The sequence below is a fragment of the Dryobates pubescens genome, chromosome 10 (genome assembly GCF_014839835.1).
Source record: "Dryobates pubescens isolate bDryPub1 chromosome 10, bDryPub1.pri, whole genome shotgun sequence".
In the NCBI taxonomy this organism is placed as follows: Eukaryota; Metazoa; Chordata; class Aves; order Piciformes; family Picidae; genus Dryobates; species Dryobates pubescens.
This window is the reverse complement of record NC_071621.1, coordinates 13,751,129-13,821,966: the sequence shown is the minus strand read 5'-3', so window position 1 is coordinate 13,821,966 and position 70,838 is coordinate 13,751,129. Positions and strand designations below refer to the sequence as shown.

General features: G+C 49.7%; 1 protein-coding gene across 1 annotated transcript; it reads left to right on the top strand.

The window, feature by feature from the left end:
• The first annotated feature begins 21,328 nt into the window (after positions 1–21,328).
• On the top strand, positions 21,329–41,626 carry TSKU (tsukushi, small leucine rich proteoglycan). The gene is made up of 2 exons (XM_009906950.2): positions 21,329–21,418; positions 40,551–41,626. Exon 2 carries the CDS (start codon positions 40,558–40,560, stop codon positions 41,614–41,616), a length of 1,059 nt encoding a protein of 352 aa, XP_009905252.2. The 5' UTR covers positions 21,329–21,418; positions 40,551–40,557; the 3' UTR covers positions 41,617–41,626.
• The last annotated feature ends 29,212 nt before the right edge of the window (positions 41,627–70,838 follow it).

The window sequence follows — 70,838 nt, the reverse complement described above, 5'->3', positions numbered from 1 at the left end:
GCAGAGAGTGAGAGGGACTTCCCTGATCCTCTTTTTCTCCAGGATAAACAACCCCAGTCCTCCCAGCTTCTCCTCTGTGCTCCAGAACCTTCACCAGCTTCATTGCTGTTCTGTGGGCATGCTGCTAACGCAGCCTGTCTCCACCCTTGGAGCCCCTCAGCACCTCTGGACCATGGGTGTCTGGATATACAGAACACAGAACTAACCAGGTTGGAAAAGACCTTCGAGATCATCAAGTGCAACCTATCAGCCAACACTATCTCATCAACTAAATCATGGCACCAAGTGCCTCATCCAGGCTCTTTTTAAACACCTCCAAGGATGGTGACTCCACCACCTCCCTGGGCAGCACAGTCCAATGGCCAATCTCTCTTTCTGGGAAGAATTTCTATCTACCATCCAGCCTAAACCTCCCTTGGTGCAGCTTGAGACTGTGTCCTGTCACAGGTTGCCTGGGAGAAGAGACCAACCCCCAGCTGGCTACAGCCTCCCTTCAGGCAGTTGTAGAGAGCAATGAGGTCTCCCCTGAACCTCCTCTCCAAGCTAAGCAACCCCAGCTCCCTCAGCCTCTCCTCATAGGGCTTGTGCTCCAGACCCCTCACCAGCCTCATCATATGATGGGACAGAAATGTAGTATAGCTGGAAATGTGATGCTTTCTGTCTCCAGCTGTGTGATAGAGGTAACAAGACATAGATATAATGGCCCAGAAGGTTTTGCCAATTCTTTGAGCATTATCATATTTCATATCTGTGGGCAAAACCCTAGATATTTGGTGGGTTTCATCTCCCTCCTTTACCCTCTTTTCCTCTTACTCTGCTCTCCTGCCAGCAGCAAAGCTCCCTAGCAGCTGACTTCCCACCCAAATGCCAAACCTGCATCCCTGTGGTTTCCTCTAAAGCATACACTGATGACTCAGAGCATGATGAGGAGCTAGGCAGCAAAGAGTGGGCTCCATGGGAGAGAGAAGCTACATTTGCCTGATGGAAGTCATGAAGCTGCCTGAGTTATGCTGAGATAAAAAGGTGAGGAAGATAAGGCAGCTGTCTCTGTTTGACTGGGAGGTTCATTTGTGGGAACCAGCAGCATGCTTCAACACAAAAACAGCTGAAGTGTCTCTTTGCTGGGCTGGTGGGGCTTGTGCACATTATTCATCTTAAGGTAAAAACATGTTGTGTGTGTCACAGAATCACAGAATGTTAGAGGTTAGAAGGGACCTCCAGAGATCATCCAGTCCAATCCCCCCACCAAAGCAGGATCACTTAGGGGAGCAAGAAGAAGGCACCATCTTATCTTCTCAGTGGAGGCTTCTGGTGCTCTTCTTAGTAGAAGAAGTAGTAGAAATAACTGTAGAGGTGGTGCTGAGAGGCTCCAAAGGTGGAGACAGGCTGTGTTAGCAGCGTGCCCACAGAACAGCAATGAAGCTGGTGAAGGTTCTGGAGCACAGAGGAGCAGCTGGGACAACTGGGGTTGTTTATCCTGGAGAAAAGGAGGATCAGAGAAGTCCTTCTCACTCTCTACAATTCCCTGAAAGGAGGATGGGGCAAGCTGGGGATCAGTCTCTTCACCCAAGTGACCAGTAATAGGACAAGATGAAAGGCCTCAAGTTACTCCTGGAAAGGTTTAGGCTGGATGTTAAGAAAAACTGTAAAGGCCTGGACCAGGCTGCCCAGAGAAGTGATGGAGTCACCATTCCTGGAGGGATTTAGAAGATCTGTTGATGTAGTGCTGAGGGACATCATTTAGTGGTGAAGTGCTAGTGCTGGGTCAATCACAGAATGTCAGAAGTTGGAAGGGACCTCCAGAGATCATCAAGTCCAACCCCCCTGCCAAAACAGGATCACCTAGTGTAGTCTGCACAGGAAGGCATCCAGGTGGGTTTGAAAGTCTCCAGAGAAAGAAACTCCACAGCCTCTCTGGGCAGCCTGTTCCAGGGCTCTGTCACCCTCACTGTAAAGAAGTTTCTCCTCATGTTGAGGTGAAATCTTCTATGTTCAAGTTTGCATCCATTGTTCCTTGGCTTATAACTGTGCACCACCTACTAAAAAGAGCTTGGCCCCTCCACTTGACAACCATCCCTCAGAGATTGAGAGACATTGATCAGATCCCCTCTCAGCCTTCTCTTCTCCACACTAAACAGCCCCAGGGCTCTCAGTCTCTCTTCACAGGGGAGATGCTCAAGTCCACTAATCATCCTTGTGGCTCTCCCTTGGACTCTCTCCAGCAGGTCTCTGTCTCTCTTGAACTGGGGAGCCCAGAACTGGACACAGGATTGCAAGTGTGGTCTCACTAAGGCAGGGCAGAGTAGAGGGGGAGAAGGACCTGCCTAGACCTGCTGGCCACACTTTTCTTGATGCACCCCAGCATCCCATTAGCTCTCTTGGCCACAAGGGCACCTTGCTGGCCCATGTAGAACTTGCTGTCCACCAGCCGTCCAAGGTCCGTCTCCGTGGAGCTGCTCTCCAGCAAGGCAGCTTCTAACCTGTCCTGGTGCCTGCTGTTATTCCTCCCCAGAGGCAGGACCCTGCACTTGTCCTTATTGAGCATCTCTCAGCCTGTCCAGATCTTGTTGGCCATCCCCCCAGTTTTGTATCACCAGTGAACTTGCTGAGGGTACACTGAATCCCCTCATCATTAATGTTCGGACTTGATGAACTTGAGTCACCAACCTCTGATGTGTTTAGAGGTTGTTTAGATGTGGTGCTTGGGGACATGGTTTAGGAATGAACTTTGTAGAGTGGGGTTCTCACTTGGACTTGGTGATCCTGAGGGTCTTTTCCAACCAGAATGTTTCTGTGATTCTGAACTTAAAGGTCTCTTCCAAGCAAAACAATGATTCTAATACCACCCCACACAGCATTCTGTACTGGAGAAGACCAGCTTCTACCTTTACCATGATAGCTAGAAGCTTCCTCTGTAAGATGGAAAGAAACTAGAATGAGTAGATTCAGATTGGATGTTAGGAAGAAGTTCTTCCCCATGAGGGTGATGAGACACTGGAAGTGGTTGCCCAGGGAGGTGGTGGAGGCCTCATCCCTGGAGGTTTTTAAGGCCAGGCTGGATGTGGCTCTGAGCAACCTGCTCTAGTGTGAGGTGTCCCTGGCCATGGCAGGGGGGCTGGAACTGGATGATCCTTGAGGTCCCTTCCAACCCTGACAATTCTGTGATTCTATGATGGAAAACTTTCAAGCATTGCTGACAACTCTCTCTCTGTCTCTCTGTCTCTCTACTTCTGTCATTCTGGGCCCATCCTTGGGTTCACAAGGCCTCTGGGTATTGCTGGGTGTGTAGTTTGGAGCATGAACAAACAGCCAGTGGATCAATGTTCTCTGGTGCACACTTGCTGAGCTAAAATATTGGCTCTGTTTGTTAAACTTTAATGGCTGACCTGCCTGACAAGGCCAAGAACAGAGGAACTTCCATGTTTCCAGGTGTGTTCAACTGTTGGGTCATTAAACTTTCAGCTCAATGGCCATTGTTTCTCCCACTGTATTTCCTTGGGACTCAGCTAAAAATGCACATAATTAACCCTCAGAGGAGCACATCATCAATGTATGGGCCGTGCAAAGCTGCTTTGAATGACAGCCCACCGGGCTCCACAGCAGCAGTGGTTCAAGGGGTGAGCGTGGCAGCTGAGCTACAAACTCATGAAGTCAGCATCCTGAGGTCCTTGGGGGGAAGTCAGAAACGAGGGGAAGCTGCAGCCTAAACAGAGGAGCTATTAAAGCAGGAAAAGATGCATATGTCATCTTGTCTGGGATACATACCATGCTCCGTTGCCATAGCAATGGACATTATAGGTAGCTTCAGAGGAGGGAGAGAGTGATTAGCAGACAGATAAGGGAGAAGACTGTGCTGAACTCTCTGCAGTCAGAATATTTTCATTAAGATGACAAGAAGCATGCTCCAGATATTAGGCAGTAGGTGTTTCCATTCTTGTCCTTAATCTAACTTTAAAAGTAGCAGCAATGGGAGCATCCCTTGCTTCCCTTAGCAAGCAATTCCACCAGATGAAAGATTTTTCCCTGTGTTTCACCTCCTGCTGTCTTTATTCTCCACTATATGGTGCTTAATCTTCTCAAGTGACAAGCAAAAGCAGCCCAAGTCAATGTTTTTGTTTGAAATTGGGCTGCACAAAGGCTAACTTCATCTAGTAATGATTTTCTGCTTTGGGCTAGAAACTTGCTTACAAGGCTTCAGTGCCTAGGTGAATGTTATCTTCCAAATTAAAAGAAGGGAAAGATGGGAAGAGCCACTTTGCCTGGAACTGACAAAGCAGAAGAATAGGGAAAAAATGTCATGCTGCCTTTTACTGGGTCTGGAGTTACTTGCTCCTCTAGCCTGGTTCCTGGACACAATGATGCCCTTGTGGTGAACACAGGAAGGGCATGGACCTCCTGGAGTGGGTCCAGAGGAGGGCCACAAAGATGATCAGAGGGCTGGAGCACCTCTCCTACAGAGACAGGCTGAGAGAGCTGGGGCTGTTCATCCTGGAGAAGGAAGGGCTCTGGGGAGACCTTACAGTGGCATTTCAGTGTCTGAAGGGGACCTACAGGAAGGCTGGGGAGGGACAGTTTAGAAGGGCCTGTAACAACAGGACAAGAGACAATGGTTTGAAAGCAGAGCAGGGTAGATTTAGGTTGTACATTAGGAGGAAGTTCCTCACAATGAAGGTAGTGAAAGACTGGAAGAGGTTGTCCAGAGATGTGGTGGAGTTCCCATCCATGGTCAAACCTTCCCATTCAAGGTCAAACTTCACAGGGCCCTAAGCAAGTTAAAGATGGCCCTGCTCATTGCAGGGAGGTTGGACAAGGTGGCCAATTGATCAGTCAGCAAAAGCCTACTGGTTCACCAAATGGTATCTCAGGCACCCTACAAGCAACTGAATGTCACAGAATGGTAGGGGGTGGGAGTGACCTCTGGAGATCATCTAGTTCAACCTCTCTGCTAAAGCAGAGTCACCTAGAGAAGCCTGCACAGGAACCAGGCAAGTTTTGGCTCCCTCTGGAGAGGGAGACTCCACAGCCTCTCTAGGCAGCCTGTTCCAGTGCTCTTTCACTCTCAATGTGAAGAAAATATTCCTTATGTCTAGGTGGAACTTCCTGTGTCCCTTTTTGTGCCTGTTGCCCCTTGTCCTCTTGCTGGGCACCACTGCCAAGAGTCTGGCCCTATCCTCTTGACACTCAGCCTTTAGATATTGATAAGCTTTGGGAAAAATCCCCTCTCAGTCTTCTCTTCTCCAGGCTAAAGAGTTCCAGGTCTCTCAGACCTTTCTCCTCACAGAAATGCTCCAGGACTTTCAGCATCATTGTAGCCTTTCACTGAGCAAGAAGTGCCTTGTCTCTCTTGAACTGGGGAGCTCAGAACTGGACACAGTACTTCAGATCTGGCTTCACCAGGGCCATGTAGAGGGGGAGGAGACCTCCCTGGACCTGCTGGCCACACTCTTCTTCATGCACCCCAGCAGACCACTGGTATTATTGGCCACAAAAGTACCTAGCTGGCTCATGGTGAAATTGTTCTCCCCCAGCAGTCTGTGATCCTTCTCAACAGAGCTGCTTTCCAGCAGATCAACCCCTAATCTGTATTGGTGCATGGGGTTATGCCTCCCCAGGTGCAGGACTCTACACTTGCCCTCCTTGAACTCCATGAAGTTCCCCTCCACCCAACTCTCCAGCCTGTCCAGGTCTCATTGAACAGCAGCACAGACTTCTGTTGCTGTAGGCTACCCTTTCCTGACCAGAATAGTAGGGGACACTGGGAGGAACTAGGAGTACTGCAGGATGGAAGTGTACATGGGACTAGGAATCATAGAATCACAGAATGATGTGGATTGGAAAGGACCTCCAAAGCTCATCCAGTCCAACCTCCTCTGCACTCAGCAGGGACATCCTCAACCAAATCAGGTTGCCCAGAGCCCTGTCAAGCCTCACCTTGAATATCTCCAGGGATGGGGCCTCGACCACCTCCCTGGGAAACCTCTTCCAGAGTTTCCTGCACCCTCATGGTACAGAACTTGTTCCTAACATCCAGTCTAGATCTCCTCTTCTCTAATTTCACTGCAGACCTTTGTAAACAGTCTCTCTGCAGCCTTCTTGTAGGCCCCTTCAGGTACTGGAAGGTTGCTATTAGGTCTCCCTGGATCCTTCTCTTCTCCAGGATGAACCCCAGCTCCCACAGCCTGTCCAGGTTTCATTGCTTAGGGAGGAAGAAAAGTGTGCCAACAGCCTTTCCCAACAGAAGCATTTCAAACATATGTAAGTGTCACCTCTTGTTCCTTCTTTTTCCACAACTTCTGTCCCTGCAGGGCTTGTTTCAGCAGCATGTTTGTAGCCACACACTGAACAAAAGCTGCACTTAGTGAGACTCAGGAGTGAAGTCAATGGAGAAGAAATACAAAATGTTAAGTGAGTATTAAAGAACTTCCTGGGATGAAAGTTGGATATCATTTTGTAGTTTTGCACCAAAGACCTCCAGAGGTCCCTTCCACTCTAAATTATTCTTTGAGTTTGCATCTTGAGAGTTTTCTCTGCAGCCTGCATGCAAGGCACACAGCTCTTAGCTTATTCCTATTTCCCTGGGAACATTCCAGGTCAGGTTGGACAGGGCTCAACATGATCTAGTTAGAGATGTCCCTGCTGACTGCAGGGAGGTTGAACTAGATGACCTCTAAAGGTCCCTTCCATCTCAGACCATTCTAAGATTCTATGATTCCTCCTCAGTTCTTACCTTGTCAATGTCAATTAACCTTACTTTTCCAGGCTGTCTTCCAAGAGGTTTTTCAAGCCTGTGATTGCCTGGATAAAAGGCCCCAACACATGCTTCAATTTCCTTTTTGGAGATGAGATGACCAAAGTAACTTATAGCATCCAAGGAGGGTGGTGGTTCCTTGAATGCACCATGCAGGCTCTTTCAGTATGGATTGCTCTCTACAGCTCCCTGAAGGGAGGTTGGAGTGAGGTGCATGTTGGTCTCTTCTCCAAGTAACTAGTGATAGGATGAGAGGAAATGGTCTCAGGTTGTGCCAGGGGAGGTTTAGGTTGGATGTTAGGAAATATTTCTTTCCCTTAAGAGTGGTCAGGGATTGGAAGAGGCTGCCCAGGGAGGTGGTGGAGTCACCATCCATGGAGATGTTCAAGAAATGTGTGGCCATGGCACTTGGGGACCTGGTTTAATGACCACGGTGCTGTTGGTTGATGGTTGGACTTGATGATATTAGAGGTCTTTTCCACCTGAAACAGTCTGGCTTTGATTTTCATAGATTTTCACCTTCTCAGAGGGATTCTGATTCCATCAGTTTTACATGGGAAACAGAGATGAAGAAGCCTCTGGGATTATGGATCCAAAGACATGGAAGCAAGTGGAAAACCCAACATGGCATTAGAAGGATGCCAACTCCTATTCAATCTACAGATTGATCTGCTAATGTCAACATGAAACTGAGAAGAAAACAGAAATCCCTCTGCTTTGCCTTCTTCATAGTATCATAGTATCAGTCAGGGTTGGAAGGGACCACAAGGATCATCTAGTTCCAACCCCCCTGCCATGGGCAGGGACACCCCACACTAGATCAGGCTGGCCAGAGCCTCATCCAGCCTGGGCTTAAACACCTCCAGGGATGGGGCCCCAACCACCTCCCTGGACAGCCCATTCCAGGGCTTCACCATGCTCATGGTGAAGAACTTCCTCCTCATGTCCAGCCTGAATCTCCCCACCTCCAGCTTCATTCCATTCCCCCTAGTCCTATCACTACCTGAGATCCTGAGAAGTCCCTCCCCAGCCTTCTTGTAGGCCCCCTTCAGATACTGGAAGGCCACAATTAGGTCACCTGGGAGCCTTCTCTTCTCCAGACTGAACAGCCCCAACTCCTTCAGTCTGTTCTCATAGGAGAGGTATGTGACCTTGTGTGACCTTATAAACCAGGATGACCCCAGGTAGCATTCACCACTGAAGATGTGGACAGAATGGACTCAGTCTACTCATACCATAGCAGGAACAGGTCTGGAAAGCGTGACAAGGTTTTCCCACCCATTGAAACCAAGCCTTTACCATGAATGGTGGCAGAAAGACCTTAGGACACATTGAGTAGAGGAGGAGGGATTTAGATTAGACATTAGGAAGAAGTTCTTCCCCATAAGGGTGACGACACACTGGAATATGTTGCCCAAAGAGGTGGTGGAAGCCTCATGCCGGGAGGTTTTCAAGGCCAGGCTGTCTGTGCCTCTGAGCAACCTGATCTAGTGTGAGGAGTCCCTGCCCATGGCAATTCTGTGATTCTGCAGTTACACCCAAGCCAATCTGCATGTTTATTAACTCAAGAACTAATTATTGACTGGTGTCAAAGAGAGGTCAATACGTGCAGTGAGAGACCAAACGTACAGACAAAGGAAACAGTCCAACCAGCGGCTCGCTGGGAAGCAGCCACCCACTTGCCAGGAGCAGCAGATGGACAGAAGCTCACATACCACTTGGGCAGACTTTTTAGGCTCCTCAACACCTGGAAGGTAGATGCTTGGCCTGTGTGTGGGGATAGAACTGTCAGAAGTGCCTGGGCTTCTTCCATCATTCATGAACAGAAGGAATCTAGGGGTTATGCGAGGTCAGGCTGGATGCGGCTCTGGGCAACTCGATCCAGCTAAAGATGTCCCTAATCACTACAGAGAGGTTGGACTAGATGACCTTTAAAGGTCCCTTACAACCCAAACTACTCAATGATTCTATGATGCTCTTTGAGTCAGGCTGTGACTATCAAGGGGAGGGAGCTGCTGTTCCTTTCCTGCTGGTGAATTTTGGCCAAAATGAAGCAAAGAGAGCAGCCTCAGCCCAACTGAGTCATAATCCATACATCCCTCTAGACAAAACAGCATCAAATCCACCTGGCTGTGGAGCAACTGGGGTGAGGAGACAGCAGGGAAAGGGGATAAACAGTGAGGAAGGAACTGTTCTATGTCCCTCTTAGTATCATAGAATCATAGAATTGTCAGGGTTGGAAGGGACCTCAAGGATCATCCAGTTCCAGCCCCCCTGCCATGGGCAGGGACACCTCACACTAGAGCAGGTTGCTCAGAGCCACATCCAGCCTGGCCTTGAAAACCTCCAGGGATGAGGCTTCTACCACCTCTCTGGGCAACCTGTGCCAGTGTCTCACCCCCCTGATGGGGAAGAACTTCTTCCTAACATCCAGTCTGAATCTGCCCATTTCTAGTTTTGCTCCCTTCCCCGCAGTCCTGTCATTCCCTGACACCCTAAGCAGTCCCTCCCCAGCTTTCTTGTAGGCCCCCTTCAGATACTGGAAGGCCACAAGAAGGTCTCCTCAGAGCCTTCTCTCCTCCAGACTGAACAGCTCCCTCAGTCTGTCCTCAGTCTGTCTTCTTGCTCAAGCTGACTCACCACACATAAGGAGAAGAAAATTCATGTGGCCAGGCAGGAAAAACAAGCAGGAGGAAGCTTGACTCTTGGAGACTGCCAGGGGGCTTTCCCCAGAAGGAGCTGGGTTCTGCTTCCTTTCCCAAATATTCTTTCTGTGTGTTTTGCCAACTGTCCCTCAGTTCAGAGCGATAACCTCCGTGGTGAGCAAAGATGTGACACTGTTTTCCACACAAGTCCAGCGATCCACACAGGCCAAGTGAGCTGACTGCACTCATCCCATCCACTGATGAGTGGACTTCCACTCATAAGGCATGCTCCAGTGACAGAGAGAGGGTGGACAACCTGTAGTTTTAGCCAGTAGCGTCCAAGACTGCCGAGCTCTCTTGAGTGCTATGGACAAGCTGCAGCTGTTGGTTTGGGGTTTTTTAGGTCTTTCTTGTTACAGACATTCAAGTTCTGACTTGACACAAGACTCCCACAAGGACAGAAAGACAGCCAGACCTAGGTCTTCCACCTTCTCCCAGTGGGGACTGGTGGTGGTTGGTTGTTTTTCTTGTGGGCAGCTCTTATTTTTTCAGCCTTCTTGCAGCTCATCCACAAGTGATCAAGCTGGCTGCTGCTCTGGGTGCTTCCTTCTGAGAAATCCCAACCATCCCAATCAATCCTATCCGTTCTGGGCTCCTCCATTTAGGAAAGGCACTGAGACACTTGAATGTGTCCAGAGAAGGGCAACGAGGCTGGGGAGAGGTCTGGAGCACAGCCTTGTGAGGAGAGGCTGAGGGAGCTGGGGTTGTTTAGCCTGGAGAAGAGGAGGCTCAGGGGAAACCTCATTGCTCTCTACAGCTACATGAAGGGAGGTTGTAGCCAGGTGGGGGTTGGTCTCTTCTCCCAGGCAACAAGAGGACACAGTCACAAGCTGTGCAGGGGGAAGTTTAGGCTCGAGGTGAGGAGAAAGTTCTTCCCAGAAAGAGTAACTGACCATTGGGATGTGCTGCCCAGGGAGGTGGTGGAGTCACTGTCCCTGGAGGTGGTTTAGTTGTCAGGACGTGTTAGGTACTAGGCATAGGTTGGAGTCAATGATCTCTGAGGTCTTTCCCAATTTGGTTGATTCGATGATTCTTTTCTATGATTCTAAGCTTGGATAACTTCCTAAGGCATCTGCTCCCTCTCAACCACAAAGGAGAGGGTTCATGAACTTGCACAGCAGAAAGGGAAGGCTCCTTCCTCTGCAGGAATACCTGAGGTGGGGGAATAGGCTGGGGAGAAGATCGGCGTCAGGGATTGCACAGCACCCATCTGGCTTTGTGCTCTCTCAACCACAAAGGAGAAGGTTCATGAACTTGCACAGCAGAAAGGGAAGGCTCCTTCCTCTGCAGGAATACCCAAGGAGGGGGAGAGGCTGGGGAGAAGATCGGAGTCAGGCATTGCACAGCACCCATCTGGCTTTGTGGCTTTTTGCAACGGCTGGGTTGCATGAGAAACCTCCTTTGCTGGGATTGCATAAAGAGGGGGAGGGAGATGAGATCTCAGGGAGGGACTCAAACACCACGGGGCAAAATTCCACCCCTATCTCTTACTAATCCAGCTTATGTCATCCTCATTCAGTCTGCAACTTCTTTTGCCTGATATGTGTCTTAGAGTTTGTTCTGGAGAAACCCAGGGTGACTCTCATGTCTTTACTTTGGCTTGAGAGTTGTCTGGATTTTAATAAGCCACACCAGGCATAATGCTATCAGTTGTCAAGAAACAAGGAACTGAACTGGTGTCTTCTGGGAACAGAAGGTCAGGGGAAGGCCTGCCATGGTCCTGAAAGAACTGAGCTAGGAGAAGATGTCTTGTGGTGCCCAGACCTGTCAGGGTCTCTGCAGAAGCAGTGTACAAAGGCTCTTTCACAGAATCACAGAATATTAGGGGCTGGAAGGAACCTCAAAAGATCATCCAGTCCAATCCCCCTGCCAGAGCAGGATCACCTAGCCCAGATCACACTGAAATGTATCCAGATGGGTCTTGAACATCTCCAGAGATGGAGACACCACAACCCCCCTGAGCAGCCTGTTCTGGTGTTCTGTCAGCCTCACAGTGAAATATTTTTTCCTCCTGTTTCCATGGAATTTCCTGTGCCTCAACTTCCACCCACTGCCACTTGTCCTGTCATTGGGCATCACAAAGAAGAGCCTGGCTCCAACAGATTTGGAGTGATGTTGTTTCGACCTTCAGGGTCAGAGAGAAAACCTAAAACCCATCTGTGCTGGTGCAGAGCTGAGATGGAGAACTAGGCCATAAACACAGACAGAACCCTCGCACTTGGAGGAAACAAGACAGGAAAGAAAGTGAGTTGGAGGCCAGCAGAGAGATCTGATTCAGCATTCTGAAGTTTCACCATGGCAAAGTGATGTTACATTTTGGTCTAAAAAATCACTTGTGCCTAAACCCACAAGTGAGCTCCTAGCATCATTTGGTGCTGCATGAGCTCAAGCAAATCTCTCTCTATTTCCATTTTTCACCCTGTCCTGGTGTATTGAGGGTCTGGAGAACAAGTCTTCTGAAGAACAGCTGAGGGAACTGGGGTTTAGTCTGGAGAAGAGGACACTGATAGGAGACCTCATTGCTACAACTACCTGAAAGGAGGTTGGAGTGAGGTGGGGGTTGGTCTCTTCTCCCAAAGAACAAGCAATAGGACAAGAGGAAATGGCCTCAAGTTGTGCCAGGGGAGGTTTAGGTTGGATGTTAGGAAATCATTCTTCCCCAAACTGGTTGTCAAGGCCTGGAACAGGCTGTCCAGGGAAGAGATGGAGTCACCACACCTGGAGGGATTTAAAATACTTGTAGATGCAGTGCTAGGGTCATGGTTTATTGATGACCTGGCAGTGCTGGGTTAAAGGTCAGACTCAATGACCTTTAAGGTCTTCTTCATTCTAAACTACTCTATGATTCTATGATTTAGTCAGTGAAATGAGACAGGTGGAGAAATTTGTCCAAACATAATGTGTCTGCCTTTGCATGTGAAGCTTCAGCTCAGGAGACCACACAGCTCTTGGAAAACCTTTGTGTGTGTGTTGAAGAAAAGGTGATCCCATGTGGCAAAGAAATAGAAACAGCAATGGTGGGAAACATGACCTTAAGAGTAAATGTCCTCTGAAAATGACATTAGTGTTATCATGACAATTAACTGTGTTTGAGCTGCTGTGGAGGGAGCACCCATCTATGGACTGCCCAGTCAAGGGACTTGCAATGAAGGGTTTCACAGTAGAGATGTGGACCATGGGGCATCACTTTGTCATCCATCACGGGATCACAAAACATTCAGTTTGGAAAAGACCATGAAGATCACCAAGTCTAACCCAGAACCCTACTCCACAAGGTTCACCCCTAAACCATAGCCCCAGGCACCACATTGAATCCACCTTTAAACACATCCAGGGTTGGGGACTCAACCACCTCCCTGCCCAGCCCATTCCAATGCCTGACCACTCTTAATGGGACAAATGTTTCCTACTGTCCAGTCTAAACCTACCCAGTGGCAGCTTGAGGCCATTTCCTCTTGTTCTATCACTAATTACCTGTGAGAAGAGACCGGCAGCAGCCTCTCCACAATGGCCTTTCAGGTAGTTGTAGGCAGCAATGAGGTCTCCCTCAACCTCCTCTTTTCCAAACCAAACAGACCCAGCTCCTTCAGTCACTCACTCTTCAGGAGATTTATTCTCCAGGCCTGTCCCCAGCTTCTTTGCATCTCTGAAAAGCACAGCCTGGGCAGCAGGAGGAGGAGGAGGACACCCCCTTTCAGGAAGCTCTAGATTTCAGTGGGAGATGGTTGAGGAAGCTAAGAAGCAGAGATGGACACACACCAGGGTTACTGTTGTGTTAGCACCACACCAGGGCTGAACCTTACCCCAAGATCACCCAGATTTACATTCTTAGCCCTTTTCCTGGCATAGTTATAGCCAACCCCATTAAACTGGAGATATTTTATTAAAATCTCTCTCAGCAGTAGAGGTTCCAGCCAGAACACCTCTCAGTTGATTGTTTTTGTCATCTGAGTAACAAAATTCCTGAGGACACAGTTTGCTCATGTCCATCACCAGCAGCTATTGCAAAACAGGCTCCCTAGTACAGGTTCCCTGGGGATGTACTTGAGAGAGTCCAATAGAATAGAATAGAATAGAATAGAATAGAATAGAATAGAATAGAATAAACCAGGTTGGAAGAGACCTTCGAGATCATCGCATCCAATCTATCACCCAACACCACCTAATCAACTAACCCATGGCACCAAGCACCCTATCAAGTCTCCTCCTAAACATCTCCAGTGATGGTGACTCCACTACCTCCCCAAGCAGCCCATTCCAATGGGCAATCACTCTCTCTATGAAGAATTTCTTCCAAACATCCAGCCTAAACCTCCTCTGGCACAGCTTGAGACTGTGTCCTCTTGTTCTGGTGCTGGGTGCCTGGGAGAAGAGACCAACCCCCACCTGGCTACAGTCTCCCTTCAGGTAGTTGTAGACAGCAAGAAGGTCTCCCCTGAGCCTCCTCTTCTCCAGGCTGAGCAACCCCAGCTCCTTCAGCCTCTCCTCATGGGGCTGTGCACCAAACGCCTCCCCAGCTTTGTTGCCCTTCTCTGGACACCTTCCAGCATCTCAATGTCCTTCCTAAACTGAGGGGCCCAGAACTGGACACAAGACTCAAGGTGTGGCCTAAGCAGTGCTGAGTACAGGGGCATAATTCCTTCCCTGCTCCTGCTGGCCACACTATTCCTGATGCAGGCCAGGATGCCATTGGCCCTCTTGGCCACCTGGGCACACTGATGGCTCATGTTCAGCCTACTGTCAACCAATGCCCCCAGGTCCCTTTCTGCCTGGCTGCTCTCCAGACACTCTGACCCCAGCCTGTAGCACTGCATGGGGTTGTTGTGGCCAATGTGTAGAACCTGGCACTTGGATGTGTTCAATCTCATGCCCTTGGACTCTGCCCATCTGTCCAGCCTGTCGAGGTCCCTCTGCAGAGCTCTCCTACCCTCTAACAGATCAACTCCTGCCCCCAGCTTGGTGTCATCTGCAAATTTACTGATGATTGACTCTATCCCTTCATCCATATCATCAATGAAGATGTTAAAGAGCATGGGGCCCAGCACTGATCCCTGGGGCACACCACTAGTGCCTGGCTGCCAGCTGGATGTGGCACCATTCACCACCACTCTCTGGGCTCGGCCCTCCAGCCAGTTCCTAACCCAGCACAGAGTGCTGCTGTCCAAGCCATGGGCTGACAGCTTGGCCAGGAGTTTGCTGTGACAGTCGGTGTCAGAGAGGCTATCAGAGAGGCTAACAGAGGGCTACCAGGATGATGAAGGGACTGGAGCACTGCCTTGTGAGGAGAGGCTGAGAGACCTGGGGATGTTTAGTCTGGAGAGAAGAGTGAGAGGGGATTTACTAAATGTTTCTGGATATCTCAGGGCTGGGTGTCAAGAAGGAAGGGACAGCCTCCACTCACCTGTGCCCTATGACAGGACAAGGGCTAAGGGATGTCAACTACAGCACAGAAGGTTCCACCTCAATGTGAGGAAGAATTTCTTTACTGTAAGGGTCACAGAGCACTGGAACAGGCTGCCCAGAGAGGTTGTGGAGTTTCCTTCTCTGGAGACTTTTATGACCTGTCTGGATGCATTCCTGTGTGACCTGCACTAGACTCTATGGTCCTGCTCTGGCAGGGGAGTTGGACTCAATGATCTCCAGAGTTCCCTTCCAACCCTTAACATCCTGTGAGGCTGTGATTTTGGGCTTCAAATACATAAACCAAAATTTAAAGACCTTTCTTTAACAAAATTCAGAGGCTTTAAGTCAGGTTCATGGTTTTCAGCTCTTCCCTTCAAATCACCAGACCTGGCAGTGCTGACCACTGGATTTTATCTCAGCTAGGGAGTTCAGTTCCCAGTTCCACCAGCTTCGAACTGGCGTGTTGATTTCCTGAGGCCACTTTTGACATAGCAAAAGCCTCATGTGAGGCATGGAAAAATGAACAGAATGGAAAATTAAACAAAAGCTTCCAGCTTGGCAACTTCCCCTACCCAGAGCTATAAAAATGAACAGTGCAAAGATCTGGGTGAGCGGAACCTTAGAGCAGCCTGTTCGTGTCTGGAGATAACGCCACAGCCTTCACAGGGAAAATCACAACCCAGATTAAGGAATTTCCCAGGGTTTTCCCAAAAGAGCACTTGACTCAGCTGAGTCCTCAGCACAGATTTCTTCTGTCTGGTTCTGGAACACAGGAAGTTCCACCTCAACATGAGAAAAAAACCCCAACTTCTTCACTGTAAGGGTCACAGAGCACTGGAGCAGGCTGCCCAGAGAGGTTGTGGAGTCTCCTTCTCTAGAGGCTTTTAAGACCTGTCTGGACCTGTTTCTGTGTGGCCTGCCCTGGGTGATCCTGCTTTGGCATGGAGGGTTGGACTTAATGACCTCCAGAGGTCCCTTCCAACCCCTTCCATTCTATGATTCTCCCCTGGGGCTGCTTGTCCCCTCCTTGGCAGAGCTCTTGGAGTCTGACCATGGTTCCCAAGAAGCAGCTCCTGAAACATGGGCATAGAGAGAGCAGCATAAACCGGATAAGCCACAATTGGACATTCAGGAGGCGGAAAGGAACAACTGCAAGTTCCTCTTCACGGCCCTGGTATCTTCTGCCTTGATTCCTACTCTCTCTAATGAGCTGGGAATCTGGGGAGGGTCACCCTATGAATCTTCAGGAAGGCTGTGGAGTGATCACATGACATGAAATTGTGCCAGGGGAGGCTTAGATTGGCTATTAGGAAAAATTTTGTTACAGAAAGAGTGGTCAGGCATTGGAACAGACTGCCCAGGGAGGTAGTGGAATCACCACCCCTGGAGGTGTTCAAGGAACACGTGAGCAATGCACCTCAGGACACAGTTTAGTGAGCATGGTGGTGTTGTGGACTCCATGATCTTTGAGGTCTTTACCAAACAATCCCAAGATTCTGTGATGTGCTTGGAGAAAGCAGCAGGGCAGAGCAAAATCCTTTTCTTCACCTTTTCATCCCAAAGTGGTGCTAAATGAACATCTCAGCAACATGCTTTCTTGATGGTCACAGTCTAAGCAGACTTTAGTATGGGGCATGCAGCAGATTTTACTAGGGGAATGGAATGGAATAGAATGAAGCTGGAGGTGGGGAGATTCAGGCTGGACGTGAGGAGGAAGTTCTTCCCCATGAGAGTGGTGAAGCCCTGGAATGGGTTGTCCAGGGAGGTGGTTGAGGCCCCATCCCTGGAGGTGTTTAAGCCCAGGCTGGATGAGGCTGTGGCCAGCCTGATCTAGTGTGGGGTGTCCCTGCCCATGGCAGGGGGGTGGGAACTAGATGATCCTTGTGGTCCCTTCCAACCCTGACTGATACTATGGTACCTTTTCATCCCAAAGTGGTGCTAAATGAACATCTCAGCAACATACTTTCTTGATGGTCACAGTCTAAGCAGACTTTAGTACGGGGCATGCAGCAGATTTCAAAGCACCAGCTAAACACAGGGAGCCTGGCTGTACCTTCCTAGCTAAGATGTTTTGAGAATCAAGCACTCACACAGTGTGGGACCTGCCTCCTGCTTCTTTTTCCAGTACCAGTAGCACAACTCGAGCCTCTACCAGTCCGTTACACCTCACAGTCACTACGTTCTGGTGCAGGGCTGCTCTTCCACAGCCTCCTTGGAGAAGCCCCAGAAGCTGGCCATCCTACTGTGAAGGGATCCAGACTCTCTGTGCTCCAAACTGTGGTTTACTACTTGCATTATCATGTTTCTAATTTCCTTTATCCCTTTCCTTTATGTCAGCGATTGCACCGCATGACTTATCAGCCGAAATCTCCTGCCTGATGCCATTGCTCAGATCTCATAGAACCAGAGGGTCACAGAATGGTTTGGGTTGGAAAGCATCTGTCAAGGTCATCTGGCCCTGCCATGGGCAGGGATACTTTCAACTAGATCAGGTTGCTCAGAGCCTCCAACAACCTGACCTGGAATATTTCCAGGGACAAGACATCTACCACCTCTCTGAGCAAACTGGGGACTGTGCCTCACCACCCTCAGTGTAAAAAGTTTCTTCCTTGTACCTAGTCTGAATCTCCCTCTTTTAGGTTAAAACCACCCCACCCTTGTCCTGTCACAACAGGCCCTGATAGAAAGATTGTCCCCATTTTTCTTTTACAGGGCCTCTTTAAGCACTGAAAGGCCACAAAGTCTCCCCAGAGCCTTCTCTTCTCCAGGCTGAACAGCCCCAACTCTCTCAGCCTGACCTTATGGCAGATGGCTTCCAGGCCCCCCTATCACCATTGTGTCCTCCTCTGTCCCCTCTCCAACAGGTCTATGTCTCTCCTGTGTGGAAGATTCCAGAGCTGGACCCAGCACTGCAGGTGGGGTTTCATCAGAGTGGAGGATAGGGGCAGAATGCCCTCCCTCCACCTGCTGCTCCTGCTGCTGGGGGATGTAGCCCAGGACACAGCTGGCTTCCGGGTTGTGAGCACACCGTGCCAGTTCATGTCCAACTTTTCACCCTCCCTGGGGTGCCAGAGCTGGCCCTATACACCTGGAAAAGTGGGTTCAGGTGGTCTTCAGGACTAGGACCCACTCCATCAAGTCCCTCCCCGCTGAAGTTAGGGCTAGTAATAAGGCTGTGGTGTGGTGTCAGCTCTGGATTGATCCCCAAGGAAGCAAAGGGACAACAAAAGACTTCACCCTTGGTGGGGAGGGGGGTAGTGGGGAGGGGGAGTGTTTGTGTTCAAAGCCAGCTTCACACACACACACAGACACACACACACACCCTCTTTCCCCCATAATGGGAGGGGGGAGAGAGGGGCGCGGGTGTCTGCCAGCTCAGGAGTGGCACAGCCGAGCGCCTCCTCCCGCCTCCTTCCTCCTCCTCCTTCCTCCTCCTCCCAGATGTTCCCTTGTGTGCAGCCATCTGTTGAGCTCCCTCCTCCCTCCCTCCTGCGAGGAAAAGGGGCAGCCCCGTTTGCCTGGCCAGCTGCACGCCTGGGACGAGAAGGAGGAGGAGGGAGGAGGAGGGAAGAAGGGGACACCCAGCCCCAAGCTTTGCTCTCGCTCCCCGCCGTGGGAACCAACCCTGGCTTCGGTGAGTCCCTCCCCAGCATCCCCCATCCCCACCCCGGGGAACCTGGGATGCTCAAGGGCCACCCCTGGGGGTGGCTGCAGGGGACATCCCACCACAAACCTTGGAGTGGGGAAACTTTGTGTGTGTGATGAGTTTTGCGTGGCGTAGGGGGCTCAGTGGCTTGTGGTGCTGGGAGGGGAAAGGGTATCTGCAAACCACCTCGGGTGGGGTTATGGGGGGAGAATTTAGGTTTTGGGTGAGGATAAACTACTTTTTCCCCACCTCAGGAGGAATTTTGGGGTGCGGCGGGTGTGTCCGGGACCCCAGCCCCGTTTCCCTCACTCCGGTAGGATGCAGCCAGGGAAAGGAGGATCGGGGGTGGGCTTGGGGGGGATGTGAAGCGTGTCCAGCCGGGATCTCTTCTTCCCTTCTCCTCCTTCCCCCTGGTGCAATGGTGGTTTGGAGAGTGCTCGGGATTGCCACGGCTGCAAAGTAATCCGAGCAGCAGCTGGAGGCTCCGCACCGCCTCCCGAGCCCGGCTTCAGGGCTTTGATTTCACACAGGGCTCCCTGTCTCCCCTCCTCTCCCCCCTCCCCATTCCACACACCCCCCTCCTCACTCCCTTTCCCCGGCCCTCCCCTCCCAGCACGCCGGGCTGGGAGAAAAGAGAGAGAGAGGCTTTTTTTTTTCTTTCCCCGAGTTCTGGTGCTGGGAAGCTCGCAGGGGTGTGCAGTTTGCCCAAGGTAAGGGGGGAAACAGGAAAGGTGGAGGGTGTTGCATGGATGAGGTGGAGAGGATGGAAGGTGTAGTGGGGGGTCTCCTGGATGGGGTGAAGAGGCTGGAAGCGTACGGAGACGCTTGTCTGAATGGAGTGAAGAGGCTGGAAGGCGTAATGGGGGTCGTCTGAATGGGGTGAAGAGGGTGGAAATGTATGGCGAGGCTCATCCGGATGGAATTGAAGAGGCTGGAAGGTATAAAGGTGTTTGTCTGGATGGTGGTCTGGATAAAGGGGCTAGAATGTGCAGAGAGGAGATCGCCTGGATGGGGTGAAGGGGCTGGAATTGTATAAAGAGGGTTGCCTGGGTAGGGTGAAAAGATTGGAAACATTTGCAGAAGGTAGCCCGTGTGGAATATGTGCTGGGAGGTATAGAGGAGGTCGCCTGGACGGGTGGAAGGCGCAGACTGGGGTCCTCTCCCTCTGTGTTGCAGAGAGAACGGCAGAGCAAAGCTCCCTGCCTGGGAATTTCCCATGCCTGTAAATGGCTTAGGCTGGAGGGGAAGGTGTGTTTGGGGAGGTGGGAGGGGAGGGAGGGAAGGCAAACCGTGGTTTATTTGTTCTGTTATTGGAAGGGGGGAAAAAAGCAACACCAAACAATCCCAACCAACCAAACACACACACACAAAACCCCAAAACCAGCAACCCGGCCGCTGGTTGTGACTTCTGAAGCAGGAGGTCAGAAAGCACGGGGTTCCCCTGATAAGGCACACACCCTGTAAACTTTGGGGCAGCTCCATGGAAACTTGTTATTAACGCTGCAGTCATTAAAAGGCGCAGACCACGGCGGGGTTTATTAGCCCAGTAAAACCGCAACACGTGCTGCCAGCCCGCTGGAAAACAAAAGCGACCATCAACTTTCCTCCTCCGCTCGGGATTTGGGAAGCTCGGGAGGAGAGGAGGTGAGGGATTGAGCCGGTGGGTTGTGCCTTTGGGGGAGAGGCATCGCCGCCGTTAACCGCCGCTCCCCATCGCGGTTAGCTAACGCAATCCGGTGGCGGAGGGGGGGTGAGGAGAGCACAGGGCGACAGCCACCGTGCCCAGCTCCCTGCAAGGAGCTCTCCCAGTCGCAAGATTTCCCCGGGTGTCTGCCATGATAAATCGGCTGCCGGGAGGCTGAATAACTGCATTCACTGAAGTTACAGTAGGAAACTTGTCTGGGTGGACACTGTGCCATTGCTCTGCGGAGAGCAGCCGGCGCTGGTCGCTGGCGTTGCGCTGAAATATTGCATTGATCGCCGCTCCGGAGCTCGCCTGGCAGCCTGCGGGGCTGGATCGCAGCGGCAGCACCGGGGAGGAGAGGCAGGGTTAGATCAACGCCTTGCTGGGGATAAGGAGCACCTCGGATGTGTTGTTAGATGCTTGGGAAGACCGGAGGGAGCCTGGTACGTCCCTGGGAGGATTTGCAGTCCATATACTCGGCTGGCTGCTCGCCAGCGGCAGCCAAGCGCAGCGAGGGCAAAGTGGGTTAATGTTTGCCGTGGTCCTGGCGTGGGGACAGTTCGTGTGGCTTCGGGAGCCACGGGAGCCAGCCGCTGTCCCGAAGAGGACATGGGAGGTGCTTGCTGGCATGGGGGCTATAAAAGGCTCGGCGAGGCCCTGACCTGTGCTCAGCCGTCGCCCTTCCGCTGCGGGATCCCTCCGTGGAGGTGTTGGGTACGTGGGGGGAGCGATGCTCAGCAGCAGGGTGGGTAGGAGGTTGGGTGGCCGTAGCCGCCCACGGCTTTTCCCTTGCGGCATCCCGGAGCGGGCGTGCTGCGGGGAGACGCTGCTGGTTTGTGAATGAATCGGAGCAGCTGCTGGCAGAGGCAGTGGGGAGCAATTACAGAATGCCCGGAGGACGTGACAGACATCCCAGGGGACATTATTCTCTGACGGTGAGCCGGAGTGGCAGGAAAGGCTGCAGGGCTGGCGTGAGGACCTGTGCTTTAGGACTGAGGGCAGGGAATTGAATTTAGGATTAAGTGCAGCGTTGAATGGGAAAGAATTGGATGAAGAGAGCTGTAAAACAACAACAACAACAAAAAGAAAAGTCTTTGGGGTGTTTTTCAATTTTTTTTTTTATTAATTACTTTTTTAGGTGCAAGAGAAAGCATCCTGTGGTCACTCAGCCCTGCAGTGAACAGCAGCAGTTTGGGCCACCCTGAACTGAGACAGAGCTGGGAAAGAAAGAGGTGAGCCAGCATCTTCCAGTGCTTCAGAGTTTTCCCTCCATCCCTAACTGCTTCTCTTTTTATTTCTTTTCTTCTTTTTTTTGTTTTTTTGTTTTTTCTTTCCCTCCTCTTTCAATCTCTTCTCCCTGTTTGGTGGTGGGGAGAAGCAGAGGAGGGTGGAGGGTGGGATAAGACAAGGCATCCTTGTCCGGCAGCCCTCCTGCCCCCCAAGCACCCCCGGGCTGTGCTCGGAAGCCACAGGGCTGGCTGCCTGGTAGGCTATCAAAAGAAACTTCCCAACGTGGAGATGTTGAGGGCTGGGAAGAGATAAGGGCTGGCTGGAGCAAGCTGCTTCTTGTCTCAAAACTTGGCACCTGGACCTATCAAGGGGAATGTATGAAGAGCTCAGCCATTCATTACAGGGAAGTCCTGACATTTCCATTTGTAATGTAATTTATATGTGTGTGTGTGTGTGTGTATCTTTAACTTTCTGGGAGTTTCCACCATTCCCTCTTGGAGTATTTAAGATGTGGAGCAGGGAGGGAAGGAAATATGAGCTCTGAGAATCACCCTGGCCTCCCCCCACCTCACTTGCAGACTTTGCAAGAGATTAAACCAACCTGGCTGCCTTAGCATGGGACATTCCTGAGTTGCATGAACCAGGCTGGAAATCTGCCTGGTGGAGCAGTGGCAAACTGGGAAGGAAAAAAAAAAAGGCACTTTATCTTTGCTGCAGCTGAGCAGAGGGCCATGTGCTGTGTGTAACAGATGAGTGCCAACATCCCTGGGTTTTCTACTCCTTCCCCCTTCCCAGCCTCCTGCTTTTTTTTGTTGTTGTTGTAGTTGTTGCCCATGTGTCTGTGATGTTGAACCCCCTCCTCTCCCCTGGGTGGTGCCTGGCAGCAGAAACCCAGGGGCTGGGAGACAAATAAGGACCTTTTCTTTTTGGGGGGCTTTGAATAAGAGAACCCTCATGAGGAAAAAACAGACTTAAAGACAAAGCCTTGCTGTGGCAGATGGGTCAAACCAGATGTGACTCCTCACCCCCATCACACCTGAAGTGACAGATGCATGCAGAGCTCTCCAAGTGAGGCAGGACACATCCCTGACCCCAGGATTACCCATTTGCCACCCAGCCTTGAGAATGAGGTATCTGTAGCAGGGCATACAGCAAAGCCAGGCTTCAACCATCAGGACAGAGGAGACCCTTCCTCCAAAGCCCTTTAATCCCATTGCAAAGGCTCAGTTCCCACCCAAGGTGCATCTCCTGTATCTACTCAGGTTTGGAGCATTGCAACCTCTTGCAAGAGTTCTCCAACTCAGAAGATCACAGAGTAGCTCTGAATTAGCAGGTCTCCTGCACTGGAAGAGAGCATTGTTTTTTTGGGCTGTCCCCTAATGTTCCAGGGTGATGTCCCCATCTCCTTTGCCCTCGACATGGTGTATGGCTGCCTTTCTGGGGTTTGAGGGAAGGAGTATGGTGCAAGGGGCCCCTCACCGTGTATCTCATAGAGAACACACATGAGGGTGCTGTAACTGGGCAAGTCTCATTCTGCCAGCCAGTGAAATCAGGTCAGATGGGGTTAGAAGGTGGCTCAACACAGGGTTAATAGGTAAAGGAAGATGGTTGTGTGCATCCTGGTTGACTGGAAGCTTCATGCTGTGGCAGAAGTGCCACAGAACTGCTCCCAAAACCAGGGGACTGAGACAGGATGCATCCAGGGAAGGGGGGCAGCAGGGATGGGCAGAGGTCCCTGGAAAGGCAAGACTACTGTTGGCAGACACTAAGATAGCTGCTGTGCTTCAGAGTCCACAAATACTGATTTGAGAAGTGCTTAGATACTTCTCCACAACCACCTCCCCACATGTCCCCTTCCCTGCCCCCCAGCCTGGCTGCCCATTCTACAGAGGACAAGGCAGGGCTGGTGTCCCAGAGTGTCCAGGCAGGGCAGGAGATGGACATAGTGCATAAGGACAGTGGTGGCATTTAGCTGGACCAGTTGTGGCAGTGGCAGCATTGGCCTGAAGGTTTCTATGCTGTGTGAGATCAGGACATTTGACTTGGGCTCCATTCCCAGTTAAACTGGTGGGGTTTGAACCTGAGGATGGTATCCCCATCCTCACATGGGAATGAACACCTCTGAGCCCTAGGGTTAGTCAAACTCAAGGTATCAGGATGGAAACTGAGGCACCTGAATTGGGTCTTGTGGTAGTCAGTGGTGAGAAAAGGGTCCTGCTGGAGATACGACTCTCCCAGTCTGCATTAGATGGTCCCTCTCTCCAAGACACTGCACCAGCTAAGAGAGGCTGGAGGATCCTGGGCCAAGCCCTTTCTTGGGCAAAGAGGCAAAGAACAAAGGAGATGCCACACCATCACATCACTGGGGCAGTGAAGCATCTTCCAGGCTGGGAACCTTGTGGGGGCAATGCCTTGCTGCTAAACCCTGTGTCAGTATTGCCCACACCCCATTCCCCTCTCCAAATCTCTCCTTCCCAAATCTTGTAGGAGACCCACCAGGCATAGCATATGTCTCACATGCTTTGCTGGGGTGGGAGAAGCTCCTGAAGCTCTGGCTGATGCTCCCCTGAGTGGTCTTGCTGGGGTTCATTGTTCACAGTGTCACAAAGCAAGAATTATTGCAGGGGTGGGGAGGGGGGAAAGAAGAAAGACTGGGAGGGAAAGGAGATGGGAGCCTCCAGCTGTGCTGTTTGCAACAATAATGGCCAGGATTGTATTTATTATCTCCTTGGTGGAGGGTCTGCAGCTGCATGCTGAGAGCCACAGGCAGCAAGAAGGGCCAGAGATTATTGTGCATGGGGAAAAAAAAACCACAACGAAACCAATACAAATAAATACAAAAGCCCCCCAAAGAAGCCCTGGGTTGGCTGGGGCAGCTCCAAGAGGCACCCAGTCAAAGACTGCCTCCTCACTTTGTCCAACCTTATTGAGGCCAGTGGCTCCACAGGGCTTGTAGGAGAAGGGAGGTTTGGAGCTGCTGCATTCAAGACAGCTAAAGCCTCATGGGGCCTTCTTAAAACCCTTCTGCCAGCATTGGAGACGTTGCCCAGCCAGGGTCCCACTGGGCTGTATTTCTTTTCTCCCTGCTTTTTGCATGATTTCAGCCAGTGCCAGCTGCTTCTGCTTGCTGAAACCAGGCAGAGCACTGTGACCAAGGTATGATGTTTGGAGAGCTGATGTGCAGCCACCTCTGTCATAAAACGTAGAATTGTAGAACCATTTAGGTTGGAAAAGATCTTTAAGATCACCAAGTCTAAAGACTTTTAAGACCATCAAGTCCAACCATTAACCCAGCCCTGCCAGGTCACCACTAAGCCATGTCCCTCAGCACCACATCTGCACGGATTTTAAATCCCTTCAGGGATGGGGGAGTCCACCACTTCCCAGGGCAGCCTGTTCCAGGCCTTGACAACCCTTCTGGGGAAGAAATTTTTCCTAATGCTCAACCTAAACCTTCCCTGGTGTGACTTGAGGCCAGTTCCTCTTGGCTTATTGCTTGTTACCAGGGAGTTCACTACAGCCTCCTATCAGGTAGCTGTAGAGAGTGAACAGGTCTCACCTCATCCTCCTTTTCCCTCAGTTTTCACAAGACTTGTTCCCCAGACCCTTCACCAGCTTTGCTGCCCTTCTTTGGGCATGCCTCAAGTTTAGGCTGGAGGTGAGGAGAAAGTTCTTCACTGAGAGAGTTGTTGGCCATTGGAATGTGCTGCCCAGGGAGGTGGTGGAGTCACCATCCCTGGAGGTGTTCAGGAGGGGATTGGACGTGGCACTTGGTGCCATGGTCTAGTCATGAGGTCTGTGGTGACAGGTTGGACTCAATGACCTTTGAGGTCTCTTCCAACCTTGGTGATTCTGTGATTCATCACCTCAGTGTCATTCTTGTAGTGAGGAGCCCAAAGCTGAGCCCAGTTTTCAAGGTGCAACCTCCCCAGTGCCAAGTACAGAAGGATGACCGCTTCCCTGGTCCTGCTGGCCACACTGTGTCCCATGCAAGGAGAAGAACTGGAAAAACCCTTAGAGACAGAGGATGATAGGGCTGCTTGAGATGGGACATGTCTCACCTAGTGCCATGCATGGCACATGGCACTTCCCAGGTGGGCACAATGATATGGCTGAGCACCTCTGTGAACAGTTCACAGTATCACAGTATCACCAAGGTTGGATCTCAAAGATCATCAAGTCCAACCTGTCACCACAGACCTCATGACTAGACCATGGCACCAAGTGCCATGTCCAATCACCTCTTGAGCCCCTCCAGGGGCAGTGCCTCCACCACATCTCTGGGCAGCACATTCCAATGGCAAATGACTCTCTCAGTGACGAACTTTCTCCTCACCTCGAGCCTAAACTTCCCCTGGTGCAGCTTGAGACTGTGTCCCCTTGTTCTGGTTGCTTGAGAGAAGAGACCAACCCCCTCCTGTCTACAACCTCCCTTCAGGTAGTTGTAGACAGCAATAAGGTCTTCCCTGAGCCTCCTCTTCTCCAGGCTAAACAATCCCAGCTCCCTCAGCCTCTCCTCATAGGGCTTGTGCTCAAGGCCTCTCCCCAGCCTTGTTGCCCTTAAGAAGTGTCCATCACGGATATGAGGTCTCCCCTCTCCATCCTGCACCTCTTACCATCCCTCCCTGGTCTGGAGATGGTGTTCATCCCAGAATGCATTCCTCTGGAATTATATCACACCTCTGGGAGCTGGGGTGCTATGAAAATAATCGTGACAGCAGGAGCCAGCACAGGAACCAGCTGGGGTTGCAGGTCAGGTGTGGGAGAGCATCGTCAAGGGCTGAGGCTACAAGAGAAGCTTGCTGGGCTCATTTTAGCCTTCAATAATTGACCAGCTAAGAAATATGGTCCTGCCTCAGGTGTTCCATGCTTTAAAAAATTAACATCAGCTTCTTGGCTGTCTTTGTGTGACACCAGGAATGGCCAGAGAGGAGGGGGAAGTATGTGCAAACCCAACACTGCAGATAAAGCTTTGAGCCATCAGTTTGGAGTTGATCTTTTGCAAAGAATCCAGTTTGCAGCCCTGAAGAAGGATGGTTTAATCCTCCCACGGGTGCTTCTGTCAGTTGGGTAAAGCCTGGGTGCCTGCAGCCTCCTTCCATGCATCCCAGTGAACACTTGGGCACTAGACATGAGAAGGGGCAGGGGGAATCTGTTGGTATCTTCACCAAGTCCTTCTATAACAAAATGCATTAGGGCTGTCTTCAGTTGAACTTAAGGGAGAACTTCCTTCCTGTGAAGGTGATGAAGAACTGGAACAGGCTGCCCAGAGAGGTTGTGGAGTCGTCTTCTCTGGAGGGATTCACAACCTGCCTGTACATTGTGACCCTGGGCAGCCTGCTCTGCTTTAGTAGATGATCCCCAGAGGTCCCTTCCAACCCCTAGCATTCTGTGACTCTGTGGAGTAAAGCCTGGTGTAAACCTCTCCTTTTGCTGTGAAGTGGCATGGTGAAGGGCTGGTCTGTCCTCTTGGTTGTGCCAAAGCAACTCCTCTGCAGCAGAGCCCTCCTGATCTGGGATGTGTCGCTGGGTTTCTGATAAAGGTCTTACTGGAGCCGAGTTTGAGGTGGTTAAGAAAATATTTGTGTTCCTGGCTGAGATGAGGTCTCTGTTACGCTCAGTGAGTGCTGGGATAACAAACCCTCCTGTTCCTGGAATTGCTCATGGTTAAAAAGCAGAGCAGGGAGGATGGGGAGCAGGGGGTCATGGGAGGTTAAAGGATCGGAGTTGCTCACCCTTGGGTGATGCTGGAGCGGGAGAATCACAGAATTACAAAAGCACAGAACACTTGGCTTTGGAAGGGACCTCTGGAGATCATCAAGCCCAGCCTGCCTGCCAGAGCCAGTTTCAGCTAAAGCAGGTTGCCCAGGAAGCCCTGCGGTCCTGCATTCCTGTCGTACACCTTGTTTGATCCTGTGCTTCCTGGGCTGCTGGGCCCTGGGTGCTCCCACTTCGAGTGATCCCACCAGGAGGCAACTCCGGGACCAGGATGCTCATGTCCCCTCTGCTCCCATTGAGTCCCATGAATCCCCCCCCCGCCCCCAGTGCTGCATCCCCAACCCGACGCTTGCCTTCCCCTGCCTGCAGCCGCTCCGGAGGCTTGGCAAACCTCATTTCCTTTTGGGAACGCCTCCTCCGGGCACAAGTACAGCTCAGCATGAGGCTGGTGAGCGAAATTGCTTTCAAAAAGCTACGGGAGACTATTCCCCCATCCCAGATAAAACCACTTGTAACCTGACAGCTTCCTGGTTCGAGCAGGGAAGGGGATTTTTGTGCAAATCCCTGGCTCATTGATGATTTCATTCCTCATTTTACAGAGGTAGCATCAACTTTTTGCCCACTCTGGGGAGGGAAAATTCCCAGGAGCTGGGCTGCTGTTTGCTTCCAAGATGTGGCTTCTTTTTTTGAGGAACACAGCTCTTGGGGTGGCACAAATTGTCCACATTTCAGCCATGGGTGTACATCAGAGGGAATTCACCGTGTGAGCTCTCAGACTTGCCAGCACAGGTTTCCTTTTGTCAGAGCCCCAAATACACCCTGATTTCCTCCTGGGGGTGGGGGGTGGGTTAGTGGGTGGAATAAGAGATGCTGAAGGAGGCAGATTGCACAAATGGGACAAACTATTAGCTGTTTAAACACTAGGGATGATAAGTGACCAGTGGCCTCTTGCACAGCAGATGGGATTTGTGGCATCAACTGTTAGAGCAAGGATTATTTTAACAGCGCTCTCCGCTCCTTTCCTAGAGAGGTCTCTCAATTTCTTCTTTACTTTCAAGAAATAAACAGAGCAGAGGCTGTTTCAGCTGAGCAAGGGCTGTCACATGTTTGAAAAGACACCCTTAGTGAGAAGCTGTATGGTTTGGAGGTGCTGGGTTGTCTCTAGATCAGTCCCAATGCAGCCCGCCTGGCGGGCTGAGGGGCTGCTCGGTTTTAGCTTTGGGGTTGTGAAATGCTTCTGATGCTCAGAAATTTGTCTCTGCTCTTGCTAATCTTATCTCTCCCATCTCCTCTACTGTCTCCAAAAATCTCCCTGAAGGATGGAGAAGATGGGTGGGATGCTGGTTAATCATTGTGGTTTGGGTTCAGCAGCTTTTCTTATGTTTGGAGCTGAGAAAAGAGAATGGGGATAACTCAGCTCTGGGGAAAATGAGGAATGATGTCTTGATTATTCTTTCCCCCCCCTTTCTGACCTCTTCTGGTCACCCACAACTCAAATTACATGTTTTTTAGAGTTGGGGTTTTTGTTTGTGAGATTCAATTTCTTGTAAAGACAGACTTCATGCAGGGTAATGTGGTTCTTGTCTGGATCTGGGAACAGCATCTCATCTCTGTTTATCGCAGTTTTGTGTCCTCTTGAAATCACTTCAAGGGGGGGGAAAGCACCCCACAGAGCAAATAAACCCCTGGCTCAAGATCTGCTTGTCTTGGCTACTTCCTGTGATCCTTGGTGACCCACAGGTCACAGACAATAAATCCTGTCCTGATCCCACCCATCCCCATCACATCTCCCACTTTGGTCTGCCTTAAATACAGCCACATCTCAGCCTCGAGGCAAGAGAGATGTCTTCTTCTTTCCATCCCTAGTTTGGTGCCTGTTGTGTTTTAACAGAATCATGGAATTATTTTGGTTAACAAAAAAAAGCCTTTTAAGATCAAGTCCCAACCATTCTCTAACTTGACCAGTTTTATTCTTCTACAGCCTGGTAATGTAGATCCACGATACCACTGAGTTAATTGCTTAATAACAACTTCCCCTTTGGAGGCAGAGCTCTTGACAAATGTGAAGGAGGTACTCTTATAACCATTATCAGAAATCATTAAAGCAGAAAGGAATTCAGAGAGAAATCTTTCTCTCCTTCTTTCCCCCCTCTCTCTTTCCCCCCTCTCTCTTTCCCCCCTCTCTCTTTCCCCCCTCTCTCTTTCCCCCCTCTCTCTTTCCCCCCTCTCTCTTTCCCCCCTCTCTCTTTTCCCCCCTCTCTCTTTCCCCCCTCTCTCTTTCCCCCCTCTCTCTTTCCCCCCTCTCTCTTTCCCCCCTTCTCTCTTTCCCCCCTCTCTCTTTCCCCCCTCTCTCTTTCCCCCCTCTCTCTTTCCCCCCTCTCTCTTTCCCCCCTCTCTCTTTTTCCCCCCTCTCTCTTTCCCCCCTCTCCCTTTTCCCCCCTCTCTCTTTCCCCCCTCTCTCTTTTCCCCCCTCTCTCTTTCCCCCCTCTCCCTTTCCCCCCTCACTCTTTCCCCCCTCGTTATTTGCCCCCTCTCTGTTTCCCCCCTCTCTCTTTCCCCCCCTCTCTCTTTCCCCCCTCTCTCTCTTTCCCCCCTCTCTCTTTCCCCCCTCTCTCTTTCCCCCCTCTCTCTTTCCCCCCCTCTCTCTTTCCCCCCTCTCTCTTTCCCCCCTCTCTCTTTCCCCCCTCTCTCTTTCCCCCCCTCTCTCTTTCCCCCCTCTCTCTTTCCCCCCTCTCTCTTTCCCCCCTCTCTCTTTCCCCCCTCTCTCTTTCCCCCCTCTCTCTTTCCCCCCTCTCTCTTTCCCCCCTCTCTCTTTCCCCCCTCTCTCTTTCCCCCCTCTCTCTTTCCCCCTCTCTCTTTCCCCCCTCTCTCTCTCATTTCCTGCATTCAATTCTGATTGTCCTCAGTGAGCAAGAAGATGGAGCAAAGCAAAAAGATGTTCAGGTATCTGCAGTGTAATGTTCCTAACATTGGACACTTCCCCAACGTTGGATACTTGAAGATTCAGCTGAACAGGGTGTTTGGTCCACTTGCTCAGATCATGTTTTTCCCCAAGAAAGGTTGAACCATATGGTTTTTGAGGTCCTTTCAAGAGATTTCTGTGAAATCAGGGGGAAAGAAAATTAATCAACCACAGGAACTCTGGTGGCAGAGATTCTGATTTTAGGTCCTGTTCCAGCCCTCACTGTCTCCTTACAGAATCACAGAACTGTAGGGTTGGAAGGGACCTCAAGAATCTTCCAGTTCCAACTCCCCTGCCATGGGCAGGGACACCTCACACTACAGCAGGTTGCTCAGAGCCACATCCAGCCTGACCTTACAAACCTCCAGGGGTGAGGCTTCCACCACCTCCCTGGGCAACCTGGTCCAGTATTTCACCACCCTCACGGGGAAGAACTTCCTAACAGCCAATCTAAATTTCCCCTCCTCTAGCTTGGATGCATTTGCACCAAAAAAAAACCCAGGCCAGAAATACTAAGTTTGTCATCAGCAGTTCCTTTATCATGTGAGGGATGTGTGCCTGCAAGTTCAGAGATTAGTAGTCTCTGGTCGTAGCCTGGTTTGAGCCAGTTTTGCTGCCAGCTGACATTGGTGTGCGAGATCTGGAGATGGAGCTGTGATTGCATCTGTGGAGCCATTTGGACTCAGACCACGCTGGAGAAGTGCAATTGTTGCTAGTTCTGCATTTTATTTGATAATTATTCCTGGTTTTCTAAATAATTAATGGAAAAGGGGGGGAGGGAGAGGGAGGGGGAAGTTCTCTGAAGCACTTTTTTTATTGCAGAAGCAACTCAGGAGCCTCCTGGTGCTCCAGAGTGATCTGCTGGAGCTCTGAGACTAGTTGCCTCTTGGAGCCTTCCAAGTATTTAAAGAGTCACATCTCATCTCTTGGTTTTTTTTTTTCCCTTTTCTAATTCTTTCCCCCTCCAGTCTGGGGGGTTTATGGCCTTTATCATAACCTGTGCAGCTTGTTTTGCTTTCCAACAATGATCCCTTTCCCCTGCCCCTCCACTCCCATTAGTGAACACAGCCAAGGGGACTTCTGGGCCATTCTATAAAGGCTTTGCTTTGTTTCACTTGGCTGATGCAAGAGGCAGAAGGCAATTCCCAAGTTTTCTTCCTGATGAAGTATTTGTCCTAATCCAACCCCTCCATCCTTTGTTCTTAACAGTCACTGGGTTTGTGATAGAGGAGATGGACTCCAGCCCTTCCTTTATGCCTCTTTCCTTTAAAGGTTGCTCTATTTGCTCATAATTCAGAATTAAGCCAGCAGGGATCAATGCACTGCATCTTAGAGTCATAGAATGATAGAATAGTTTGGGCTGGGAGGTATCTCTAAAGGTCATCTAGCCCAACTCCCCTGCAGTCAGCAGGGACATCTTTAACTAGAGCAGGTTGCTCCCAGCCCTGTCTAGGCTGACCTGGAATGTTTCCAGGGATGGGGCATCTACCACTTCTCTGGGTAACCTAGGACAGTGTTTTACCACCCTCAGTGTAAAACATTTCTTCCTTCTACCTAGTCTAAATCTCCCTCTTTTAGTTTCAAACCATTAGCTCTTGTCCTGTTACAACAGGCCCTGATAAAAATTCTGGCCCCAGCTTTCTTAAAGCCCCCTTTGAGTACTGAAAGGTTGCAATAAGGATCCCTCTTCAGGCTGAACAACCCCAACTCTCTCAGCCTGTCCTCACAGCAGAGGGGTTCCAGCCCTTGGATCATTGTTGTGGCCTCCTCTGGATCTTCTCTGCAAGTCCATGACCACCTTCTGCCGAGGAGTACAAAGCTGTACCCAGTACTGCAGGTGGGGTCTCACCAGAGCTGAGTAGAGGAGCAGAGTGACCTCCTTCGACCTTCTGGATTGCTTTGGATGCAGCCCAGGCTTTCTGGACCAAGAACATATCACAGAAGTGTTTAGGTTGGAAAAGACCTTTAAGATCTTTGAGTCCAGCTCTTAACCACCTTAGGCACAGGGATTCATGTCATACTTGATCTGCTGTAGTGGTAGGTTGCTGTTGAAAAGACAGGTCCTGTTGTCCTCATTCCTGCACCCAAGCTGGTAATCCTGGAGCTGGGCAGTCCAGTTTGCTGGAAAACTGACCCACCAAAGGGAGAAAAGGAAAATCAGGGTTGGTGGTTGTTGTTGTTGGATGAGGGAGCAAAACCTGATTAATCCTGGGTGCACCTGGTTGCTGGGTGGGACTTGGGTTAGGGCGAAGCAGCCAAGGTTGAAGTGGGAAGCAGTACTCCAGGGAGACTGGACATCCTGTCCCACCATAGACAAGGGAGGAATAGGGCTTCTCCAAGGAAGGTTCTGATCTTAGGTGGGTTTCATCCCCTTCTGGAGCAATTTCTTTCTCTTCACCCCACTGTAGAGACCTCCTGGGGTTTCTCCACTTCAGCTTCATTGGATGCCTTCGGGCCCAACTCCAGCTGCATTTCAGCTGACACGTTGCCAAACGACACATTCGAAGAGGCCAAGGGGTGCAGCATGAGAAGGGGAGGCTCTATCCTGACTCCATCAAACAACAAACATTCACACACCTCCCTCTGTATTATTTTTAATTAGTCCTTAATTGTTGACTGCAGGGATTTCTGACTTGGTGGTTGCCAGGGTAACTGGAGGTAGCTTAGGTAGCGTCCTCTTCATCTCCGCATTCCTGAGGGGTGGACCCCTCCCCGAGTTATGGGCTTCCACCCAGGGTGGGATGTGCTAGCACACCAACCTTGGGTGGGAATGAGGTGGAAAAGTCCCAGCTGTGGATGGGGGAAGATTAGTGAGAAAAGTTTCTAAGGAAGAGGAGAAGGAGGAAATCAAGTGCAGCCAGAAGCATAAATTTGCAACACCACCACAGCAAGGCTTTCCTCGCTCCCACCCCCCCCAGCCACCAGCTGAGACTTGGATTTCCTCTGCTGTCTGGTTTTTAAGTCAGATTTCAGTGTTGGTTTTGGCAGGGAACTCTCAGTGTAGGGTTTCTGCCCTGATCCTGCCACGCGACAGTGGAGGGAGCAGGCGTTGGGGCATCTGCAGGCTCAGGCAGAGATGTGGGACTTGGGGGGAAAGGTGGACGCCCTGCTAGGATCTTGGTTCAACCTTGGCTCTGTTACCCACCACTGGGTCTCCTTGGGGTTGTCCCAGGAGATTTGCTCAGCAGAAAGGATGAGCAAGATACAAAGATCAAATCCCTGCAGCCACCCTGGCCACCTGAAGTGTGAGAGCAAATGCTACACCCCCAGAAACTCCTGCAGAAATCAGTGGGTATAACAAACCCCTAGGGAGCTACCAGATGGCCACAGTTTATCCCTGGGATCTCTCCACACCACAGCAGCCACAGAAACTTGAAGTCATGGTTGAACCAACCCAAAAGTGGGCTGCTCTCTCCTAGTGGCTTTGTGCTCACCATCCTCAGGTTGTGCCAGGGGAGGTTCAGGTTGGATAACAGGAAAAACTTCTTCGCAGAAAGGGTTGTCAAACACTGGAACAGGCTGCCCAGGGAGGTGGTGGAGTCACAGCCTGGAGGTGTTCAAAAGGTGTATGGATGGGACAAGGTTTAGCGGTAGTGGCTTAGCGGTAGTTGTGGGATTGTGAACTCTGTGGGAGTGCTTGGACTTGATGATGTCAAAGGTCTCTTCCAGCCTTTTACAAGGGCTTGTTATGATATGACAAGAGGAAATGGATTTAAGCTGGAAGAGGGCAGATGTAGACTGGAGATTAGGAAGAAATTCTTGACAGCAAAGGTTGTGAGATACTGGAACAGGTTGCCCTGGGAGGTTGTGGATGACCCCTCCCTGGAGGGCACTTAGATGTGTTAAATCTCAAGCTGTTGAACTCTGCCCATCTGTCCAGCCTGGCAAGGTCCCTCTGCAGAGCTCTCCTACCCTCTAACAGATCAACTCCTGCCCCCAGCTTGCTGTCATCCGCAAACTTACTGATGATGGACTCAGTGCCCTCGGACAGATCATCAGTGAAGATATTGAACAGGCTGGGGCCCAGCACTGATCCCTGGGGCACACCACTAGTGCCTGGCTGCCAGCTGGATGTGGCACCATTCACCACCACTCTCTGGGCAAGGCCCTCCAGCCAGTTCCTAACCCAGCACAGAGTGCTGCTGTCCAAGCCATGGGCTGACAGCTTGGCCAGGAGTTTGCTGTGGGGGATGGTGTCAAAGGCCTTGTTGAAGTCCAGGTAGACTACATCCACAGCCTGCCCCACATCCACCAGGCAGTCACCTGATCATAGAAGGAGATCAGGTTGGTCAGGCAGGACCTGCCCTTCCTAAATCCATGCTGGCTGGGCCTGAGCCCTTGGCCATCCTGTAAGTGCTGTGTGATTGCACTCAGGATGACCTGTTCCATAATCTTGCCTGGCACTGAGGTCAGGCTGACAGGTCTGGAATTCCCTGGCTCATCCAACCATTCTTGTGGATGGGCACCATGCTGGCCAGCTTCCAGTCATCTGGGACCTCTCCAGTGAGCCAGGACTGATGAAAAATGATGGAGAGCAGCTTGGCCAGCTCATCTGCCAGCTCTCTCAGCACCCTAGGATGGATCCCATCTGGCCCCATGGACTTATGGGGATCCAATCGGCTAAGGAGGTCTCTAACTACTTCCTCCTGGATCACAGGGGAGCTATGCTGCTCCCTGCCTCCATCTGCCAGCTCAGGAGGCCAGTTGTCAGGAACACAACCTATCCTGCTATTAAAAACTGAGGCAAAGAAGGTGTTAAGTACCTTTTCCTTTTCCTCATCTTTTGTTACTATGTTCCCCTCCATGTCCACCAAGGAGTGGAGGTTGTCCTTGCCCCTCCTCTTGCCATTGATATATTTGTAGAAGGATTTTCTGTTGTCCTTCACAGCAGAGGCCAGTCTGAGCTCTAAATGGGCTTTTGCCTCTCTAATTGTTTTCCTACATGACCTAGCAACATCCTTAAACATTTCACAGGCCAAGCTGGATGAGGCCTTGAGCAACCTGGGCTGGTGGAAAGTGTCTCTGCCTGTGGCAGGGGGGGTTGGAACTAGCTGGTCTTTAAGGTCCCTTCCAACACAAACCATTCTATGATTCTGTGCTTCTGTGATGGTGCTAGGGGTTTCTGGCCTGTGGTCTTTCCTCCATGTGACTGTCCCCAGTGCTGCAGGAGGATAACTCATCTTCCTTTTACTAGGGGATACCTTGGCTTCCTGCCCCTATCAACAGAGCAGCTCTCAGGCAGCAATCCAAAGGCAATTTGATGCGGTTTCAAACACAGGCTGTGCACAGATGAACTCTAGATGCCTGTGGCTTGTTCCCTTCCCCATTTCAAAGAGAGCTATTGATTGCTCCACATCATGACAAAGCAAGCCTCTACCTGACTAAGCTCTTCATTGATTAGCTGGCAATGCAAGGAGTCTCTTTCTTGGACTGGAAGATGACCAGTACCTTTATTTCTCCAGTCTTCCATCAAAGCTACTCTCCAAGTGGCTTGTTAGCTTGTGAATGCTTCATGCTGCTCCATAAGGGAGTTTTTAACTGGTGCTAGTGGATGGCATCTCATCTACAAAGCAATTGCAGAGCCAACAAGGGAGAATTTGGGGCAGTGCTGCGAAGAGGAAAGAGGCCATAAATGCTGTGCAAATGCCTCAGCTGAGCTTTGTGTGCTGTGTTTCAGGTCTGTGATGCTTTTTGTACATCCTGCTGGCTGGAGACTACAAGGAGGCTGGAAAGGGCCTGTTTAAGAAGGCCTGGAGTGATAGGGCAAGGGGCAGTGGTTTGAAATTAGAGAAGAGGAGATTTAGGTAGGATGTTAGGAACAAGTCTGCACCATGAGGGTAGTGGAAAACTGGAACAGGTTGTCCAGGGAGGTATTTGAGGCCCCATCCTTGGATATATTCAAGCTGAGGCTCAACAGGGCTCTGGCCAACCTGATCTAGAGGAGGATGTTCCTGCTTACTGCAGGGGGTTTGGACTGGTTGACCTTTGGAGGTCCCTTCCAACCCAAATCATTCTATGATTCCATGTTACAGTGGGACTGAATCTGCCCACTTCTAGTGATCATTTCTGAGGCTGGTTGGGAAGGGAATTCACATGTCAAAAGGGATCTGAGCAGCTGCACCTCAAAACCCAGCGCTGGCTTTTGATTCCCTTCTCACCTCATAGAATCACAGGATGGTTTAGATTGGAAAGTAAAGAATCATAGAAATCATTAAGGTTGGAAAAGACCTCGAAGATGATCAAGGCCAACCTTCTTCCCAGCACCTCCAAGACCACTAGACCATGTCCTGAAATGCTACATCTACTTGGTTTTTGAACACCTCCAAGGATGGCAGTTCCACCTCCTCCCCAGGAAGCCTGTTCCAATGTCTCAACTACCTTCCTAGCTGTAGTTCCAACCCCCCTAAGATGCCCCAAGGCATGGACACCTTCCACTAGACCAGGCTGCTTCAAGCCCCATCCAGACTGGCCTTGAACACTTCCAGGGATGGGGCATCCACACTTCTCTAGGAAACATGTTCCAGTTGCTCACCATCCTCACAGTGAAGGATTTCTTCCTTACATCTAGTCTCAATCTGCCCTTTTTTTTTAAGTTTAGGACATGTACTCCTTGACCTATTAAAAAGTCTGTTTCAAGTTAAACTAGGATTTTGGAGATTGCCCTCTTGCTTTTCTTCAGGTGGCCCAGCAGGGCCCATGAAGGTCATAGCAGTACTCAGAAAGCCAAGTTTCACACTGCTATGTCTTTGGACCTGCTGGGATCTGATCCAGCTCCCACCAGAGCCAACAGGATACCATGAGGAGCTGAGCTGGTTCTTCCCACAAAGAGTAGTTGGCCATTGGAATGGGCTGCCCAGGGAGGTGATGGAGTCACCATCCCTGGAGGTGTTCAACAAAGGATTGGATGTGGCACTGGGAGCCATGGTTTAGTTGTCAGGAGGTGTTAGGTATTAGGTAATAGGTTGGACTTGATGATCTCTGAGGTCTTTTCCAACCTGGTTGAGTCTATGATTCTGTGATTGAAAGTAACAGTTAGGAGGCACTTCCCATCTTGGGAATTACCCACCAGGTGGGATTTGGGAGAAGAAATACCGGCAGACTGAGCTGACACATACGTGAGACCTTTACCGCTGGGAGTTTTGCTCTGTCGGTTTCCAACGAGCTCCCCACCGCTGTGATTTCCCCAGGCACTGGAACATTTCAGTGCATTCCAGCTGCAGCTTCATGAAAAATAATTTAGGAAAGAAAAAAAAAAAAAAAGAAGAGGAGTATTTAATTCAGGAGCAGTTGCAGGAGGGAACAAGCTATGGTCTGTCTGCACAGAACTAGAAGGGTTCGGCTTTGATGTCGTTGGGAAAGGGATATCTGGGAGCATGCCTGCCCTCTGTGTCCCCTCTTCCCACATATGTGTTTCCTCACGAAACAGTTGAGATGGGCTGGTACTAGGGCTCATCTTACTGCTTTGCTGTTGTTTCCATAGCCCAGCAGACCCCAGAGGATTGTGTGTTGGCCTTCAGCGATGATTTGGTTGCAGGCGCTTTGGCCAGCGTCCCGAAGGCCTGCTCTCTATTTGCAGAGCTGGGAGGTGCCACCAGACAAATCGCATCAGTGATGAGGACAATGTGCTTGCAACAGTTTTCTCCACTTGTGCTCTTTCTACACACTGGCAAGCAGTCCCTGGTTGCTCTCCTAGGAAAGTGCACAGGGCCAGGAAGCCCGTGCTGGAAAGGAACTGCTGCCAAGGGATGGGTGAGGGAAGATGAAAGGAAGCTTGAACTTGTAGGAAATGGTCCTGGGAAGGTGCAAGGGCTGTGGGGAAGGCGCCTCAGCCAGATCAAAGGGCCTGTGGGAAAGATGATCCCGCGAGGAAGTCAATAAAGTGCTTTTAAACACTGGTGGGAAAGTGAGAATAGAGACCAGGGGAGCTGAGGTGAGAGTGGGAACACACCTTGAAAGGGGATTTTTGTTTTCTGTTGTCTTAGCTAAATGAGTGCTTGGCATGTGAGCCTCTGCTTATCACCAGCAGTGGAGCCAAAGAGAGGTGATGATGGATCTGTTTGCCTGTTTGGGTCAGAACTTCAGCTGTCAGCCTCCTGTAGGCTTTTTAAAGCATGATAGAAAGCAGCTCAGTGGGAAAGGACTTGGGGGTGCTGATGGATGAGAAGCTGGGCATGAGCAGGCAGTGTGAGCTTGCAGCACAGAAGGCAAATCACATCCTGGGCTGCATCAGAAGCAGCGTTGGCAGCAGATCACAGGGAGGATTCTGCCACTTTGCTCGGGTGAGACCTCACCTGGAGTACTGTGTCCAGGTCTGAAGCCCTCAAAATAGGAAGGACATGGACCTGAGGGAGCAGGTCCAGAGGAGGGCCACAAAAATGATCAGGGGGTTGGAGCACCTCTGCTATGAGGACAGGCTGAGGGAGGTGTGGTGGTTCAGACTGAAGAAGAGGAGGCTCTGGGGAGACCTAAGAGTAGCCTTCCAGTACCTAAAGAGAGCTAAAAGAAGCCTGGAGAAAGACTGTTTATAAAGGCCTGGAGTGACAGATGAGGGGCAATGGCTTCAAACTGGAGAGGAGCAGATTTAAATTGGATGTTAGGAACAAGTTCTTTATTATGAGCCTGGAGAGATTTAAGGTGAGGCTCAACGAGGCCCTGGGCAACCTGATCTAATTGAGGATGCCCCTGCTGACTGCAGAGGGGCTTGAACTAGCTGACCTTCAGAGATCACTTCCAACCCAGACCATTCTATGATTCTGTGAACCCATCACCCATGACTGGGGACCAAGGAAGGCAGCCCTTGCTGAGTCTGCCGACCTGCAGGATGTTGGCATGCTCCAATTTGCCCTCTCCAGAGATGGAGAGCTAAAGCTTTTTTGTCTGGCTCTTGAAATCACACAGCTGCTGCCGCTCACACTTGTGTGGAGAAGCTGTTAGGATCTGATCTGAAGAGGTCCAGCAAAGCTGGTGAGGTGCAGATAAGCTCTCTTCTTCCCTTGGCTGCAACAATGGAAGGATTGGAATTTCTCAGCTGGAGAAGAATCCAAACCAGAGTGACAGGGAGATGCTTGCTGGCATCATTAATCAGGAAGACTACTTAATGTATTTAGCAAAGGATCCCCAGAGGCTCTGTATGAAACAAATTGGCTCCTTCCACTCACTACCTGTGCAGGAGGCTGGGTCCATCACAGCAAAGCCTGGGCTAGATTGAGCAGATTGATTTCTCTGCTCCAATAGGTAAGGAGCCAAGTGTCCATTGTCTGTCCTGCCTGCTGCTAACCCAAGGAGGGCTGGTTTTAGCCACCTGACAGAAAGTGGTAGCCTTAATTACCTAAACACTTCTAAATTTGCATCTGAAGTCTAAGCAAAGGAGACCTGCTGTCCACTTGGACAGTGGGGAGCTGGCCTTCCTATCTGTTCATCCTGGATGATGTTCTGATGATGCTGTTATCTTTGTCATTTATAGAAAGTTTGAATAGAGCTTTGGGTTTTCCTTCCCTGACACCTAAGGCTCCCACAGCCTGAATCATTTCTCCAACCTGTCAATGCAGGGTGCTCCCAAATCTCACAGGGATGCCCTGGCATGAAGACCTCTCTGTGCTGGAGTGTGCCAGGCTGTGGCAAACTTAATTGTTGGTTAGCCTTACACATAGCCCAGTCAAAAGGATGCACATTGGACAGATCTTGCTTTAGGACAGCCTACTGCTCCTATAGCTGATTTTCACTTGTGTCTTAACTGGGTTATACCTGCAGTGGTGGTTGACCCCATTTATTTGCTCCATTCATTTCCCAGTGGGGTTCACAACATGAGAGATAGTGTCCCCATCATGAGAACAACACAGAGCTGTTGGAGCTACTCCAGAGGAAGGCCAAAAAGATGATCCAAGGGCTGGAGCACCTCTGCTATGAGGATAGGCTGAGGGAGCTGGGGTTGTTCAGACTGGAGAAAAGAAGACTCCAGGGAGACCTTAGAGCTGACCTCCAATACCTGAAGGGATCCTACAGAAAGGCTGCAGAGAGATGTCTCATAAAGGGTGTCTAGAGATAGGATAAGGGGGAATGCTTTCAAGCTGAGAGAGAGTAGGTTTAGACTGGATCTTAGGAAGAAGTTCTTCCTGAGACTTTGGAATAAGATGCCCAAAGAGGTTGTGGATGCCTTCTCCTTTGGGATGTTCAAAGCCAGGTTGGTTGAGGCCTTGAGCATCTGAGTCTAGTTGAGAGGCATTCCTATTCGTGGTGGGGAGGTTGGACTAGATGATCTCTGAGGTGCCTTCCAACCTAAGCCATTCTATGATTCTGTGATTGTTTGGGACATCCATCCTGTTTAAGGTTATATTTAATCTATCCCTTTGGAAAGACTGAGGGGAAGACACTGCACTACTCAAACCCCCTACACATCTTTAGTAAAGTTATTTCAATGACAATTAAATCCATTTTCTTCTCCTGTTGTTTTCCAGGTCAACAATGCATTTCCTAGCCTGGTTCAATCTGCTGCTCCTCCTTCCTTGTTTTGGTGCCACCAAAACCTGCTTCCCTGGCTGTCACTGTGAAGTGGAAAGCTTTGGTCTCTTTGACAGCTTTAGCCTGACCAAGGTGGACTGCAGTGGAATAGGCTCACATATTGTTCCTGTCCCTATCCCTCTGGACACCTCCTACTTGGATCTATCATCGAACAAACTGGAAACAATCAATGAGTCAATGCTTACTGGCCCTGGATACACCACCTTGGTGAGCCTTGACCTGAGCTACAACAAAATTGCCAAGATTTCCTCCACAACCTTCTCCAGGCTTCGCTACCTGGAGTCCTTGGATCTGAGTCATAACTCTCTGGAAGTCCTCCCTGAGGACTGCTTCTCCAGTTCTCCTTTGAGCGACATAGACCTGAGCAGTAACAAGCTTTCAGATGTAGCTATGGACGTTTTTGCTTCCAAAGGCCAAGGAAAACCCCTGAATGTGGATCTATCCAATAATATGCTCACTACAATTACAAGGCACCGTGACAAGGGCATCCCCAACATCCAGAACTTAAATCTTTCTGAGAACAGGCTAACATCAGTGCCAAACCTCCAAGGTATTCCTCTCCGATACTTAAATCTTGACGGCAACCCTCTCATCAAGATTGAGAAAGAAGACTTCACAGGGCTGAAAGATTTGATTCATTTATCCCTCAGTGGCCTGCATGGCTTTGGAAAGTTAGCTCCTTATAGCTTCAAGGATCTACCAGCCCTCCAAGTTCTGGATTTATCCAACAATCCCAACTTGAAGACACTGTCTGCTGAAGTCGTCTTTGGTCTGAACTCCTTACAAGAGCTCAACCTTTCCGGGACAGGCGTGTCAGCCTTGCCAAAGGCTGTGCTGAAATACCTGCCTTCCATCAAAAGCATCACCTTGGGGAAGAACATACAGTGCTTTAAGACCATCAAAGAAGGACAGTACCACCGACAGATTGGGCTGATCAGAAGAGAGATCCTCAGCTGCCACGACAGCCACGGATCCATAGCGACGGCGCCTTACGTTTTGTGATGAAAGCTCTGGAGGAGGGGTGGGGGAGGGAAGGAGGGAGGGAAGGAGGGGGGTGGGATTTGTACAGGTGTCAGACTGAGCTGGCTTGCAGTGTGCCTTTTGTAAATTGTCCATAATTTATATATATTTGTACATGCCAACACTTGGTTGTTTGTGGATTTTATCAACTCCCCAGTCCTGAGCTGCGTTGTCCGTACGCTTCAGGTTTTAACCCGGGGCATTGAGGTCCTTCACAAAGCCTGTGAGCTCACCAGAGGTGAGATTGGACAATGGGGACCAAGCTGCTCTGCAGCTTCGAGGGCAGAAGAGTTGGTCTGGAGCAAACCTTCATGCCCTAGACACGCTTGTAGGAGCAAAGCTGCATGTCTCCAGAACATGGAATCATAGAACGGTCCAGGCCAGAAGGGACCTCCAAAGGTCATCCAGTCCGACCTCCCCACAGTCATCAGGGACATCCTCAACTAGATCAGGTTGCCCAGGGCCTCATTGAGCCTCATCTTGAATATCTCCAGGTAAGAGGCCTCAACCACTTCCCAGGGCAAAGCATACCAACTCTGTGGCTGCTTGCTTGCAAACCCATGCGTCACCCTAGTTTTCATTATCCCTCCCCAAGAAGTGCCTTCTAGATGTCCCATTCATCACCAGCACCCTGTTCCTTCTCATGCACTTTCAGTCTTGCAGTAACATTTCCAGACAGCCCTGAACACAGGGATGCTCCTAACGTGCTGCTTTTGACATGTTATTTGCACAGGGGTACAATGAATAGTGAGCTGAGAACTTTGCCCACAAGCTTTTTTCCCTGTTTGCCCACAATATTCTCCCTGTTTTCCTATGACTTCCTCCCTGTTTTCCCACCCTGATACTTTAGGTACCTAAAGTACCTAAGCATCACATATCTGCTGAGGTCTGATATAAATCCATCCCACAACAACCCTTGGGAGTGTTGGGAGAAGCTCAAGCTTCATCCTCACATCCTCAAAGGTCTTTGCAAGTGGAAACTCTTTTGCCCATCTAGGGATGAGTGCATTAAAGCTGTAGTCAGCTACCTTTAGGTACTTAGGTCCAACCTCAGGTACTTTAGGTCCAACCTTGACAACTTTAGGGGGCCGCTGTTCAGAGGCATTGTGCAGCAGAGTAAGGGAAGCAGAAGGGTCTACCTTGATAGCCAAGGGGCAGAACACAGGAGGTTTCACTTGAATTTAGGGAGAAATTTCTTTATTTTGAGGGTGATGGAGCACTGGAACAGGCTGCTCAGAGAGGTTGTGGAGTCTCCTTCTCTGGAGACTTTTCAAACCCACCTGGATGAGTTCCTGTTGAACTTGATCTAGGGAAACCTGCATGAGCAAGGGGGTTGGACTATATGATCTCCAGGGCTCTCTTCCAACTCCTACCATTCTGTGATTCTACCAACAGCCACATCTCACCTAGGAATCAGTCTCTGCTGAAGTAAATTAACTTGGCTGCAAAGCAGAGAGATCATGTAGCCCAGCTCATAAAAATCCCTCCTCCCTTTCTGGGGAAGCTCAGAAGAAAACTCTGACAGGGATTCTTGTCTTGATGACCTTATCAAACCAAGATGCAGACCCAGAGGAGATGGGAGTAAGCTGTTTCCATGCTGATGTTATCCATCTTTAGGCCAGATCTGTGACTCAGCTGAGCTTGTGTGAGGCAATTTCCAGCACAGAAAGGCTCTCCAGAAGGCACCAGGGGAAGAATTAAGACTGACGCCTGTGATCCTGCAGCACTTTGCTTAGCAGGGAAAAGATCTTGGGGTTGGGTGGGTTTTTCTTTCCAGAGCTGTGCCTTTTCTCTCTCTCTCACACAACTCCCTGGATACCAGCTGGCATCTGATAAAAAGCCCTGGTCTTCAGAGGTTTACTCATTTTTATCTCCATTGCTAAAATGCTGGCAAAGCAAAGAGGAGTCCCTCTCAGCATTCCTCTTCTCCAGGTAAAGAGAAAGGGGGGGAAGGCAGCAAAGCGTGGTACATGGAATCATTGAATTGTTTGGGTTGGAGATGATCTTCAGGAACATCAGTTGCACCATTAGCTACCATGTGTGAAGCCTTCACTTTGCTTATAGGGGATCCTGCAATGGAGATGTCACAGAATCACAGAATTTTAGAGGCTGGAAGGGAACCTCAAAAGGTCATCCAGTCCAATTCCCCTGCCAGAGCAGGATCACCTAGCCCAGATCACACAGGAACGCATCCATGTGAGTTTTGAATATCCCCAGAGAGGGAGACTCCACAAGCCCCCTGGGTAGCCTGTTCCAGAGTTCTGTCACCCTCACAGTGAGAAAATTCTTCCTCATGTTTCCATGGAACTTCCTATGCCTCAACGTCCACCTATTGCACCTTGTCCTGGCACTGGGCACCACATGTCTGCTGAGGTCTGATCCACATCAGGCACACTGTACCCTGGGGATGGGAAGGGATGTTGTGCCTGAGGGTCCTGCTGGGGCTGATCTGCAGCTTGATCTCTAAACTAGCCTTGCATCAGGATGACCTGCAATGTTTGAAGCTGATTTAAGGAGGTCCATGAAAAAGTGATGCAGATATAAATCCATCCCACAATGACCCTTGGGAGTGTTGGGAGAAGCTCAAGCTTCACCCTCACATCCTCAAAGGTCTTTGCAAGTGGAGACTCTGTTGCCCATTTAGGGATGGTTGCAGTTCAGTGAGTGCATTAAAGCTGTAGTCACTATCTCACTTTGGATACTGAAATCCCTCCGGTGCATTTTCACACAATCACAGAGTGTTTGGGGCTGGAAGGGACCTCAAAAGATCATCCAGTCCAACCCCCCTGCCAGAGCAGGACCACCTAGAGCAGGTCACACAGGAACACATCCAGGTGGGTTTTGAATATCTCTAGAGAGGGAAACTCCACGACTCCCCTGGGCAGCCTGTTCCAGGGCTCTGTCATTTTGATTCCTCTTCTTTTCAACCACAGGTCTTAGGGTGGGGATTTAACCCTTTCACTGCTGGGGCTTCTCCCCCTCTGTGAAGCTCCTGCAATGCTGGCCCACCCTTCACAGTCACAAGAAACACTGATTTTTCTTAAAAAGGCAATGGGACAGTGTGCAGGCAGGGATCTGAAGGGGACCAGCAACCAACTGCAGTGCAAGATGGGGACAGTTTGGGAGGAAGAGGGTGATTAAGAGAATCCTTTTTCTGCTGGCAGAAAACATAGGTCTGGCAGAAATTATTCCTTTTTCTAAGTCTGTAGGTAGATGAAACATTTCAGGGGTCACACCCTGTCAGAGCTGCTGTCTTTGTGCCACTGTGGGAAGTTGCCAACCCAAGGTGACAATCCAGTTGAAGGCTGCAAGACCTCCTTGTGTAATCTCACGCTAGCTGCTGGCTCAACGAGCCTTAGAGAAGCAGAAAAATGTTTCTGCTGTGTTAGTTTAGGCTTTTGGATTTTCTTGTCTGCTTTTGAAAGAGCCTCTGCAGCATTGTAAGGCTCTGTGATTACTCACAATAAAATAAAGTGATTTGGAGGAGAGTAAACCCAGATCCCAGGGATTTATTCCCTTAGCGCGGCAAGGGCGGCAGCTGTCGCTAGGCTCGAAGTGCAGCATGCCTTCTTGCCTTGAGCTGCTCAGCCCCACCAGCCTCGTGGGTGCTACATCTCCAGACTCGGGACAGGATTAGTCCCACTTGTGTTCAGCTTGCTGGGCTCCTCCTCGGCAGAAAGGATTGGGAGTTTCACTGGCTGACTCAAAGGAAATTATGGCCGCGTGGCAGTGAAGCAGCACAAGAATATCCTGAGCAATTTTCCTGTTCCAGGATCAGCTTGTTACAGATAGTGAGGCTCTCCTTATGGATTTGACCAATCCAGGATGTGATCTGATAGAGTTGAAAGCCCCATAGTGGAAGCCGCATCCCTGGAGGTTTTTAAGGCCAGGCTGGATGTGGCTCTGAGCAACCTGCTCTAGTGTGAGGTGTCCCTGCCCATGGCAGGGGGGTTGGAACTGCCAACCCTCACAACTCTATGATTCTATGAAAGGCTGGAGAAGTTAACCATGAGACCAACAAGACCAGTGGTATCCTAGGGTGCATTGAGAAGAGTGTGTCCGGCAGGTCAAGGAAGGCTCTTTTCTCCATCTACTTTGCCCTAATGAGGCCACATCTGGAGTACTGTGTCCAGTTCTGGGCTCCTCAGTTCAAGAGAGACAAGGAACTGCTGGAAAGGGTCTAGCTGAGGGCTTCAAAGGTGATGATGGGGGCAGAAGAATCTCTCTTACAAGGAAAGGCTGAGAGACCTGGGACTGTTTAGCTTGGTGAAGACTGAAAGTTTCTCAGTGCTTATCAATATCTAAAAGGTGGGGGTCAGGAGGATGGATTCAGATTCTTTGCAGTGGTTCCCTGTGACAGAACAAGGGGTAACAAGCATAAACTGGAACACAGGAGGTTCCACTTGAACATGAGGAAATACTTCTTTCCTGGGTGCTGGAACAGGCTGCCACATAGGTTTTTGGAGTCTCCTTCTATTGAGAGCATCATCCTGTTCTGGGTGAACCTATGTTAGCAGAAGGGTTGGCCTGGATGATCCACAGAGGTCCTTTCCAACCCCCACTATGCTGGGATTCTGTGATTTGCAGAATGAGTGATGTGGGGGAGACCCTACCAGGTGTTTCACAAGACCAAGTGGGTAGGGGAAAGCTTATGGCAGGACAAGCTTCATGCTGCCAGACCACAGAGCTTTTGGCAGCAAGACAGGCATGGTTCAGCCTCAGCACCAGTCTCTGGGGAGCAGGGGCTGCTACCTGAAGGGCTAGGAGCATGCAGAGCTATTGCAACCAAAGAATAAATAGAAACCTCTCAGGAGGGCTTTGCCTGTTCGTAAATAGCAAATTCAATTTGAAGCACTTCTCAGAGCTGTGTAGAGAAGTGATGCAAGCAGGGCCCAGGGAGGAAACCGCCTCCGGGAAGCTGCAGTGTTCCCGGTCCTCCCAAGCCTGAAGGAACAACTGCATCTTCCATCCAGGCAAGCAGAGCTGCAGGCTGCCTGGAAGAGCCTGTTGTTTCTCTGTCTGCCTTCCAGTACTGCCCTATCCTCCAGCATGGCCTGCCAAGTACAGTCAGACTGTTCCTGGAGAGGCCAGATCTTGCTCACAGCACTGGATTGGACTGTAGGGGGAAAGCCATCACCAGACCCTGGAGATGAGTGCTTCTGCGGTGGCCATCATTAGGCTGTCAGGATTAGGCTACACCATCACATCCCCTCTGGATGGAATCCCTCCTGCCCTAGGATGTGGGCTCAGCTGGAGCAATGGAGAGTGTCCTGCTGTCCCGGGGAAGGTCACTACCCTGGGAGCAGTGGATCTGAAGTTGGATTCTCTCACTTCCTTATGAATTTCCAGGATTCTCCAGCACTGTCGTGGACCTTGTTCCTCCCACAGAACCACAGAAACATTCAGGCTGGAAAAGACCCTCAGGATCACCAAGTCCAACCTAGAACCCTACTCTCCAAGGCTCGCCTCTGAACCATATTTAGAGGACACAGTCTCAGGCTGCACCAGGGGAGGTCTAGGCTGGATGTTAGGAAGAAGTTCTACACAGAGAGAGTGATTGCCCATTGGAATGGGCTGCCTGGGGAGGTGGTGGAGTCACCACCATTGGAGGTGTTCAGGAGGAGCCTTGATGGGGTGCTTGGTGCCATGGTTTAGTTGTTTGGGTGGTGTTGGATTGGTTGAGGGGTTGGACGCGATGATCTTGAAGGTCTCTTCCAACCTGGTTTATTCTATTCTATTCTATATCCCCAAGCACCACATCCAAACCACCTTTAAACACATCCAGGGTTGGGGACTCAACCACCTCCCTGCCCAGCCAATGCCTCCCAGTAATCCTTTGCCTTCTTGCCTTAATTTCTTCTCATTGTGCTAGTGAGTTTTGCTACTTAAATAGCCTTTCTGAAGCCTTAGAGGCTAGAAGATCATAAGCCTCTATCAGGAGCTTGAGTCCCCACATCACCCATGCATGGCTTCTCTCTATCCACCACAGGACACCAGAAACAGAGCACCAATGTCACAGAATCATAGAATTGTCAGCATTGGAAGGGACACCAAGGGCCATCTAGTTCCAGCCCCCCTGACATAGACAGGGACACCCTCCACTAGGTCAGGTTGCCCAGAGCCACATCCAGCCTGGCCTTAGAAACCTCCAGGGATGAGGCTTCCACCACCTCCCTGGGCAACCTGTTCCAGGGTCTCACCACCCTCATGGTGAAGAACTTCTTCCTGACATCTAATCTAAAATCTCCCCTCCTCTAGCTTGGATCCATTCTCCCACCTGACACCCTAAAAAATCCCTCCCCATCTTTCTTGTAGCCCCCTTCAGATACTGGAAGGCCACAATAAGGTCTCCTCAGAGCCTTCTCTTCTCCAAACTGAGCAGGCCCAGCTCTCTCAGTCTGTCCTCATAGGAGAGGAGCTCCAGCCTTCTGATTGTTCTTGTGGCCCTTCTCTGGACATGTCTCCCTCATGAAGAAAAAGACATACAGTAGCTTCAGGCTTGGAAAATTTGAGGAGGCCCTCATGTCAGCTTCCTGGAGCTGCTGTCAGCTTGATAGCTCAGCATGATGGACTGAACCCTGTTGTCAGACATCACCCAAGCCACCGATGCCAGGAAAGCTGGCCAGGCTGGCTAGCTGCAAGCTCTGGCTGTTTCCAGGACCAGCTCAGCTCTGTGGTTGAATAAATTTGCCCTGGCAAGCAAGATGGGTGTTTTAATTAGAGGCTGAATATTTTTAGATGCAGGAAAACCTCAGCAGAGGCTGGGCAAGAAGTGTAGGTTGGGGTGGGGAGAGAGAAGTGGCCGAACTGGCATTTGCTTGCAGGACTCTTTCTGCTGGAGGGATCATCTCCCCCTCCTTTCCAGCCTGTTGGGAAAGACGTTAAGGGTTGCCTCCCCACAACCAGCTTGTGCCCAGGGCAGCGTAGGAGCACTTTCTTCTCTTTATTTGAAAACATGAACCTCCTGGTATCCAAACCCTCCCCAGTTTCTTCTTGCCAGCCTGCTAGAGCTGTTTCTCCTGGCTGTCAGCTGTCAGCCTACAGAAGTCCCTGGCTGACTGATTATGTGCCTGACTTCATAGCAGCAGTAGGTGCCGTCCCTTTTATAAATAGCTGCTCCTCTGTACATTTTCCATTTTGCAGGAAGCTGTTTTATTTCCAGCACGTTTGTTCCACACACCCGGGCTTGGTCAGGCTGGAAAACAACAAAAAAAATGCACAGATGCACTCTTGCCATGCCAGAAAATAATGCTGCATGGTTGGACATAATCCTTCTGGCTGCCCCAGCATCAGCCTCCTGGGAAAGCTCGGGGGCAGAGGCCCCCTCTGTTCCGTGCGTGTTTCTAGAGGCAGCGCCATAGCATCGCTCCAGCCGCACCGTCCCAGAGACATTCCCTGCCTTCCCTTTTCAAGTGGACAAGGAGACCTGGGAACCTGATTAAAAGGTGGAAAATTGGAGCTGAAACTAGGCCATCAGATAAATCCTTTCCTGCAATAAGGAGGGAGTAGGAGAAGCAGCCCTTAATCACAGGCTTTGTCTCCTAGCATTGGTATGCCTGTGTGCACGCATCCCTCAGCGCCAGAACGAGCCAGTCCCGTCCCACCCCCCCACCCCCCCCCCACCCCGCCCGCCCCATCATCACCCCTCTGCTGCCTTTCATTAATGGCGTGAAAATGAAAGTGGTTCATTCTGCCACGGGGGAGGACCCTGGAGAAAGCAGCAGCACGTTGTGCCAGACACTGAGCATCCTTCCCAAAAGCCCTGCCAGCTGCAAAGGGGGTTTGGGGTAGGGGTTGCGCTGCCGCCAGTGGTCCAGCTTCTAACTCTGGGTGCACATGACGGGGGTGAATTAGCCTGAAAAAAAAACCCCAAACAATCCAACCCACCAACCAAACCCCACAGTTTTCCTTCTGGAAACTTTCCCAGCAGCATGGTGATGTCCTTTAACCCTCACTGCTGCCTGCTGGCCCTCCACGCCATGTGCCCCCCTCTGCTTCCTCGTTAGCACTGGATGTGTGTCACAGCGCTTGCTGGTAATTGACTTGGGCCGTGCTGGGAATTTGAACCTACATTTCAAAGAGATTGTTAACCTCCTTTTCCTTCTCTTTGAACTGCTTTGCTTTGTTGTAGGTTACTGCAAACTCATGGCTTCTTCCTCCCAGAGCCCCTTTTGAGGGGAGCCCAGCAGGTTGGAGCTGCTGGGTATGAACCAGCAATGAGGTTGGTGGTGATGTGCTGCTGAGCAGTGTGTGGGGACCAGCAACAGTGTGGCCAGAGGACTAGGGAAGTGATTGTCCCCCTGTACTCAGGCACTGGTTGTAGCCAGGTGGGGGTTGGTCCCTTCTCCCAAGCAACCTGGGACAGAACAAGAGGACACAGTCTCAAGCTGCACCAGGGGAGGTTTAGGCTGGATGTTAGGAAGAAATTCTTCACAGAATGACTAATTTGCCATTGGGATGTGCTGCCCAGGGAGGTGGTGGAGTCACCATGCCTGGAAGTGTTTAAAAAGAGCCTGGATGAGGCACTTAGTGCCATGGTTTAGTTGATTAGATGGTGTTGGGTGATAGGTTGGACTTGATGATCTCTGAGGTCTTTTCCAACCTGGTGGATTCACCATCCCTGGAAGGACTTAGAAGATACGTAGATGTGGCACTGAGGTTTAGAGGAGACCTGGCAGTGCTGGTTAAAGGTTCGACTACATGACCTTAAAGATTTTTTTTCCAACCTTAATTGTTCTTTTATTCATTGATTCTGTGATTCATTTTGGTAGGATCAAGCTCTCATTTGATTTCAGAGGGGACTGCACGTATAGGAATGATCCAGAGATGGCCAGGGTACTGGCAGAGACATAACATTGCAGTCCCAGCTAGTTCTCAGACAACAGAGGACCTAAGGAAGGTTACAGCTTATGCATAACTCACCCAGAAACTAGGTTCTAGGAACTCTACCATGCTGGACTTTCTGGGTGGGCTTGTGCACACAACTGAGTTTTTCAAGGTGTGTTGTGATAATTCCAAACCAGAATCTGGGGGTCCTTCGTGATAACATGTCCCACCTCCTGGCTGCAGTGAACCAAGTGCATTAATGTTACCACAGGTCAGCTGCGCTCATAAAAGCCCTTACAGCATTGAGCAAACATCTGAGAACTCATCCTCAAGCATCTTCAAGCATGAATCTGTCGGTGTTACTCCATAACCTTTAGGTGAGACACTGGCACAGGCTGCCCAGGGAGGTGGTGGAAGCCTCATCCCTGGAGGATTTTAAGGCCAGGCTGGATGTGGCTCTGAGCAACCTGCTCTAGTGTGAGGTGCCCCTGCCCATGGCAGGGGGCTTGGAACTGAATGATCCTTGAGGTACCTTCCAACCCTGACAATTCTATAATTCTATGTTTCTGAAGAACATTTTTCTGCAGGCTTTTGTTGTTGCTGTTGTTTAATTACTATTTTGCTTTACCCATGCTCGCTGCCATTTCTCTCATCGCTTCAGTGGTCAGCAAACCTCAAATGATAGGTGTATTTTCTGGGCATCTCTGGAGGTAATTCTCAGCTCTGCTAATCTGCTATGCTGGAGTGTGTCCAGAGAAGGGCCACAAGGGTGAGCAGAGGGCTGGAACTCCTCTGCTATGAGGACAGACTGAGAGAGTTGGGGCTGTTCAGTCTGGAGAAGAGAAGGCTCTGAGGTGACCTTATTGTGGCCTTGACTACCTGAAGGGACCTACAAGAATGCTGGGGAGACCTTATTGTGGCCTTCCAGTATATGAAGAGGGCTACAAGAAAGCTGAGGAGAGATCTTTTAGGGTCTCAGGGAGTGATAGGACCAGGGGGAATAGAACAAAATTTAGAAATGGGTAGATTCAGATTGATGTTAGGAAGCAGATCTTCCCCATGAGGGTGGTGAGACACTGGAACAGGTTTCCCAGGGAGGTGGTGGAAGCCTCATCCCTGGAGGTTTTTAAGGCCAGGCTGGATGTGGCTCTGAGCAACCTGCTCTAGTGTGAGGTGTCCTTGCCCATGGCAGCGGGGTTGGAACTAGCTGATCCTTGAGGTCCCTTCCAACCCTAACAATTCTGTGATTCTATGATTAAGGTAAGAAACTCCTCGAGAGGGAGTAGCTTTTCCTGTGAGCTATGATGAGGAAAACAAATTCCTGTTTGCTCCTCAGAATAATAGAATTGTTTCTGTTGGAAAAGATCTTTCAGATCATCATGTCCAAACATTCTTCTGGCCCTAAATTTATGTCATTACACTGCCAAATGCAAGGGCTGGGTCACAGAATGGCCTGGTTGTGAAAGGTCATTGAGTCCAACCAAAATTGGGTCCATTCCTTCTTTTAGAGTTGGAGACATACATGGAACTTCTACCTTGGAAGGAAAGGCTCAGAGAGCTGGGGCTGTTTAGCTTGAAGAAGAGGAGACTGAGAAGCCTGCATTAGGAATAGTGTGGCCAGCAGGAGCAGGGAAGTCATTGTGCCACTGTACTCTGCATTGGTTAGGCCACACCTTGAGTCCTGTGTCCAGTTCTGGGCCCCTCAGATTACGAAGGACATTGAGACACTTGAAAGTGTTCAGAGAAGGGCAACGAGGCTGGGGAGAGGCCTTGAGCACAGCCCTGTGAGGAGAGGCTGAGGGAGCTGGGGTTGTTTAGCCTGAGGAAGAGGAGGCTCAGGGGTGACCTCATTGCCCTCTGCAACTACCTGAAAGGTGGTTGTAGCCAGGAAGGGGTTGATCTCTTCTCCCAGGCAACCAGCACCAGAACAAGAGGACACAGTCTCAAGCTGCACCAGGGGAGGTTTAGACTCGAGGTGAGGAGAAAGTTCTTCACTGAGCGAGTCGTTCGCCATTGGAATGTGCTGCCCAGGGAGGTGTTCAAGAGGGGACTGGACGTGGCACTTGGTGCCATGGTCTAGTCATGAGGTCTGTGGAGACAGGTTGGACTCAATGATCCTTGAGGTCTCTTCCAACCTTAGTTATACTGTGATACTGTGATACTGTGATCTTACCAATATCTAAATGGAGAGTGTTAGGAGGATGTCCAGTGACAGGACAAGAGGCAGTAGACACAAACTGGAGCACAGAAAGTTCCAAGTAAATGTAAGGAAAAAAAGCCTTTGAGTGTGGCAGAGCACTGGAGCAGGCTGCCCAGAGTGGTTGTGGAGTCTCCTTCTCTGGAGGCATTCCAAACCCACCTGAACATGGTCCTGTGTGATTTACTCCAGGTGATCCTGCCCTAGCAGGGACATAATAGAATAGAATAGAATAGAATAGAATAGAATAGAATAGAATAGAATAGAACAGAACAGAACAAACCAGGTTGGAAGAGACCTTCAAGATCATTGTGTCCAACCTATCATCCAACACTACCCAATCAACTAAACCATGCAACCAAGCATCCTGTCAAGCCTTGCCCTGAACACCCCCAGCGACGGCGACCTCACCACCTCCCCAGGCAGCCCATTCCAGTGGGCAATCACTCTCTCTGTGTAAAACTTCCTCCTAACCTCTTGTTCTGGTACTGGTTGCCTGGGAGAAGAGACCAACCTCTGCCTCACTACAACCTCCCTTCAGGTAGTTGTAGAGAGCAATAAGGTCACCCATTGGACTAGATGGTCTTCAGATGTCCCTTCCAGCCCCTATGATTCTCTGGTTATTTAGCTACCAAGTCTGGTCCTTGCCCATAGCCTCCTTTGCAGGGACACAAGGGGCAAGATGTTTCCCTGCTTTTCTACTAATCACAGTCACCAGAATAAGAATTCTCCATTTTCCCAGGAGTCTTTGTTCACAGAATTTTTCTCATTTCATTTGTCTGTAAAGTGATTACTGCCTTCAAAAAGCACCAACCCACTCAACAGAATACAGAATAAACCAGGTTAGGAAAGACCTTCAAGATCATCAAGTCCAACCTAATACCACCTAATACCATCTAATCAACTAATCCATGGCACTAAGTGTCTCATCCAGGCTCTTTTTAGACACTTCCAGCAATGGTTACTCCACCACCTCCCTGGGCAGCACATTCCAATGGCTAATCTCTCTGTGAACAATTTCTTCCTAAACAGTTGCCTGTTTGTCCTTGTGCCATCTGGGACCTTGCATCCTGGAGACCACAGAGGTGAAAATCCTCATGAATAAACTGGACAGGAGGAGGGCACAGAACAGAGCCCTGTGATATCCCTTGGGAAATGCCTGCATCATGGCAAATGAGCCACAATGTTATTTTTACCACTGGTTTTTAAATGTCCTGCAGCATCCTGGGCCCCTGATCAACCTGATAGGGATCTTGATCTGCCTGATCTAGTTGGAGGTGTCCCTACTCACTGCAGGGGGTTGGACAAGATGACCTTCAAGGGTCCCTTCCAACCCAGTGCATTCTGTGGTTCTGTGATTCTGCGATCCTCAGCCTCCCAGATCAACACTCCTTCTTGATCCTGCCCCAGAGAAGACCTCCTCACACTAGATGATGTTGCTCAGAGCCACATCCAGCCTGGCCTTAAAAATTTCCAGGGATGAGGTTTCTACCACCTCCCTGGGCAACCAGGTCCAGTGTCTCACCACCCTCATGGGGAAGAACTTCTTCCTAACATCCAATCTGAATCTACCCATTTCTATTTTTACTCCATTCCCCCCAGTCCTATCACTACCTGACAGCCTCAAAAGTCCCTCCCCAGCTTTCTTGTAGCCCCCTTCAGATACTGGAAGGCCACAAGAAGGTCTCCTCAGAGCCTTCTCTTTTCCAGACTGAAGATTAGGACGTAGTTTAGGACTTAAAATTAAGACTCAGTTTCAGTCAGTTTTCCCAAGGCCTCACCACAAAGCTGTGTTTTCTCACTGATCACTTTAGGAACCCACGTTGGCTCCATCTGGTCCATACCTGCTTGCTGTAAGGTTTCCCTAATAGCGTGTGAAGCATTTGAACAAGTCCAGTGGGCTTCTCACTTTGGAGGCTATATCACAACTGGATTTGAAGCCAGCAATGAGGCACCTTTCCACCCCAAAACACTCTTCATGAGAATATTCTTGGCTCTGCTTCAGCTCCTCATCTCTTTCTATGTTCACACCCAGGCAGGCTAGTCTTTGCTCCATAGGAGGGTGGTGGGCACTTGATGCTGTCCTAGAAAAGATCTCTACCAGGCTCACAGTGGATTTGTGTTCCATTGCTTTGGGAGAAAAATAGGACTTCTCTGTGGTGGGTCTGCAAATACTGTTTGCTGGGTTCCAGCAGCTTCAGAAAAGCAGTGGTGGGTCCTTTAAGCATGGAGAACATCCCCCAGTCACAGCCTGCAGTTCATGGGCAATGAATTCAGGCGTTCAAAAGCTCTGTTTGAAATTGCTTCAGCTTCCCTCTTGCTGAAGTTAAAAGCAGAGCTGTAAACTGTGTGTTGTGCCAGCCTGCCAGAGCAGAATGGAAGCACCACAGCTGGCAGGGACCCCATCCTAGAGTCACCAAGGGGATATCAAAATTAAAGTAACCATCAGCATAAAAATAACTAGCAGCCTGATGGAAATGAGGTGGTAATTCCTTTGTTTTCTCTCTTCAGGCCACAGTAGAAGAGAAGGAGTACAGGAAAACCTTTTTGTCAGGCCATGCATCAATGACCTGGATGAAGGGATGTACCCTCAACAAGTTGGTGATACAGAACTGGGAGGAGTGGCTGGCACAGCAGAAGGCTGTGCTGCCATTCAGCAAGAACCTGGACAGGCTGGAGAGCTGGGCAGAAGGGAATCTAATGAAGTCCAACAAGGGCAAGTGTAAGGTCCTGCACCTGGGGAGGAATAACTCCTTGCACCAGTACAGGTTAGGGGTTGACCTGCTAGAAAGCAGCTCCATGGAGAAGGACCTGGGATTGCTGGTGGACAAATTCACCGAGGGCCAGCAGTGTGCTCTTGTGGCCAAGAAGGCCAATGGTATCCTGAGGGTTAAGAGTGTGGCCAGCAGGTTGAGGTAGGTTCTCCCCTTCAACTTCAACATGGTGAGGCTATATCTGCAGTACCATTTCCAGTTCAGGGCTCCCCAGTGCAAGATAGGGAACTACTTGAGAGTCCAGTGGAAGCTATGAAGTTGCTGAGAGGACTGAAGCACCTCTCTTATGGGCAAAGGTTGAGAGACTTGGGACTGCTTAGCCTGGAGATGAGAAGATAAAGAGAGTGAATGTCTCACCACCCTCTTCCCCATGAGGGTGGTGAGACACTGGAACAGGTTGCCCAGGGAGGTGGTAGAAACCTGGAGGTTTTTAAGGCCAGGCTGGATGTGGCTCTGAGCAACCTGCTCTAGTGTGAGGTGCCCCTGGCCATGGCAGCAGGGGTGGAACTGGATGATCCTTGAGGTCCCTTCCAACCCTGACAATTCTATGATTCTCTGATCTTCTCGATGCTTATCAGTATCTAAAGGGTTGGGGCTCGAAAGGATGGGGCCAGAGTGTTTCCAGGACAAGGAGCAATGGGCACAAACTAGAACACAGGAGGTTCCACCTGAACTCAAGGAAAAATCTTCCTTCCTTTGACGGTGAGAGAGCACTGGAAAAGGCTGCCCAGTGAGGCTGGGGAGTCTCCTTCTCTGGAGAGATTCCAAACTCACCTGGACATGATCCTGGGCAATGTGTTCTGGGTGAAGCTGCTTTAGCAGGGGTGTTGGACTAGATGATCCTCAGAGATCCCTTCCAACCTTCAGCATTCTGTAATTCTGTGACATTTCAGTGCCACAGATCCCTGAGTTTCCTACTGCAGGAGGGATGCTGGTTGTCCTGTCAGAAGCAGCAGTTTCACATGGTTGAGCAGAGCTATGCAGCTTTCAGCAGACCTTTGGAGCCAGCCAAGCACCATTAGCCTACTTTTTTTTTTTGATGCAAGCAAGGAAACCTTGGCTCCTGGCAGACTTATTAGCTTTGGCACTGAGCTCAGCTGACACCTGGCCAAGGCATTCTGGCTGCAGCTGGACCTGCCTGGCTTCTGTCCCACCAGATTGGGTCTTTCCTCATTGCACTTCCCTACCCTCTTGATTCAGCGTGGACAGAGCAAGCTGGTGTGTCTGCCCAGGACAGCTACAGACTTGGGAGGTAGATGGGCTGTTCAGATGCCAAACCTCTTTGTGTATCCAAACATCCTTGAGGTTCAAACTCTTCCTTGCAAGTTCTTGGTTGTCCAAGGACAGAGATTTCCCTTCAGCCTGACTTAGGTAGAGCCTGAGCAGCTGGGCACAAGCAGGGTTGAGCAATCTATTGCATTTTCTTTTATTGCTAATCTTCCCTTCTTGGAACTCAAGATGTGTTTGAATTCCTAGAAGAAAGCTGTGTGGCTCTTCCCAAGGATTTAACTAATCTCATAAGCAGTTAGAAGAGAGGACAAAAACATAGAATCATAGAATTGTCAGGGTTGGAAGGGACCTCAAGGATCATCCAGTTCCAACCCCCCTGCTATGGCCAGGGATACCTCACACTAGAGCAGGTTGCTCAGAGCCACAGACAGCCTGGCCTCAAAAACCTCCGGGGATGGGGGGTCTGAATGGCCAGCTCAGCCATGGCATCATCTTGGCATCAGATTTACACTCTGACAGGAGCATGTCTCTGCTGCTCTGGCAGATGTGCAGCAGTAGGCACACTGTGTCCTCCCTAAAGAAGCAAATGTCAGCCTTTCTTTTGCCCTTCTCATCACAGAACTACAGAATCATGGAATGGTTTGGGTTGGAAGGGACCATTAAAGATCACTGAGTCCAACCCCCCTTCCCATGGGCAGGGACACCTTCCACTAGACCAGGCTGCTCAACCAGCCTTGAATAGTTGCAGGGAGGGGACATCCACAGCTCCTGTGGGCAACCTGTTCCAGTATCTCACCACCACCAAAAAATTCTTCCTTATGTCTAATCTAAACCTTCTCCTCAGCCTCTAACTTGAATCATTGCTAGCTGCAGCTTGAGCAGATAACTCCTTGTCCTTACCCCTAGAGATGCAGAGATGAGGCCACAAAATTAATGACTGACAGGCAACGCCGCTGTGTATCAGCTATGTTTGAGCTGCTAAGCCTCTGCTGGAAGGTGGTTCCCTCATTAACCACCTTCCAGCACTAAGCACAGCCTGGGACACAGCAGATAGCATTTTTATCAGCTGAGCAAGGTATTCACTGCAGGGACCTGCTTTCCTCCCAGGCACCTGCTACGCTTGGCAGGTTAAACAGGGAGCAGACAGCATGCATGGGAAGAAAAAGAGGATGCTCTGCTGGCAGGAGATAACGACAGACATTGCCCTATCCTAGATAAATAGTCCTGGTAAGAGCAGAGCTTCTCTGAGCTCCAGACAGGGTGGCTTAAGGCTGGGACAGGTAGAAGTGAAGCTCAGAGTCTGGGTCTGGTTAGGGTAGACGATTGTGGCTCGATCCCCTTCACAGGCACTGCAGCAGAGCAGTGCTGCCAACACACCCAGCTGCCAAGAGGGGTGGTAGGTCGGCACAGGTTGTTTCTATCTTTTCCAAAGCTGGATGCATTCATGGGGGGAAATAAGAGATTAGAATCACAGAATCATAGAATTGTTAGGGTTTGAAGGTACCCTCAGGATCAGCTAGTTCCAACCCCCCTGCCATGAGCAGGGACACCTTACACTAGATCAGGTTGCTCAGACCCACATCCAGTCTGGCCTTAAAATCCTCCAGGGATGAGGTTTCTACCACCCCCCTGGGCAACCTGTCCCAGTGTCTCACCACTCTCATGGTGAAGAACTTCTTCCTAACATCCTATTCCTAACATAATCTGAATCTACCCATTTCTTTTTTTTTCCATCTCCCCCTAGTCCTATCACTACCTGACAGCCTAAAAAGTCCCTAACCAGCTTTCTTGTAGGCCCCCTTCAGATACTGGATATCACTTCTGCCTGCATCTCCTGATTCTGAGACTTCTGGACCTCTTGTAATAAAATATTGCCATCCAGCAGAACCTGGATTGAAAAGTGAGTCTGTGTGAACCTCATGAGGTGCAACAAGACCATGTACAAGGCCCTGCACCTGGCTCAGGGTAATCTTTGTTATCAGAATAGACTGGGAGATGAAGGAATGGAGAGCAGACCTGCAGAGAAGGACTTGGGAGACTTGAAGTGGGTGAAAAGTTGGACACAAGCTGGCACTGTGCACTCACAGCCCCGAAGGGCAACCATATCCTGGGCTGCATCCAAAGCAGTGTGGCCAGCAGATCAAGAGAGGTGAATCCAGCCCTCTGCTCTGCTGAGGCTCCACCTGCAGTGATGGGTCCAGCTCTGGGTTCCTCAGCACAGGAGAGATATGGACCTGTTGGAGCAGGGCCAGAGAAGGCCACAAAGATGAGCAGGGGGCTGGAACCCCTCTAATGTGAGGGGTTGAGAATGAGGGATTTGGGATTGTTCAGCTTGGAGAAGAGAAGGCTGCAGGGAGACCTTACTGCAGCCTTTCAGCACTCAAAGGAGGCCTATAAGAAAGGCAGGGACAGATGTTTTAGCAGGGCCTGTTGTGACAGGACAAGGGGTGATGGCTTTAGACTGAAAAAAAGGGAGATTTAGACTGGTATAGAAGGAAGAATTTTTGTATTATTTTTACAAAGATTTCCCTGTGAAACTGGCCCAGGTTGCCCAGAGAGACAAACACTAGAAATAACCAAGGTCAGGTTGGCTGGGGCTCTGAGCAGCCTGCTCTGGGTCAGGATCACAGAATCAAAGAACCACAGAATGTCAGGGGTTGGAAAGGACCTCGGCAGATCGTTGAGGCCAACCCCCCTGCGGTAATGGTTGCAATAAGCAGTGTGAGCAATCTGGCAGTGCAGGCCTAGCGCCTGACATGGCGGTAGGCCGTGTCCAGCATGGGTGTGGAAGTGGCTAGCAGTGGAGCAGAACAGTGCTGTGCCTGCAGCGTGTAACCAAAGCAGGGCGCTGGTAGCTATAGACACAGGGAGTTATCTCAGAATAACAGGATGCACACGTGCATCAACAACCTCACTTGTTAATACTAGTTTAACCAATAATCAATAGTGATGGTGTGTGGTCACTCGTGAGGGGCCAATGAAGCCATGCCAGCAGTGCCCTCCGAGTTGATATAGGTTGTAAAGGTTTTCTTACTGCGCACTTCTTCTATGCACTTCTTACTAGCCTGTCAGCTCTGCTGTCTGCTCTGTACTATGCTTGCATTATAATCAAACCACACTGAAGCAATAAAGAAACAATACTAGATCATACTGATCAGCTGTATTGATTCCACTCTCCGTCGCCACCAAATCCCCCTGGCAGAGCAGGATCACCTGGGGCAGGTCACACAGGAACACATCCAGGCAGGTCTTGAGTATCTCCAGAGAGGCTGTGGCAGCTCGGGCTAGGTGCCTCCTGCTGCTGCTGCTGCCACACAAGACACACCTCTGGTGCCCCAGGTGTCCAGCCCAGTGGGTGGCCACAGGAAGCTGCGTATCTCATACCCATAATGTCCTGCTCCCTACAACTCCATCTGCAAGGTCTCACACTTCCTCTTTCTTCCCTCGCCTCTCCCATGGGAGATGCTCCCAATCTGGTTATGCAAGGGCAGTTATCTCAAGGCCTCTTGGGCCTGGCTGGGTCTAATGCCAGGAGGAGAAGGGGAAAGGGCAATCTCAGATCTGGCCAGCTGAGATTAGCCTAACAGTGGAGGGGGAGGAAGAGGGAGCCCTGGGGGTTTGGGTGTAGCCTCAGGTAGGAGGAAAGGGAATGCTGGGATATCGACAACGGTGATTGGAATCAATACAGCTGATCAGTATGATCAAGTATTGTTCCTTTATTGTTCCAGTATTGCAGGCCTATGGCACAGGCCTACGGTAAGAGTATAGCACAGTAAAGTAAAGCATGGAAGAAGGGATAGGAAAGGCAGAAGTGCCTAGCAAGGGAACTGCTACAACTTATATAAACTCAGAGTGCCTTGTTGGCATGGACTCATTGGTCCCCTATGATTGACCACACATCACACTATTATGGATTATTGGTCCAACTACTGATGACACGTGAGGTTTGTTGATGCAGGTGCATGTCCTGTTGTCCCAAGATAACTTGCTGTGTTTATAGCTACCAGTGCCTTGCTTTAGTTACATGCTGCAGGCACAGCACTGTTTGGTACACTGCTAGCTGGCTCTGCACTTACACTGAGCATGGCCTACCACCATGTCAGGCTCCAGGCCTGCACTGCCAGATTGCTCACACTGCTCGTCGCTGGCATTGCCACACTGGGAGGTTTCTGGGTATGCAGTGAGGGACACTGTATGCTTTGGATTATTTTTGGCCACTGTGCTTGTAGTTTCTCTGTAAAATATTCACTACTTTTCCATTTAAACTTTCCACCACTTCTGCAATCCATTTGTCTGAGTCTCTTTTTTTTCTGCCCCGGAGGGAGGCAAGGGAGGATCTGCCTCCAGCTGGGACAGAGGGAGACTCCACAACCGCCCTGAGCAGTCTGTTTCAGTGTTCTGTCTTCCTCACAGGGAAAAAGATTTTCTTCCTGTTTCCATGGTCCCAGAACTGACCCCCTGAGGGACCCCACTAGATACAGGCCTCCCACTAGACACTGTCCCATTGATCACAACTCTCTGACTTCTCTCTTTCAACCAGTTCACAATCCACCTCACTACTTGATGTCCCTGTTGACTACAAGGGAGGTGGACTAGATGATCTTTAAAGGTTCCTTCCAACTCAAAATAGTCTATGTTTCTATGGAACCTCTTCTAATCTTGAGATAATCCTGTCAGGAAGACAAGCCAATGCACCAACTCTGCTGCCAGGAGCAGAGTCCAGGGCTACCATCATCAGGGATCCAAGTCGTTGCTGAATAATAAAGCACAACAGGTCTCTGGGCATTCCAGAAGCAAAACCCTGGGCATGGAGTACATGTCTGCAGATCACTGTCAGGTAGTATCTGCAAATGTCCTGTGACACCTGTATTGACCTGTGGCAGCAAGATCACCAGAGATATAGCACAGCAACCAAATTCATTCATGCAAGGAAATGTCCTTCACCAGAGAGGAAGCCATTCATCATGGCTAAAGGCAATGGCACTGGGAAACGAAGGGGACCACCCACACTCCTTTCACAGAATCATGGAATTGTGGAATGGTCTGGGTTGGAAGGGACATCCAAAGCTCATCCAGTCCAACCCCTTCTGCAGTCAGCAGGAACATCCTCAACCTGTTCCAGTGTTTTACCACCCTTATGGTCCTTTCCAGCCTAAGCCATTCTATAGTTCTGTAACTCTTTCTGCCCTGACAATATCCAACAGCCCTTTCCACTTGATGTATCTAACCCAGGAAGACTGACTTTGCTGAGAAGAGAGAATGACTTGCAGTTAAGATTCAGCCTTTGGCTCAGATTAGCCTCTTTCTGGCTGACAAATTCAGGTGAACATGAGTGTGAATTCCTTTAAATCTAGGAGCCAGGGTCAAGCTAAAGAAACCTTGTGGATGCCTCTTCCCTGGAAGTGTGTAAAACCAGGGTGGACAAAGACTTGAGCAACCTGGTCTGGTGGGAGGTAGCCCTGCTCATGGCAGGGGGTTGGAACTAGATGATCTTTAAGGGCCCTTTCAACCCTGACAATTCTGTGATTCTATGGTTCTAGGTCAGCTGTTCAGCCCATTCACTAGATCCTCAATGGGGCCTGACAGTCTGGCTTGGGCTTTGCAAAATCCAGGACTGATGTTCAGAAGCATGTTCTTAAACAGTTCTTACATGAAAGGAGAGCACGAGGACCAGGTTGAGCAGAAGATCTGCTCAGCAGGATCACAAGCAGTGACTCACAAATCTCTGATAAACCTCTCTAGTCCCTGTTTTGAAGGAAGGCACCACGGGGAGGTGGATGGAGCAGAACCATCTGCAGCAAGGCAGAAGTAGCTGTTGTAATGACATCTTTCAAATCAATAGGCCTGGGTAACTCAGTGCCAGGAGCCATCGAGAAATGACCCAAAGAGCCATTAACATCAAATCTAACAAGTTCTTTGGAACCTCAGGGAAGAGAAGCAGGCTGGCACATGGCCTGGGCAGCATGGGCAGAGGAGAAAGGGACAACCAGATTGGTGAGCACCATCAGTTATTAGCAAAACAACAGAGCAGCTAATTTGGGATTTCATCACGGAGCTCGTAATGTGGACAACTGCACATATGTCTATAAACACAGTCAGATGGCAGAGCAGGAAACCTTCATCAGCATTCATCACATTTCAGCCTCTGAGCCTCAGCTGCTGAAGGCAGCTGTGGTGGTTTAATATATCCCAGCTCCTCCAAGGCATTCTGCTTTTTCTCCTTCTAATCCATGTTAGATGAGATTAACAAAACGTGCAGTCCTGGTGTCAGGACTGGGCCCCAGACAGACCTTGAAATGTGTCTGTAAACCCTTTACTTACCAGAGATGGTTTAAGGTGGCCAGTGGAAAAGCAGATGGAAGAAGGTTCAAGCATGAAGGATTAAAGGGCTCAAACCTCCAAGGAACCACTCAGGAACCACCACATCCCTCTGTCTTTTAAACACGGGGATGGGGATTCAACCATGCCCCCTGGGAGTCTATTCCAACGTTTGAGAACTTTTTCAATAGAGAAGTTTCTTCTAATATTGAGTCTAAGCCTCCCCTTAAAGTTCTCATGCACCTCCTCCTAGGCTGGGAAGGAGGCACTGGAAGAAGCTGCAGAAGGACTTCAAGGGGGCTGACAAGAGGATGGGATATGTGGGAGCAGACCACAGAATCACAGAACTGCTTCAGTTGGAAAAGATCTTTAAGATCACTGAGTCCAACTATTAACCCAGCACGGCCAACTCCACCCATAAACCATGTCCCTCTGCACCTTTTCAACACCTTCAGGATAGGGACTCAACCACCTCCCTAGGGAACCTATTCCAGTGTTTGAGAACCCTTTCACTGGAGAAGTTTCTTATAGTATCAAATCTAAAACTCCCCAGGTGCAGCTTGAGGCCTTTTCCTTTTGTTCTGTTGCTCATTACTAGAGAAATGAGACCAGCCTCCACCTAGCTCCAACCTCCTTTCAGGGAGTTGTAGAGAGCAATGAGGTCTCTTCTCAGCCTCCTTTTCTCCAGATGAAACAATTCCAGTTCCCTCACCCCACCACCTTCATTTTTCTTCTCTGGACCCACTCCCACTCCGTTGCCTTCCTCTGACCCACAGAGTTTGGTCTGTAGGATGTGAAGAAAAGGCTCTGAGGAGACCTTATTGTGGCCTTCCAGTATCTGAAGGGGGCCTACAAGAAAGCTGGGGGGGGACTTTTTAGGGTGTCAGGGAGTGATAGGACTAGGGGGAATGGAACAAAAATAGGAGTGGGTAGATTCAGATTGGATGTAAGGAAGAAGTTCTTCCCCATGAGGGTGGTGAGTCACTGGCACAGGTTGCCCAGGGAGATGGTGGCAGCCTCATTCCTGGAGGTTTCTAAGGCCAGGCTGGATGTGGCTCTGAGCAACCTGATGTAGTGTGAGGTGTCCCTGCCCATGGCAGGGAGTTTGGAACTAGCTGATCCTTGAGGTCCCTTCCAACCCTTGCAATTCTATGATTCTATGTGAAACATCCTGGGCTGATACACAGGTGAATCCACAGAGGGAGAGAGAGCCAAAGGGATGTTACCTTGGAGAGCAGATAGTCCATCAGAATGTATTTCACTCCTAAAGGGTGAGAGATTGCCTTGAACTGCAGTGAGTTGGGGACGAGTGAGAGAGCCAGGCCAAGCTGATGTGCCAGAAGAGGTCCAAAAAAGGTCTTGAGCATACAAAACAAAGAAAGGTCCTCCAGAAAAGACACCATGTGTTAGGAGTCTGCAGGCTAAGGATGCTAGGAGGTGACAGACCAGTGGCCACACACCAGAGACTGGTGAAACAGCAGAGGGCCAGGGAACCTGGGCTGCATCAAAAGATGCATTGTTAGCAGATCCAGAGGGGGGATTATACCACTTTCTGCTCTGGTGAGACCACCTGCAGTACTGCATCCAGCTCTGGAGCCCTCAATATGGGAAGGACACAGAGCTGATGGAGCAGTCCAGTGGAGGGCCACAAAAATGATCAGGGGGTTGGAGCACCTCTGCTATGAGGAAAGGCTGAGGGAGCAAGGGGTGTTCAGCCTGGAGAAAAGAAGGCTCTGGGGAGATCTAATAGCAGCCTTCCAGTACCTAAAGGGGGCTTCAAGAAGGCTGGAGAGAGACTGTTTACAAAAGCCTGGAGTGATAGGATGAGAGGCAATGGTTTCAAACCAGAGAAGAACAGATTTAGATTGGATGCTAGGAACAAGATCTGCACTGTGAGGGTAGTGGAACACTGGAACAGGTTGCCCAGGGAGGTAGTGGAAGCCTCGTCCCTGGAGACATTCAAGGTGAAGCTCAACAGGGCTCTGGGCAACCTGATCTAGTTGAGGATGTCCCTGCTGACTGCAGAGGGGGTTGGACTGGATGAGCTTTGGAGGTCCCTTCCAACCCAGACCATTCTGTGATTCTATGATTTGATCAAAAAACAAGTGACGAGACAAGAGGAAGTGGCCTCAAATTGCACCTAGGGAGGTTTAGGATGGATACAATGAAAATGTCTTCAAAGAAAGGATTATCAAGCACTGGAACAGGCTGCCAGGGAAGTAGTGGAGTCACTATCCATGGAGGTATTTAGAAGCTGTGTAGATGTGGTGCTGAGGAACAGAGTTTAGCAGTGACCTGGCAGTACTGGGTTAATGGTTCGACTTGATGATCTAAAAGGTCTCTTCCAACCAGAATGATCCTATGATTCTCAGACTTTATTTAGATGCACAACTGTCAGCATAAAGATTTAGGAATGCAAACTTATTCATCAAAGAGAAGGATGAGAAGGGTCATTGCATGTGAGTATTTACATGGGGCAAAGCTGAACGATAGGAACAGAGGAAGAGAGGTTCTTCAGCCGTGCTGATAAGGGGAATAAGAAGACATGATGGATGGAAGATAGAACTAGATCAATTCAGCCTTTGAAGTGGACACCAACCCACTGCTATGAGGGTCATTAAATATTGAAACAGCTTATCAGAGAAGCTGCCAGGTCACCAGTGCCTCTTATGTTGAAATAAAGATTAGGTATCTATGAAAGGAGATTCTCTAATCCAATTTCTGGGGGGAAAAAAACCCAACAACATCTATTTTCTGGACACAGAAGGTCAGACAAAATGATCCTCATGGTGCCTTCTGACTGTGCAGTCTGTGAATTTAGGAAGCATAAACTCCCCTGTGTAAGGATCCATCTTCATCTGCTACATGACGTGTCCAGGCAAATTAAGGGGAAATGAATAATCTAGGCTGAGATCCCAGTTCAAGAGCACAGAGCCAGTGCTGGGAAGAGAGCTCAGAAATTCCTGGCTCTTCTCCCATTAGCCTACTGGAAGACAGATAAGCCTCCATGCTTCAAACCTCATTTGAATCACAGAACTACTTAGAGGGTTTGGGTTTTGCTTGGTATTTTTACTGCAACAACAATAAAGAGACAGAGTCTGTGCTAAACTGACAGGGGATAGAAAGGTGTCCCAAGGTTTAAAATCTTGCTGAGGCCACAAGATGAGCAAGAAAGGTCTCAACTGACACTCAGCAGTAGCAGCCTGCAAACACGGTCCTCCAACAACTCTAGAAGATCATAGAATCATAGAATTGTCAGGGTTGGAAGGGACCTCAAGGATCATCTAGTTCCAGCCCCTCTGCCATGAGCAGGGACACCTCACACTACATCAGGTTGCTCAGAACCACATCCAGCCTGGCCTTAAAACCCTCCAGGGATGAGGCTGCCACCACCTCCCTGGGCAACCTGTTCCAGTGTCTCACCCCCCTCATGGGGAAGAACTTCTTCCTAACATCCAATCTGAATCTACCCTTTTCTAGTTTTGTTCCACTCCCCTCCAGTCCTATCACTCCCTGACACCCTAAAAAGTCCCTCCCCAGCTTTCTTGTAGCCCCCTTCAGATACCAGAAGGCCACAATAAGGTCTCCTTGGAGCCTTCACCTCCCTAGACTGAACAGCCCCAACTCTCTCAGTCTGTCTCCATAGCAGAGGAGCTCCAGCCCTCTGATCATTCTCATGGCCCTTCTCTGGACACATTCCAGCACCTCCAGATCTTATTGTGATAGAGGCTCCAGAACTGAATGCAGTACTCTGGGTGGGGTCTCACCAGAGCGAAGTAGAGGGGGAGATCATGCAGCTGAACCAGAAACAGGAGGACAAGCAGGCAAGCCATAGAAGAGCAGATAAATAGAGTGGTTGTGAGGGAGAAAGGGTTGCAAGCCACAATGTGATGTGGTCTCAGCTAGAACCTATCCAAACAAGGCAAACTTCTGGATGGTGTCATCTCCAGGGAAAGCAACAGTGAAGAACCACCAAGAATAAAGGCTAAGAGTCATTCGGCCATGTGGAGAAGCGCCAAAGTATGCCAGATGGAGCAAGTCTTAAAGGTGCTTGCTTCTGCTCACTGACTTTAAAGGGATGCAGGGTTGATTGGTCCAGATGTGGACATTAACATTTCAGACATCAGAAGCGAGGTGAGACGAACTCCAAAGAGCCAGAGGAGATCCAGATTGAAGGGACTGCAGCAGGGAGATATTTCTTTAAGGCAAAGAGCTCTCTCTGACTCAGTTTCTCAGCTGTGAAAAAGGACTTTATCATCTTTCTAGAACCATATACAACTCATCTAAAGAGAAAAGGGAATTTCAGAAGGACTCAAAGTGCCTCTGAAACCATGTGGCTGTGTGGCCTCCTGCACTTGGCTGGGGAGGATTCTCCAAAATCCCATCAGAAACAAAATGTGGTAGCCAAAAGTCACAGAATCACAGAATCACCAAGGTTGGAAGAGACCTCAAAGATCATCAAGTCCACACTGGTGTTTTCCTTCTTTGGAAACAAAAGGAAGGTAAAATTTAAAAAAGCACAAAGGTAAGACATGCTAAATAAGCCAGAATAAACCCAAAATATTTCATTATGGACAAAAAGGAAACACTGAGTCACAATGAAGTCACTTCAGGGATGGGAAGGGAAGGGAAGGGAAGGGAAGGGAAGGGAAGGGAAGGGAAGGGAAGGGAAGGGAAGGGAAGGGAAGGGAAGGGAAGGGAAGGGAAGGGAAGGGAAGGGAAGGGAAGGGAAGGGAAGGGAAGGGAAGGGAAGGGAAGGGAAGGGAAGGGAAGGGAAGGGAAAGGAAAAAGAGATAAAGAGAAAAAGAAGAAAAGGAAAAGGAAAAGGAAAAGGAAAAGGAAAAGGAAAAGGAAAAGGAAAAGGAAAAGGAAAAGGAAAAGGAAAAGGAAAAGGAAAAGGAAAAGGAAAAGGAAAAGGAAAAGGAAAAGGAAAAGGAGAAAAGGAAAAGGAGAAAAGGAAAAGGAGAAAAGGAAAAGGAAAATAAGAACAAGAACAAGAACAGGGAAAAGAAAGGAAAAAGGAAAAGAAAAAGGAAAAGGAAAAGGAAAAGAAAAAGAAAAAGAAAGATTTAAAAAAAGAAAAAGGAAAAGGAAAAGGAAAAGGAAAAGGAAAAGAAAAAGAAAAAAAGAAAAAGAAAAAAGAAAAAGGAAAAGGAAAAGGAAAAGGAAAAGGAAAAGGAAAAGGAAAAGGAAAAGAAAAAGGAAAAGGAAAAGGAAAAGAAAAAGAAAAAGAAAAAGAAAAAGAAAAAGAAAAAGAAAAAGAAAAAGAAAAAGAAAAAGAAAAAGAAAAAGAAAAAGAAAAAGAAAAAGAAAAAGAAAAAGGAAAAGGAAAAGGAAAAGGAAAAGAAAAAGGAAAAGGAAAAGGAAAAGGAAAAGGAAAAGGAAAAGGAAAAGAAAAAGAAAAAGAAAAAGAAAAAGAAAAAGAAAAAGAAAAAGAAAAAGAAAAAGGAAAAGAAAAAGAAAAAGAAAAAGAAAAAGAAAAAGAAAAAGAAAAAGAAAAAGAAAAAGAAAAAGAAAAAGAAAAAGAAAAAGAAAAAGAAAAAGAAAAAGGAAAAGGAAAAGAAAAAGGAAAATAAAAAGGAAAAGGAAAAGAAAAAGGAAGAGAAAAAGAAAAAGAAAAAGGAAAAAAAGGGGAAAAAAGGAAAAAAAAGGAAAATGAAAAGAAAAAGAAAAATTTAAAAAAAAAAAAAAAAAAAAAAAAAAGCCATAGGTTAAAGCACTGCCTTTGTAACTCCCTCTCTGCCCAGGGCTTTCTGCCACAGCAGAGGTGGAATTACAGCACCAGAGGAAACTCAATGAAATAAAGATCACCCCTGGGCTGTAATTAGCACAGAGCTCAGGCAGTGTGGAACAATCATGTGCTGGGCATCAAAACATTCCTCCTGGCACCGGGGATCTCAGACCCAGACTGCTCAGGCCTACCAGGAACAAGCTGGGCATGAAGGCCACTGACCTGGCTGTTTGGCCCCTGCACATGGTGCAAAGTCAGGCTGGGGCATGTGTCCTGGTAAGGACATGGAGTTAGGAAGAAGTTCATCATAAGGGTGGTGAGAAGCTGGAACAGGTTGCCCAGGGAGCTGGTGGAAGCCTCATCCCTGGAGGTTTTAAAGGCCAGGCTGGATGTGGCTGTGAGCAACCTGATCATGTCGCTGGACATGGCAGGGGGGTTGGAACTGGATGATCCTTGAGGTCCCTTCCAGCCCTAACAATTCTATGATTCTATGATCTTCTAGAGTTGTTGGAGGACTGTATTTGCAGACCCTCAGGTAGGTCCGTGGCTACAAGACTAGAGCTGATCCTTCAAAAGAACTTTGTCATGTTGTGCACTGCACAAATCTATCTAGGGAGATGTCCCCCATGCCAAAAGACCAGGTGGTGATGGAGGGAAGGTTACCCCATCATGGGGCTTCATGCCCCCTGTCTTAAAAGGCACAGTCCTTTCTGCCCATGGAGAGAAAAATTTCCTCCTCACACCAAGGACCCATCACAGAATCACAGTATCACCAAGGTTGGAAGAGACCTCAAAGATCATCAAGTCCAACCTGTCACAACAGACCTCATGACTAAACCATGGCACCAAGTGCCACGTGCAATCCCCTCTTGAGCACCTCCAGGGATGGTGACTCCACCACCTCCCTGGGCAGCACATTCCAATGGTGAATGACTTTCTCAGTGAAGAACTTTCTCCTCACCTTGAGCCTAAACCTCCCCTGGCACAGCTTGAGACTGTGTCCTCTTGTTCTGGTGCTGGTTGCTTGAGAGAAGAGACCAATGCCCTCCTGGCTACAACCACCCTTCAGGTAATTGTAGACAGCAATAAAGTCTCCCCTGAGCCTCCTCTTCTCCATCTGACACTTCACAATGAACTGGGATGAAGTAGGGAGGTATTTCCATGCTTGAGACATGAGAGAGCCAGCCTCCCCAGTGACCAGATGGAGAAAGGGCAAAGGGGCTGGGAAGGCTGGGAGACATGGACCAGGGCTGTAATGGAAGCTCAGGCAGGAATCAAGAGCTTCACCTCCTGTCTGAAAGTCTCTCTGTGTTTGCAGAAAACCCCTGACAGTAAAGCTGATATGCCCTGTCCTTTGGTCGCAGGTATTTTGTTTCTGAAGCAGGACAAGACCTCAGGTAAAGAGTGCTCAAGGAAGTTGTGAAGCTCAGCATGCCTAAGGAGCCCATGAAAGCAGTTGTCTCCATGTTCTCCAAAGCTAGTGTCATTTTCTTCCTTCTGCTGATGGGGAAACTGAGCAAGAAAGCACAAGGCTGGGATCATAACAAACCCATAGCACCTGCCTCAACACAAGGTAGCAGCAGAAATAAGCTCCTGCCTGCTCATTCCTTATGGACACCCTGAAGACCAACCCTGTAATTACAGAGGGCAACAGTGGAAAGATATCGGAGATGAGGAAATTAAGGCAGGCTTCATTTGCAGGCAGAAAAAAGATACTCAAAGGGAATGGCAGGTCTTGGGTTTCTAAGCCAGGCTGCTGAGACCAAGAAGAGAGGTGAAACTCTTTTAATTTTAATTAACTCTTTTAAATTTAAAAGATTTTATGCTAATGGCTATGCTTACACCAAGAGCTTCTGCTCTTCAGGGAACTTTGGAAACTTGCTTCTTCCATACCCATGGAAGAGAAGCTCAAAACTGATGTCAGACCAGACCTCGAGCTCTTCTCTCCTGATTGTCTGTACAGACCCTTTATGCTCCTCTTCTTTATCACAGTTACATAGAATAGAATCATAGAATCAAACAGGCTGAAAAAGCCCTCTAAGATCATCAAGGCCAACCTTCTACCCAACACCCCCACATCCCAACGTGCCATGTCTACTTGTTTGCTGAATCCCTAAAGGGATGGTGA

What these genes read in the sequence shown, in the direction of transcription:
- TSKU (XM_009906950.2), top strand. Translation starts at nt 40,558, where the DNA reads ATGCATTTCCTAGCCTGGTTCAATCTGCTGCTCCTCCTTCCTTGTTTT.